Source organism: Vipera ursinii (assembly GCF_947247035.1).
Source record: "Vipera ursinii genome assembly, chromosome: 9".
In the NCBI taxonomy this organism is placed as follows: domain Eukaryota; kingdom Metazoa; phylum Chordata; class Lepidosauria; order Squamata; family Viperidae; genus Vipera; species Vipera ursinii.
The window spans coordinates 24,078,328-24,146,347 of record NC_139523.1 but is presented as its reverse complement, the minus strand read 5'-3'; the positions used below and the strand labels follow the sequence as shown (position 1 = coordinate 24,146,347).

The 68,020-nt window shown below is 50.8% G+C and overlaps 3 protein-coding genes across 3 annotated transcripts; all 3 read right to left on the bottom strand.

Moving 5' to 3' along the window:
* Positions 1-2,464: 2,464 nt before the first annotated feature.
* Positions 2,465-5,769, bottom strand: LOC310644840 (uncharacterized protein; the record flags this gene model as incomplete). The annotated part of the gene is made up of 3 exons (XM_083370152.1): positions 5,473-5,769; positions 4,306-4,447; positions 2,465-2,853 (listed from the first exon to the last, which is right to left on the bottom strand). Exons 1-3 carry the CDS (start codon positions 5,647-5,649, stop codon positions 2,465-2,467), a joined length of 708 nt encoding a protein of 235 aa, XP_083226278.1. The 5' UTR covers positions 5,650-5,769.
* A 21,836-nt stretch (positions 5,770-27,605) lies between these two features.
* Positions 27,606-40,836, bottom strand: PPP5C (protein phosphatase 5 catalytic subunit). Its single transcript, XM_083368968.1, has 13 exons — positions 40,678-40,836; positions 36,940-37,181; positions 36,125-36,272; positions 35,346-35,467; positions 34,791-34,856; positions 33,374-33,472; positions 32,296-32,401; positions 31,258-31,400; positions 31,009-31,096; positions 30,323-30,363; positions 28,642-28,820; positions 28,121-28,202; positions 27,606-27,822 (listed from the first exon to the last, which is right to left on the bottom strand). The coding sequence occupies exons 1-13, from the start codon at positions 40,808-40,810 to the stop codon at positions 27,760-27,762; spliced, it is 1,512 nt and encodes a 503-aa protein (XP_083225094.1). The 5' UTR covers positions 40,811-40,836; the 3' UTR covers positions 27,606-27,759.
* A 3,443-nt stretch (positions 40,837-44,279) lies between these two features.
* HIF3A (hypoxia inducible factor 3 subunit alpha) lies at positions 44,280-64,410 on the bottom strand. Its single transcript, XM_083369898.1, has 15 exons — positions 64,304-64,410; positions 61,769-61,959; positions 61,273-61,418; positions 59,897-59,981; positions 59,208-59,317; positions 57,976-58,187; positions 57,409-57,515; positions 56,636-56,783; positions 55,381-55,541; positions 55,061-55,293; positions 54,350-54,445; positions 53,881-54,263; positions 52,433-52,544; positions 52,222-52,327; positions 44,280-51,390 (listed from the first exon to the last, which is right to left on the bottom strand). The coding sequence occupies exons 1-15, from the start codon at positions 64,345-64,347 to the stop codon at positions 51,239-51,241; spliced, it is 2,286 nt and encodes a 761-aa protein (XP_083226024.1). The 5' UTR covers positions 64,348-64,410; the 3' UTR covers positions 44,280-51,238.
* Between the last annotated feature and the right edge of the window lie 3,610 nt (positions 64,411-68,020).

The window sequence follows — 68,020 nt, the reverse complement described above, 5'->3', positions numbered from 1 at the left end:
TCCAGTAGCCATGCTGGCTAAGGATTATGGGGCTTGGAGTCCAGTCCTGGACTGTATCTCTGGGCAAGCCAGGTGGGGATGATGGGCAAGATGGTTCTACAGTCCTTCTTGGAGACGCTAAGAGACTGCACCGGTCTGAGCTGGAGAAACAGCTGGACTCCCACCCAAGTGCAAATGCCGGCTGACCTGGTATTAATCTTGACCCTGTTAGGAAGGGCCAGACAGGCCACCTGGCATACGGGCAGTCCTCAATTTAAGACCACAAATGACCCCAGAATCTTCACTCATTGAGCTAAACAGTCATTAAGTGGGTTGTCGTGATTGCTCGGCTGAACGACAGCAGTCTTGGCTCTCCCCATTGCAGTCGTTAAGCAATAACCTATAGGTATAGGTTCTCCTGCTCAACCAGGGGGCTGGACTAGAAGACCTCCAAGGGCACTTCCAGCTCTATTCTATGATAACCGGGGGGGGGGGAATGTCCAGAGAAGCCCAGCACAGGTCACGGGGACCGCTGGCGCATGGAAACCCACCGCAGGCCGAGAGTCCTGGGCATTCAACCAGCCCCACCACACCTGGCAAGTTAAGCATGGACTTCAACTCTCAGGATCCCCCAGCCAGCAATTCTGGGAGTCAAAGGCGACACACCTTAACAGTTGCCCAGGTTGTCAAATGTGGCTTTAACCAGCCGCTCTCAGCTTGGTGCTCCAGCCTCAAAAGATGACAACTGACCTGGGAAAAGTGACTTACAACAATCATCCCACACACACACACCCACACACACACGCCCTTCTTCTTCCCCAGCCGCCGAGCCATCACAGGGCGAGGGAGGTGGCTGGCTGGGCAGCTTACCTGCCCGTACAGGTTGCGAGCTGTTCAGCGGCCCCTGCCCCAAACCTCTTGCCCGAGTTCTCAGAAGCTCCGAGCCCGGGGCAAGGAGAGGCAGGCTGCAGCCTGTCTTCTCCCTCTCCATCCCGGTCGGCTGGCACCAGCCACACTGGCAAAGGAAGTGGGCGAGAGGGAGCCAAACAGGTGAGGGGAGGAACAGGTGAGCCGAAGAGCCTCCGGAGGTTTCACCTGCTGGGAAGAAGAATCATCCTGCCAGCCTCAACCTCTCCAAAGCTGCGGGCCCCGAGATGCCAGGGTGCCTTCCAGGAGCCCATAAAATGCAGCTGCCAAGCCGGCGGGCAGAGCCAGAGACGGACTGCACTGATGTTCGAGCTGCCAGCCACATCGGGCCTCGCCTTGCCGGCCCCCTCTTGGCAAAGATCCCCACAAAGGTAGTCCACGAATTACGACCACAGCTGAGCCCAAATATGCCAAGCGAGACATTTGTTAAGTGAAGTTTGCCTCGTTTTACGACCTTCCTTGCCACAGTTGTTAAGGGAGTCCCTGCAGTTGTTCAGTTAGTAACACGGTCATTAAATGAATCCGGCTTCCCCATTGCTAGTTCAAAGGTCACAAAAGGGGATCGCGTGACGCCTGGGACATTGCAACTGTCACAAATACGAGTCAGTTGCCCAGCAGCTGATCACGTGACGTGGGCATGCGGCAACAGTCGTAAGTGAAAAGGGATCCTAAGTTACTTTTTTCAGGGCCAATTGTAACTTCGAACGAGCCTTTGAGGAGCCCGAGAGACATCGGTCTCCGTGCATTATGGGAATTTCAAAAGTGCATTAACCCACTACCCAGTTCAAAATTGTGGTGCCCACCCAGTTCTTTGCCGACGCCTCATGCGACACCCAAAACTTGCAGTGGGGCCCAAAACGGCAGCCGTCCAATGTTCCCTCGTGATCCTTTCGCCTCACCCCAAACACGGGATGTTTGACTCAAAACACCAAGGGCAAAAAACACACAGAATATTACAGTATATTACAGTGCAAATCACATTCCATCTACCCAAGAGGTTTCTTTCTGCAAAAAAGGGGGGGTTGGCTCCCCCACGCCCCTTCCAGGCACCTCTCGCTGAATTGGACTACAATGCCCCCTCCTCCCCAGCCGCTTCAAATCGCAGCCCCTGAGGTTGCCGCCTGGGATGGGGGTGGGAAGCCACGGATTTTAAGTGAGGGGTGGTCAAGGGGCATGCGAGGTGCCCCCCCGCCTTGTTATCCCATTTGGGGAGAGGTGTATAATCGCTTGCCAGATGTTGTAGCCCATCGATGACCAGATGTGCCGGTTCAAATTATTTCCAGAAATGAGGTGATTATCTGCTCTTGAAAAACGCAGCTTTGGGGGAATGTCCTGTCATCTGAGCAGCCATAAGGGACCCCAGAGACCCTCCCTCACCCTTCAGGTCTTTCCCTCCTGCAAAGAGCCCGGCAGCTAGACCAGTGGAACATCTGCCTGGGGACACCGGAAGTCTTGCAGGAGGGTCCTCCCCATTCTGGAGACGGCCGCTTTCGGAGAGGAACATAAGGAGGACGAGGATCGGGACACCCCTGTCCGTAGGAGAAGTGCCTCCATTGTTTCACACTCCTCCGCCATCCCCTTCTTGTCTGAGTGGGGGCCTTGATAAAACTGGGCCGATGTTCAGCCGGTTGAGTTTGGCCCTCTCCTGGTTGGAGATGTCCACCTTGGGGGAGCTGGTAGAAGGAGGCGCACCGGCAGGCAGCCCTTCCACCTTGGCCATGCCACTGGTCTCACCCAGCCCTCGCTCGGCCTCCCCCTGGGTGAGGTTGCGGATGAGATGGATGGCGTCCGGCCGCAGGCTGTTGTTGGCGGGGGGCTCCGTTCCACCGGGGACTCTCGGCATAGACCGGCGTTGAATGCAAAGCAGCAGCACCAAGATGGGGACCACCCCGGCAAGGAGGAGAACCGGTAGAAGGACAGCAGAGAAGAGGGCGGCGTTGGTCTCTCCTAAAGGGAACCAGGTTTGAAAACAGAATAACAGAGTCGGGAGGGGCCTTGAAGGTCTTCTAGTCCAGAGGCCCCCCAACCTTTTGGCCACCAGGGACCACCGGTTCCGTGGAGAGAGGTTTTTCCGCAGACCGGAGGGTGCCTGGTTTTGTGTGCTGCCTGCATCCCGCGAATGGGGCTTTGCTTGTTTGTGCGGACCGGTTGCAGGCATGCTGCGGCCCAGTACCAGTCCACGGACCCTGGCTTGGGGACCCCTGTTCTACTTCAACCCCCTGCTCAAGCTGGAGACCCTGTACCATTTCAGACAAATGGCTGTGAAATCTCTTCTTAAAAGCCTCCAGTGATGGAGCATTCAGAACTTCTGGAAGTAAACTTAATTAATAGATTAATTGTTCTGATTGTCAGGAAGTTCCTCCTTAGTTCCAGGTTGCTTCTCTCCTTGATGAGTTTCCATCCGTTGCTTCTTGTCCTGCCTTCTGGCCCTTTGGAGAATGGGTGGACCCCCTTCTTCCTTGGCGCAGCCCCTCAAATATTGGAAGACTGCTATCATGTCACCCCTGGTCCTTTTTTTCCATCAAACCGCAACCGTTCTTTATGTTTTATTTTCCAGTCCCTTAATCATCTTTCTCTTTTCTGCACTACGTCCTTTTTATATCATGGCGACCCAAGCTGGATGCAATATTCCAAGTGTGGCCTTACCGTGGCATTGTAAAGTGGTACTAACACTTCACGTGATCTTGATTCTATCCCTCTCTTAACGGCCCACTCCTACTATTTCACATTTCCCCAATGGATTTCCGCTTGGTCTCCCATCCCTGGAGTGCAAAACCAGAATCCTTTCCCTGGTTCCCCCTCGGTGATGCACAGGTTTTTCTGCAATTCTCAATCATGGTTTTCCATACTTGTTTGCAGCCCTCAGGAGAGGAAGGAGGAAGAGTCAAAAAAGTCAAGATGGCTACCAGACGATCGAAGCCACACCTCTTTTTAATGCAAAAGGGCGTGGCTTTGGCTAAGCCATTGTCATATTCATGTTCTGGAACGCACATACTCACAGATACTCAACCATACACACCTGGTGGACTTCCCCACAAGCAAACGTCTAATCTAAGATTAGGGGGAAGGGGCAAGATTTTAAGGCTTTGCCGAAATAAACCTGGGTGTGTCGGGGGGAGGTCATACAAATTGGTGCTAGGGATGCCTTCTATTGGAGACTGTAAATCAAAATGTCTGAACCTTGTTCCCTGGAAGATAATGTGGATTTCAACCCCCAGAATTCCCCTTTGCTGCGTAGGGAATTCTGGGAATTGAAGTCCACCCATTTTCCAGCGGCCAAGGTGGAGAAACACTGTCTTAAAAGATCGGCATTGATGCCCAGACCTGCCAAAGCTGCAACCTTCAAACATTTGGGAAGCCCTTTCCGCTGGGGAGACCCTCTCTCCCCTCACGACCCACCTTTGCACCCCTCGCCCAAGCAGGGCTCTTGCAGGATCTGACACGTGGCATCTTCAGGGCACAAGCATGTGTAGCTTCCTCCTCCATCTTGGCAGATGGCACCTTTGGGGCAAGGATTCGGAGAGCAGAGATTGGCAGAGACCTGCGGGAGAAAGCCAGGGGTGGGGAAAGGAGCGGGAGGGAGAAAGAGTGGGGGGGGATATTCAGAGCTGCCGGAGATTGTGAAAAATTGGTGTGTGTGTGTGTGTGTGTGTGTGTGTGTGTGACTGTTTTCCTCTTCCCACCCTCTCCACTCCTGTGCATTATGAGACACACATGGATTCTGGGGACTGGGAAAGGCCCACCAGTCTCCATGGGGAGAAGCCACTCAACATGGCCACCAAGGAGTCTCGCAGACCAGTTTGGTCTAGTGGTGAAGGCACCAGGCTAGAAACCAGGAGACGGTGAGTTCTAGTCCTGCCCTAGGCACAGAAGCTGGCTGAGTGACTTTGGGCTAATCACCAGGAGACGGTGAGTTCTAGTCCTGCCTTAGCTACGAAAACCAACTGGGTGACTTTGAGCCCATCACCAGGAGATGGAGAGTTCTAGGCTAATCACCAGGAGACAGTGAGTTCTAGTCCTGCCTTAGTCATGAGAGCCAGCTGGGTGACTTTGGGCCAGTCTCCCTCTCTCAGCCCAACCCACCTCATAGGGCTGTTGTTGTGGGGAAAACAGAAGGAGAAAGCATCAAGTGTGTTCTCCACTTAGGGTTAATTGTAAAAATAAGAAATAAAAATAAAATAATAAAATAAAATAAAATAAAATAAAATAAAATAAAATAAAATAAAATAAAATAAAATAAAATAAAATAAAATAATAAAATAAAATAAAATAAATAAAATAAAATAAAATAAATAAAATAAAATAAAATAATAAAAATAAAATAATAAAATAAAATAAAATAAATAAAATTAAATAATAAAATTAAATAAAAAATAAAATAAAATAAAGTAAAATAAAATAAAATAATAAAATAAAATAAAATAAAGTAAAATAAAATAAAGTAAAATAAAATAAAATAAAATATAAAAATAAAAATAAAAATAAAATAAAGGAAGGACCCATCCCCGACACAGCCGTACCATTCCCGGGACTTGGCTGAGTTTCCACCCCAGAGGGCCCAATTACCTGGCACCGCCTCCCACCAAAGCCCGGCGGGCATCTGCAAAAGAAGGTCTGGTTTTCCGCCTGCTGGCACTGCCCGCCGTGCAGGCAGGGGGCCTCTTGGCAGGAGCCCTGTTCGGTCTCACATTCGGCACCAGTGTAGCCTGGCTGGCACCAGCAGGTCTGCCTGCCGCCCTCCATCTGTGGGGAGAAGGGACGAAAAGATGGGGGGCGTCCGGGGAGTGAGCCGAGTGGGATGCAGGCAGTCCTCAACGTACGGGCACAATTGAGGCCAAAACGTAGGTTGCTAAGTGAGACATTTATTAAGTTGTCTTAATAAATTGACAACTTTTGACAACATTTGACAACTTTTCATGCCAACAGTTGTTAAGGGAGTCAGGGCAGTTCTTCAATTAGTCACACGGTTGTTAAGTGAATCTGGTTTCCCCGTGGACCTTCCTTGTCAGAAGGTCGCAAAAGGGGATCACTGGGAACCTGCAACCATCGTAAGTACATGCCAGTTGCCGAGCATCTGAATTCTGATCACATGACCGTGGGGAGGCTGCAACGGTCGTAAGTGTGAAAAAAATGGCCCCAAGTCCCTTTTTTTAGTGCCGTTGTAACTTGGAACGGACACTGAATGGACCGTTGTGAGTCAAGGACAATGGATAATGGTTAGAGGTTGGCAGGACTGGCTCTCCCGTTGGTCAGGGTGGCACCCTGTCCTCGGATGGCCGCAGGAACTGGAAGGGGGCAGGGCTGGGGGAACAGCACCACAGGTAGTCCTTGACTTACAACCATTCGCTTAGTGACCACTGCAAGTTAGAAAAAAGCTGGAAAAATTGACTTAGGACTGGTCCTCGCCCTTATGACCGTTGCAGCATCCCCACGGTCACGTGATCAAGATTTGGGCGCCTGGCAAATGGCATGTATTTAGATCACGTGATCACCATTTGTGAGCTTCCTAGCGGTGTTTTAATGAGCCAAGTCAATGGAGGAAGCAGAATTCGCTTAACGACCGCATGTTTCACTTAACAACCGCAGTGATTTCTTTAACCGTGGCAAAGGAGGTCGTAAAGTCAAGCGTGTCTGCTTTATTGGCATGACTCGCTTTCAAACCACAATAAAAAATATTTTTAATAAATCAAATAAACTGTCATAAAATCGAGTCTGGCAGCCTCGACTTATGACCGCAATGCCTTCCGACTGAAATTCCAGGCTCCATTGGGGCTGTAAGCCGAGGACTACCTGTGTGGCAGGTAGGATACCAAACTGCAACCATCCTTATTATCCTGGGATAGGCAGATTCTTCCACACACCCACCTGACACGTGCCTCCGTTTTGGCATCTCCCTGGGCACAAATTCATTCCTGTGCAGAAAGAGGGTTTAAAAAAAAAGGCAGGGTATTGATCAGAAAATGTGAAAACTGCAATCGAAGAACCGAATTCTTAGACTGTTAGACCCTGCACTCGCCTTGAGGACTTCCAGGTTTCTTTCGGGACTTGAGGCAGTGGACATAGCAGCCCCCCACACACACACTCAGACATCCGTCCTCCCATCTTTACCTGCTACAACAACCCTGGGAGGTAGGTTGGCTTAAGGGCAGAATTGAACCCAGATATCCCCAATTCTCATTCACTTTATTTAAGAACCGTTTCCCAAACTTGGCAACTTTAAAATGGGTGGACTTCCACTCCCAGAATTCCCCAGCCAGCAAGGCTGGCTAGTGCATTGTAGGAGTTGAATTCCACCCATCTTCATGGAGGCTGGGGAATTCTGGGAGTGGAAGTCCACCCATCTTCAGGTTGCCAAAGTTGAAGAAACCGCTTAAGAAGATCATGAAGGACAGGAAATCTATAACGAACTACAACTCCCAGCTGCACCGGACACCAGAGCTGGTCATGAAGGGTGCTGGGAAATGTAGTTTTGGTAGAATGGCCTCGGAGGACTAGACACAAAGAACTCGGTTGGTCCGTGCAGATTTATTCCTTTCGTTTTTCCCTTCCTGCCATCCCGGAATTAATCTGATCGACCCTCTTACTTACTGATGCTGCAGTTGGCACCCATCCAGCCCCGCAAGCAGTTGCAGAAATAGCTCCCAACCAAGTTTTTACACGCCCGAGCGTGAAGGCACGGCTTTTTCTGGCATTCGTTCACATCTGGAATGAAGAACAGAAGTAGGGAGAGCGCTCTTGCCAGCCGTTAGCTCCGCCCAACTTCTTGCTGCCTCTCCTCCATTGGTTGTTAGCATTCACAGGTACATTGCTCCTGAACATGGAAGCTCGCAGCTGGCAAAGCCCTGAAACCCAATGCCCACCGTTTTTCTAAAAAAAAACACCTCTGCCCAGTTGCCGTAATCGAATGTTTTTAAGAAAAACGCGTTCTCTAAATGCATTCAGATCTCAGGCAAGTCTTAGGCCTTGGAGACTGCTTCACTTAATGACCGAGTTGCTGGTCCCAATTGTGGTTGCTAAGTGAGGATTATCTGCATAGAAAAAATTGTTGTAGGCACATTCACTTTATCCAATTTGTTAAGTTTTTAAGATGGGGTCTCCAAACACGGCAACTTTAAGACTTGTGGACTTCAACTCCCAGAATTGCTGGCTGGCTGAGGAATTCTGGGAGTTGAAGTCCACCAGTCTTAACGTTGCCGAGTTTGAAGAGCCCTGACTTAGAGGCTGATTATTTTGATGTATTTTATTCCTTTTTCATCCTTTTCTTAGCCGCCCCTGTTGGGGCTCACCTGCCGCTCTGTATTGTCATGCTTTTTCCTCCGAATTAAATGGTAGGAGGGGAAGAGCTGGCACGTCCCTCTGCACGAAAAGCAGAATTTCAGAAACAGCCCCGTCATTTCCCCCTGCCATTAATAGCCGCCCTTGCGGGTGGCGGGTTCCCCTTTAAAAAACAAAAACAAAGCGATAACAAAAACAAAGCAGAGCTGGCTGGTGAATTCTGGGCGTTGAAGTCCACCAGTCTGAAAGTGGCTAAGTTGGGAGAGCCCTGTTTCAAGGCGCCAGGGACTCAATGTTGCTTTTAAGGCAGCCCAGATGTGAAAATGTCATCTTTGTAAAATTGGAACCTATGGCAGAAACCAAACAAGCAAAGTTGCACATATTTCATTCTCCCTCCATCTCTCCGATTCGCCTCCGGAAAGATACCCTACCGCCGGCCGGGCGCCACATACCGTCCTGGCACGTCTTCCCACGCCACCCGGGCGGACAGAGACACTGCGGTCCGGAGGGGGTCAGCCGGCAGCTTCCACCGTTGGCACAAAGCTCCGGAGGGCAGGGCGGTCTGGAAGTGGGCAGCGGAAGGAGGGCTGGGAAGAGAGAAGAGCCAGAGAAGGCAGGAGAAGCCTGTTGGTTAAGAAGATTGTGCAAATGCGTCCATCACAAGCGGCAGAGGTCCAGAGAACGTGGGAAAGCACCTCTGAGTTAGCCCCAGTCTGGCATCTAAGAGCAAAGGGTCCTCTTTAAGAAGTCATTGCTAGTTCTACCCGGAGGGGCACTAGCATTAAAGAGGGGGCTGGAATTCTCTGCCCCCCACTCCCGAATTTATTCTTGAAGTGGGGTACTGGGTGCTCTCTGTGCTTGGCGGCTTTCTGGAAGACGTTTCATGACCCAACTAGGGAACGTCATCAGTGCTGGAAGGGAGGGGGGTATGTAAAGAAGAAGAGGAGGAGGAGGAGGAGGAGGAGGAGGAGGAGGAGGAGGAGGAGGAGGAGGAGGAGGAGGAGGAGGAGGAGGACGACAACTGTGGGGTCATTGGTGATCTCTGAGCTTGGTGGTTTTCTTTCAGACAGTTCATGACCCAGCTAGGGAACATCATCAGTGCTAGAAGGGAGGGGGGTATGTAAAGAGGAGGAGGAGGAGGAGGAGGAGGAGGAGGAGGAGGAGGAGGAGGAGGAGGAGGAGGAGGAGGAGAAGGAGGAGGAGGAGGAGGAGGACGACTGTGGGGTCATTGGTGCTCTCTGAGCTTGGTGGTTTTCTTGCAGACATTTCATGACCCAGCTAGGGAACATCATCAGTGCTAGAAGGGAGGGGGTTGTGGAAAGGAGAAGGAGAAAGAGGAGAAGATCTGTGGGGTCCCTGGTGCTCCCTGAGCTGGGCTGCTTTGTTGCAGACATTTCATGACCCAGCTAGGGAACATCATCATTGCTCTGTAGCTCCACCCAACCAGCTCATGCAAGTTTTTCATCAAGCAAGGATTGGAAGTTAGTTTCCCAGTGCTGCCCGTAGGACAATCTTCCCTATTACGTATGCAGACGACCTCAGAAACAACCTAACCAGAATGCCCATCGCTGGTCCCTTCCAACTGTCCCTGCAGAACGCCAAAGGGTCTGAAAAGTCCTCCCCCCCAGATCCTGCATCTTTTGCCATCCTCGGCTGGCCATCTCTGCTCACCGTACTCGCAGTTGCGCCCGCCAAATCCTTCCGGGCAGAGGCATTCGTACTCATCCGGCTCCTTGTTGGCGCAGGTGCCCCCGTTCTGGCATGGACGGTGTGACCCACAATAATTCAGATCTGAGCAAGAAGGAGAAAGAGGGAAGGTGTTCAGGATCCGGTCCAAGGCTGCCCCCTTCTCTCTGGATCAAGCATCCAGGACGGGCACCTCTCTGGGTTACCAATCTCCCTGCCAGGAGTTTTGGCACAACCTTCTCCGAAGTTGGCCAAAAAATATTGACCGCTGTCACAGCTTCCCTTATTTCTTCTTTTTGAAAATAAATAAATTTAAAAAAAATCTCCAGGTGATTAATTGGGAAGCAATTACAGGTAATCCTCAACTTACGACCGCAATCGAGCCCAAAGGCTTCACTGCTAAGTGAAACATTTGCTCAGTGTGTCTTGCCCCATTTTACGAGCTTCCTTGCCGTGTTTGTTAAGTGAATCCCTGCAGTTGATAAGTGAGTGACACGGTGGCTAAGGGAATCTGGCTTCCCCCGTTGACTTGGCTTGTCAGAAGGTCGCCGAAGGGGATCATGTGATCCTGGGATGCTGCAACCGTCATAAATATGAGTCGGTTGCCAAGCCTCTGAATTCTGATCCCATGACCAGGGGGATGCTGAAACGGTCGTAAGTGTGAAAAACAGTCCTAAGTCGCTTTTTTCAGTGCCATTGTCACTTTGAACAGTCACTAAATGAACAGTCGTAAGTCGAGGACTGCCTTATTGGCTTCCATGGACAGTGGTGGGTGTCTTGAGGTGGTCCCCGGCTTACAACTATTCATTTAGCGGCCACTTAGTGTTACAGGCTGAAAAAAATCGACTTACAAGTCATTCTTCACACTGAAGCATCCCCAGGGTCACCTGATCAGAATTTGGGCCCTTGGCAACTGGCATGTACTTACGACGGTTGCAGCATCTTGGGGTCATGTGACCCCTATTTGAGAGACCTTCCCAGCTGACTTCCGACAAGCAAAGTCAACGGGGGAAGCCGGATTTGTTTAATGACCACACAATGCCCTTAACAACTGTCCTGATTTGTTTAACAACTGTCGCAAAAAAGGTGGTGCAATTCCCTTAATAACTGCCTTGCTTAGCAACGGGAATTCTCGTCCCAACTGCGCTCGTAAGTCAAGGACTGTCTGCATTTATTGATTGAATTAATAAATAAATAAAATAAATTCTTTGGTTCATTATTTCAGCCATCGGAACAATCATTCATGGGGAAACAAACAGGCATGCCAAGCTGGCGCCCTCTAGTTGTCAGGATGTGAACTTTCATCCTCCTTGATCAAGCGGGCCAGCTTGGGGGGGGGGGGTGTCACCTCTTGAGGGGAAGAGGAACGAAAATGAGTTGGGGGTCTTTTGCTCCTTCCAATGGTCATAAGTGTGAACAACCATCATAGGTGACTTTTTCAGTGCTGTTGTAACTTTGAACAGTCACTACACAAACTTTTGTAAGTTAAGGACCACCTGTAGAAAGAACGGGCAAGAATTTTTTGCTCTGAGCTGCCTCTCGGGAGAGGGTCTCTGCTGCCCCCTTTCTTCCGGTCTCAAAACAAGGACCCCCTGAGCAGGACCGAGGCGGGGCTCACCCTTGTCGCACAAAAGGCCACCCCAGTTGGTCTCGCAGTCGCACTTCCAGGGCAGGGTGCAGCTCCCGTGGACGCAGCCGGGAAAGAGAAGGCATCGGTCGCAGTGGGGGCCCGTCCAGCCGTAATGGCACCTGAGAGGGGAAGGGGGGTTATTGCAGGCCTTGAAATTGAGGAGGGGGAGCGGCTATCTCAGGCCTGCCCCAATCTGATCCCTTAGCACAGGGGTCCCCAACCCTCGGGCCGTGGACCGACACCAGTCCACGCCATACCAGAAACTGGTCCACGCAAACAAGCGAAGCCCCATCTGTGGGATGGAGGCAGCATGCGAAACCACTCCCCGCCCCCCTGGTCCACGAAAAGCCTCTCTCCACAGAACCGGTCCCTGGTGCCCAAAAGGTTTGGGGGGGTCTTTGTTTTAGGACCCTCACCCTCGACTCCATTGGGTTGAAGAGAAACGTTCTTTTAGTAAAGATGTTGGTTGCAGTAAAGTCAGGCTTGATCTGGATTTCTCGCACGCAAAAGGTACAGAAAGGTTTCCCCTTCATCCCCCCCCCTCCCCGGCTTCCCGGTGACCAGCCCGTCTTCAACCAATGCCGGGATGTTTGGGGTAATCGACATTCTTTCTCAGGGTTATTCTAACCCCCCCTCCCCTTCCTAGCCTTGGACGGCAGGCTGCCTGCGAGGCGCCAAGCTGGACCTGGCAGACCTGACAAGCTGCTTAGGCAGCAGTCGGATAAGAGGGGCTTGAGTCCAGGTGAAGAAAGTAGCATGAGAGAGTATCTCTAATGAGCTGCTTCCTAGTTCTCCCAGCCTCTAAGGTTTCCTGGTGGCTGGATTGCTGGGAGGCCAACGGGTCGGAACCATCCCCCACCTGCTTCCTTCTCACCTGCACTCGCCAGGTTCCTCGCAAAACCCGTGCGTTTTGTGGCACCCCTGGCGACAAACCGCTGCAAAAACACCGCAAGAAGAGGATTGCAATGTGAGGCGAGGCTCCGGACCGGGTCTTAAGCGGCTGCAAGGACACGACTGTCCCCTTCTTTGAGGGGGGGATACCAGAATGATCATTTAGGGCATAGTGGTTAGTAACCTGGCCTACCCCAAAGGGCTGGCAAAGAGGGAATAAAGGGGAGGAGATTTGGCCTACGGATTTGCACCCATGGGGAACGTCCTTGTTTTGGGTGTTTGAAAGAAAGACTGAAAAGACACAGGGAGGAGGTCACTCCACCCCACAGGACAATTCATTTTGCATCATTAGGTCTATGTGGAGAAGGTAGAGGGGCTGGTCTACCTGGCTACAGGTAAGATCGGGGTAAAGGAAGGAGGGCCGGGCCTCAGGTGCTCGCTTCTGTTTTTGAGGTGGAACATCAGGTTCCAGCATCTCAGGAATAGCAAGACTTGGGGACATCCCCCAGACGGGTTTCAAAAAAAAGTCAAGATGGCAGCTGGAAATATGTGATGAAAGACCCACCCCTTTTTAATGCACAGGTGACACAGAAATACAGGTGGAGTTTGGGGATGCCATTACACCCATCAATCCGATCTGTTTGTCTGCTTCCCACCCCGGAAAAATCTCTCTAAACTTTTGGCTTGACTTTTTTGAAACCCACCCACCCACCCAAGGCACCTCCTAGTGGGGGGAAACTGGGGCAGGACAAGCCCGCTGTGGGAGGAGCAGCAGGGCAATGGGGCAGCCTGCCCTTTTCTAGACCCTTCTTCCTCGCCCTGCCCCGCGCCAGCCCGCCAGCCCCGGACATACCCCGCTGGCACTTGTTTCCCGTCCAGCCGTCGAGACAGACCTTGTTCCCGGCCGCGTCACAGCTGTGGTGGCCGAAGAAGTCGTCACGGGGCCTGCAAAGCAGGTTGCACGAGGGCCCGTAGTAGTGCTCGTGGCAATGCACTCGCAGCCGGTACTCCAGCAGGGCACTGCGCCCAGGATGCCGCAAATCCTGCCAGCCTTCACCTGGGTTCACCATGCCCGAACGGGTCACCTGCTCGATCAGCTGCCCTGAGCCTGGCGAGGAAGGGGAGGAAGGGAAAGGTGGGTGCTCCCGTCCTCCCACATCTGGTGGGAGGCACAAAATGCAAAGACCCAGCAGCCCCAGGAGAGAAAAGCAGGAGACGGCTACGACATACAGTATAAGGACTGCAACAGCCACTCTGTGGGACCAAGAGGCAGATGACTGGCAGAACGCGTCCACCAACAGCAACTGGCAGTTGGGAGATGGGATGAAAAAAACCTTAATTGAACAACACATGGACAGACTTAACCATGGTTTCAAGTGGGAAACTGTGAGCATCCTAGATTTAAAAACTCTAGAGAATTCCTGGAAGGTTTGCATTCAGATAAATCAGCCATCAACAGGCACCTAGGGATAAGCAACATTTGATCAAAAAAGAAACAAAAAGGCAAAAAGAGTGTAACACCTCCTCGCCAACAATCACCACCCAGTCAAGCAGAGGTTAGCACCGAGATTAACCGTAATCCAACAATCGATAAGTAAACAATACCCCAATCAAGGAATGATCAACTCGGACAAACAAGCTATCAGTCAACAACAGCCTAATCAAGCAACCGCCAAGAAAATTCTCACCAACACTGACAAGGCAAGCCATTTCTATATAAACAGAGAGGAAAGCCTTCTGGAACTGATGACGTTACATAGTTGGGTCATGAAACGTCTGCAAAACTGCCATACGCAGAGAGCACAAGGACCCCAAAGAACAACTTCTCCTCTCCGCAAAGCCCACTCCCCACTTCCTGTTACCTATTTGGGTTATGAATCGTCTGTAAAAGCACCATGCTCAGAAAGCACCAAGGACCACCCAGGTACAAAACTGACATATTTAATCCAATTCAAAAAGTTCATCAACGGTCCGATATTTGGAACTTGGCTATCATCTATGTGGACAGCAGCAAGAGTTTTTTATATGTGCAAAAATGGGAAGAGCCGTCCACTCCCACGGTGGAGGAATAGATGGAAAAAGTGATGGTGGGGAGGGCAAAGTTAATTGTTTAATTAAAGAGAAGGACTTGTCTAGTTTTGTTTCCATTTGGAAATCGCTTCTGGACTTTACGCTTGAAACAGAAAACAAAGTTAAAGTTTGATTTTAGGTTTTGGAGGACTAGATTAACTTGGTTGTTATAGAAATGGCTCGTATCTACTAGAAACGCACAGCAAAAAGCTGGGGTTGGATCTGTATTTTGTATTTTACTGCGCTGAACAGAGTCAAAAATTGCTGCATTTTTTCTCTGCTTCTTCTTATCTTGCACCCCTTTTCATCTGCATTATAAACTCTACTTTAAAACAAACCCAACCATTATCAACAGTCCCAAGCATTTTCTTCATCCTTGAGTGCCTTGGACAGAGCTGGAAAGGAGCATAAGTTACTAGCCCACAGCGAGGCTGGCCCACTGCCTGCCACTGCAACAGGGGTGAAAAATTAAACTCATTTACCCTCCCACCCAATTCCCCTGCAGGTGCCACTGCCGCCCCCCCCCCCGGAAATCCACAAACGAGCCCTCTCTTCCTGCTTATTCCGGCCAAGTGCTACTTAGAGGTAGACTGCCTTTTCTCCATGGAAGTTCCAGTTTTTACAGGCCAGAGGCTAGTGACTAGTTCAAGGCTCGGTGATCAGGAATGTAGCCGAAAGGAGAATCAAAAGCCCAGAGATAGGGCATTATTTTATTTCAATCTTTCCTACATAGTTAACAACTGGCTTAGCCACTTCTCAATATATATATATATATAAAAAGCACGCTGAACGGCTATCCAAATGGCTCCAGGTGCAAATTTTGCCACCTGCTCTGCTCTTTCGCCTCGATCCCGGCACCCAGGGGAGGCACGTACAGGTTCAAGAAACGCAACACAAAATCCAGGTGTGTCTGAACGTCCCATCCCTTTCTACCTTGCACCCACCACCTGTATGCAGCAAGGGAGAAAAAGGACGCCTTACCTGGGCTGGTGACATCACTGGCATTGGCAGCGTCCCAGGCCTCCAGAACCAGCGAGTACGAGCGCTAGAAGGGACAAGGCAGAAGCTCACCAAAGCGTTCCCAGCCTGAACCTCTGGAAACATATTTTTAGCCACACACACTTCACTCTCCGAGCTGTGCTCAGTTTTATGCAAACCTACTGAATGAGAATGAAATCCTTTTTTACCATATCGAAGCCGTACCTCCGCTGAGCTGCATTGAGATGCAGAAAAACTAATTTAGTAATAATTATGCATAAAAGTAGAGTGATTGTGGCAAAAGATAAGCAAAGATAAGCAAAGAGAGTGATAGATGTTAATAATAATAATAATAATAATAATAATAATAATAATAATAATAATAATAATATAAAGTTGGAAGGGACCTTGGAGGTCATCTAGTCCAACCCCCTGCTCAGGCAGGAAACATGCCTTGGTGTAATCCCAAAATATCTGGAAGCACCACCTAAGGGCACAGTCAGCTGGGTCTGTTAAGGTTCTTCAAAGCCCTCCCCCCCCAAAAAAAAAGCCATAGGCCACTGTTTCCCAACCTTGGCAACTTTAAGTTAGATGGACTTCAATTCCCAGAATTCCCCAGCCAGCCAGGGAATTCTGGGAGTTGAAGTCCCCACATCTTAAAAGTTGCCAAGGTTGAAAAACACTACCAGAGACCCTCATCCACAGCCAAAGGGAGGGAAGATGGGTAAGTGGTATAAGTTCAGCCTACATGGCATCTTTCAGATGCCTACAACTACAAAACCCATCCCTGCTAAAGGCTAAACTGGATAAGGATGGGAGGATGCTGAGCATCAAAATTGGAAACCACGGAAAGTAAGAGGATGGCCAATGAATTCATTTCACGCAACCTGCAGCTCTGGAGGCATCTTTTCAACCCTCCAAACCCCGATTCTCTGCTTGTTTGCTCCATTCATCCAGTTATCCAGGCTTTGTGCAACTCTCCGAACCACAAGCTAAGCACGTCGGTTGTGTGGGCCCAACCCCACCGAGCCAACCAAACTTTTCTTAGCACGTGTCCGGTGTTGCTCTGTTTTCCTATTGGTTGAGACGATGCTCCAAAAAAAGCAAGGTCTCGCTGCGGTAAGAATTTCCCACAATGCCCCAGCGCATTGTGGGACATCAAATGGATGGGCAGCCGTCTTGGGCTGCTCAGAACCTACCAAGGTCCAGTTCGGCAGTTTGAGATGTCAAATGACACTTGGCTTATCTCCAGATATCTTTTATTTATTCATTAAATTTATTTATTAAATTTATACACCAGCTATCTCATTCTCCCATGGATCTGAGCAGCATCAACGGGAGGGTGCGGATTGCAGAGGAAGGTACATTCACCCAAAACAGGGGTCTTGAGTGTCTCTCGAACAGCCGCTGCCCTTGGCTGATATTCCCTTGGGGAGAGGGGAAAGCATTTCAGAACAGAGGTCATCCAGGTCAGAGGTCATCCAGGCTCAATGACCTTTCCCAGGACCTGCGGCCAGAAACCAAGTAGCTGTTGTTCAGTTTGCAAAGCAGCCTCCCAGAACTGAAGCAGCTCTGCTTTGTAAGAAAACTCACGTCTCCAAACCCTGAGTGGTCCTTCAGATGTGAATTAGTGGGTTTAACACAGGTAAGTTGTTTAAAAAATATTTTTTAAAATGCTTTGTCTTCTCCTACTGACATCTTCAAGTGGGCAGAAACGCAATCAGAATAGAGCTGGGAGGGAACTTAGAGATCTTGTAGTCCAACCCCCTGTTCAAGCAGGAGATACTATACCATTTCTGACAAATGTCTGTCCAGCCTCTTCTTAAAAACCTCCAGTGATGGAGCGCCCACAACTTCTGGAGGCAGGCTGTTCCACTGGTTAATTGTCCTCACTGTCAGGAAGTTTCTCCTTAATTCCAGGTTGCTTCTCTCCTTGATTAGTTTCCATCTGTTGCTTCTTGTCCTGCCTTTCAGGGGCTTTGGAGAATAACGTGACCCCTCTCTTCTTGGTGGCAGCCCCTCAAATACTGGAATACTGCTATCACGTCACCCAAGTCCTTCTCTTCTCTCTCCCCTCTGTTGTTTATCTCCCCCCGCCCCATATCTAGCACTGCACAAAACGGATTTAAGCACATTACTCCAATTTGGTGGGCGGTTCAGATCTGCAATCCGGCATTTTCAGAATCTGAACGGGAAACTCTGTGCAAATCGGCAAGAAATCCGGAGTTAACCTCTGTGCAAAAAAGCAGGCTGCCAAGTGCAGAGCCTGCTTTGGATCTAGGATGAAGAGATGGAAGGAGGATGGAAATGAGGTTTAAATGGGGTCTTCCTGCAGAGTGAGACCCAGATGCTCTGGCAGAGAAGAGGGGGGGGCGGCGTTGTGAGGTGTGTGTGCGGGAACTGGGGTGTATTGTGTCATCTTTTTCCCCCTGGGCAAACCAGAACAGATTTTGAATATTGCTCTAGTGATAAATTGGATGAAGCTGTCTCTGCACAAAGCGGCTGCAATATTAATTTCTTCTCCATTGCTTTTCCCAATCTGCGCATCTTTTTCTAGGTCAGGGTCAGGCAACCTCGGCTCTTTTATGACTCGTGGACTTCAACTCCACGAGTCATAAAAAGAGTTGAAATCCACGAGTCATAAAAGAGCCGAGGTTGCCTTCCCCTGTAATCTAGGTTCTAATCCAGGATTTCTCAATCTCAGCAATGTTGGGGGTTTGGGGGATGCAGCTTTACAGGTAATTCCCAACTAACGAAATGAAATGAACCTTTATTGTCAAAGTACGACTATGTGTACGTTGAGATTAGCTGAGCCTCCCTTTGTGCTCCCACCCCCCCCCAACGACCACAGTTAGAACCAGAACTGCCACTGCTAACCCAGACGGTTGTTAAATGAGTCACACCTTCTTCTGGGTTTTGCAGAGATGCCTTCCTCGACTTGCAAATGTTCGTCTAGCGAGCAATGTCACGACGTCACTGAAAAATGTGATTTATGAACAGACCCTCGCCCAGATTCGCCTAATGGCCGTGTTACCAACTAAACACCCACAGCAAGGAAAGTCTTAAAAGTGGAGCAAAACTCACTTCACAACTGTCTTGCTTAGCAACGGAAAGCCTGGGCTCTGCTGTGGTCGTAAACCAAGGACTACCTGTAATCTTGGCAGGTTTATAGTCCTGGGAGCTGCAAGACCCAGAGTTGTGAGAATCTTATAGTTAACTCTCCTGCAGCCCCCGCCCCCCCAAAAAAGGAGGACAAAAAGAAGAAAAGAAAAGCATTTTACCGGCCAGGCAAAGTCGAAAGGGATCACCATCGTCCCAGCCCGGTCCGAGGGCTTCTGGAGAAGGGCTGAGAAGAGGTTGCCCCCCAAAACAGGGGTGGTGGCAGCCCCCAGCACGCACGGTCCCCCTGGGTGTGCCCGCAGCTGGTACTCCTTGAGGCAGACCCGGAAGAAGGTGTGGCAAGGCTCGGCCACGGGGCACGGCGGCTCCTGCCCACCCCGGCAGCATCGTCCGTCCGCCAGGACCCCCTTCTCGTTCCGGGCCAAGCGGACCTGCAGTTCAAAGACGCCCATGGCCTCCGAGACCTGAAAGGGGCAGAGACAGATATGAGCTGTGGAGCGATGTGAGTCTGCGAGAGAAGAAAGAAGAAAGAAGAAGAGGAGCAATAGATAGAAGGGAATCTCCATCTCTAACCTGGCGCCCCTTGTCCCCCCCCCAAACTCAGCCCCGGCATGCTCATAATGGTGGGGTGCCCCCTTCTTTTTAGGAAAGAGGCACGGCTCACTTCCGCCTCACCACCACGGTGGGGAATGCGTTCTAGTTATGAAATGGATTTATTTATTAATGAAATGTATTTACGTATTGAGCTGATGGATTAAATTTATTTAATAAATTTATAGGCGCCCATCTCACGATCAAGTGCCTTACAACGTCATCAGTAGGAGGGTAAAACAATTGGAAGGTTAAAAGCAATAAAACAGTTAGGCAGGAAACCATTAGAATATTGAAGTCAGCTGAAGCCTTCCAGTGGCTTCTTGCCCAGAGTTTATTGATTAAATGATTGACTGCTGAAGTTCTTATGCTGCTCCCTTCCAAGCTGACTCAGAACAACATGTAAGAAAAAAAATACTTAAAAACAAACACAGTAAAAAGCCCATTTCTCCTTAAGAGTCCCTCTGAATGGCTAGCCTCCACTGTCAGAGTAACAGTAGAAACAGTGCCCCTGAACATGGGCAGAGTGCTTTGTCCCACCCTTAGCCACCAGTGTATAATGAGTGTTGTGAGTTTTCTGAGCACAGAGGTCCTTAGAGCAGGGGTCTTCAAACTTGGCCCTTTTATGACTTGTGGACTTCAACTCCCAGAATTCCTCAGCCAGCGTGCCTGGCTGAGGAATTCTGGGAGTTGAAGTCCACAAGTCATAAAAGGGCCAAGTTTGAAGACCCCTGCCTTAGAGAGCCTTCTAGCCAAGTTTGTCCTCATACAAAGCTTTTCCTCTCATTTTAATACTCTTTGACATTTCCAGGTGCAAATTCCACGGCAGCTTCAATTTACTGGCCTCATCCCTGGCAAGCAAACATAATCTCTTTGTACATGCTCAGAGGAATCAAGAGAGATGAAAGAAAGGGAAGACTGAGGCTCAGATCCTCATGGAATGTTTACTCTCAAAGCCTTTCACACTAGGATTCATGGTTTGTACTTGGTTGCTGGCAGGAAATGCACTCTCGGTATGTTCAGAGGGATCCTTGATGCTGTGTGTCACTCTGTGGGAGGGAGGGAGGGAGGGAGGGAGGGAGGGAGGGGAGGCAGGAAGGAAAGAAAAGAGACAGACAGACAGAAAGAAAGAAAGAAAGAAAAAAGGAGGGTGGGAGGAAGGGAGGAGAAGAGAGGGAGGGAGGGAGGAGAAGGGAACAAGGAGAAGAAGGAACAAGGAAAATGGAAAACAGAAGGAGAAAGTGAATGATAGAGAAGAAGAGAGAAGGGAATTAAAGAGAAAAGAAAAGAAAAAAACACGCAAGGAACTGCTGGCTGGGGAATTCTGGGCGTTGAAGTCCACAGGTCTTAGAGTGGTCTAGCTTGGACACCCCTACTTTAAACCCCACTTTTCAAGGGCCCGGTGGCACCTTGTCTCCCGAGTGGGGTGGCTCCTCACCCCCCCCACATCTGGAAAGACAGCTGTTCCTGGGTGGGGCATATCAGCTGCCAAAGGGCCCCCCCCCTGCCGCTCGCTGGCTTGCCTGCCTGCACTGAGAAACTAAGCCACACCTTGCTTGTCCCCCCAGGGAGAAAGACGGGGAGGTCTCTGGAGTTTCACTAGAGCTGCTTTGGTGGAGGTGGGGAGGAAACGGGGGGGGGGGGCGCTGGGAAAAAGACCCCCACTCTCTGCAGCCTGCAAGGCAGGAGGGGCCGCATCCCAGCCGCATGTCCGCACCAGGTTCCCAAGAGGGTCCTCTAAAAGTTTAGGGTTGATGGGGGGGCGTAGCGGAAGAGTTTGGGGGGCCAGCAATGGCTTTGTACTGAAAGAGCGGCAAGATCTGAATAAAATGAAATAAAAAACGGAAGCTTTCCGGCGCCAGAGCAAAGAAAACCCGGGCAGCTCCCAGGCTGCCCGCCAGGGCGACCCCGAGCTAAGCGGCCGCATTCACACATAACGCGGGTCCCGGATTTAATCCCAAATCCCCACGTCCAAGGGGATTTCCTATCGCTTTATGGGAAAGTCCGAACTCACCGAACTCCGGACCGGCTTCCCGCAAACTGTTAGCCCTCTTTTAGCCTAGCCTCCCCCACCCCCAAACAAACCGGGTCTCCAGAGGGTCTTCCTCTGCCCCGGGACTTCTGAGAAGCTACGTGGGGAGGGGTCGGCGAGAGGAGAAAGGAAATCTTCCGCCTCACAACTCCGACTTTTTCTTTTGCGGAGGGGGAGTAAACGAGTAGCAGTTCAACTCGCGCGTAAACGGAGCCAGAAACCGCACCGAGCGAAGCTTCTGCCGGGAAGCTCTCCGGGTCTGCAAAGCGTCGCCCCCGGGCGCCCCAGCCGCGCCGCGCATCTCCCGGCTGCAGAGACGCAGCACATTCGGGGTGCGCTGCCTGGGCCCGGCGGGCCGTGGACCATGGGGCCGGGAGTCCTCCCCAAGCCAGCCCGGACGGCACCGACGGACGCAGGATCGCTCACCTGGAGCCGCACCTGGAGCAGCAGAAGCAGCAGTCCGGCCGAGCGCAGCCTCATGGTGGCGGCGGGGCGAGCCCTCCTGCCCGGGGCCGGCGAGGCAGCCCTCCTGGGCCGCCCGATCGCGGGGCATAAAGCGGCAGCGGCGGCGGCGGCTCGACGGGACGGGCGCTGCGGCTCTGCCAGGCTGCCAGCCGCGGGAGGCGGGGCCGGTGCCCCCCCAGCCTCGCCCGGCCCGCCCCGCCCCGCCCCGCCCGGGGCACGTGCGGGGGCCGCCGGCCTCTCCCTGCTTGGCAGGCTTCTGGGGACGGGGGTGGCGGGGGTGGGACGACAACGCCCATCGTCCCCCGCCGGCGGACCGGGGCTGGGGGGGGGCGGGCGGTGCTCGGAGGGGGGCTGCGTCCATCCCGGGAGGGCAGGGGTCGGGCTCGGCTCTGCTGGGTGCCCGAGGAAGCCCGGCAGAGCCCCCCACCCCCCTACTTTTGGGGGACCCGCTCCCTTCCGCTCCAGGCAGTCAAAGAAACACCTGGCGGCTTCAACGAGGGGTAGTCCTCAACCTACGACCGCAATGGAGCCCAATGTCTCTCTTGCTGGGGGAGAAATTTGTTAAGGGAGCTTTGCCCCATTGTACGACCTTCCTCCCCACATTCGTGAAGTGAATCACTGAAGTGCTCAGTTAGCAAGCCAGTTGTTAAGTGAATCTGGCTTCCCCCTTGACTTTGCTTGTCAGAAGGCTGCAAAAGGGGGACCACAGGACTGTCATAAATATGAATCAGTGGCCAAGGGTCTGAATTTTGATCACGTGACCACAGAGATGCTGCAACGGTTGTAAGTGTGAAAAATGGCAATAACTTCCTTTTGTTGTAAAGGAGAACCATTTGTTGACTGTAACGATCAATAAACAAAAGGCTGCAGAGGACTACATGTGGCCCACCGTGACTCTTTATCAGGGTGGACTACATGTCCTTGGAGGTCCCCTCTCGCCCTAACTTCAAAACCTGACCAAATCCTTCAAACAGCCCCCGCTTTTGAATAGCTTCTCAGTTCCACAGCCTTTAGCATCTCTCTGAGGTTATTGCTTGACTTACCACAACTGGGAGTGGAATTTTGGTCGCTAAGCAATGCGGTTGTTAAGTGAATCATCTGGTGACCAGACCTGATTTCTGCAGGCACTTTGACCACAGCTGTTAAGTGAGTCACACAGTCCTTAAGCGAATCCAGCTTCTGCACTTGACTTTGCTTGTTGGAAATCTGGCTGGGAAGGATGCATATCACAATTGCGCAACCGCAAGGAGCTGCAGCGATCGTGAATGCAAGCTGGTTGGCAAGTGCCTGAATTGCAATCCCATGACTGGAGGAGCGGTGCGACGGTCATGACTTCGAGGACAGGTCACAAGTCACTTTTTTCAAGGCTTCACAACTTCAAACCATCATTAAATGTTTGACAGACGAGGACTGCCTGACTTTTTTTTAAAGAAGCCCCTTTAATGTGTCCAAGTCCAGGAGTCCCCAACCCCCAGTTTGTGGACCGGTACCGGGCCCACAGCATGCCAGCAACCGGTCCGCACCAAAACCAAGCCCCCTCCGGTCTTTGGAAAAACCTCTCTCCACAGAACCGGTCCCTGGTGCCCAAAAGGGGGGGGGGCTCCTGTCCTAAACTATTCTCAAAGCCCCGTCCATCAACTGAAAACTTTTTTGTGGCAAAAAAAGGGCAAAGTGTGATGGTTCAATTATCTTTGGAAATTTGGAGCACATTCTCCCGAAAAGAGCTCTTGGAGAAAATTATCACCAGCATCCTCCATTTCCTTTCCTTTCCTCCAAACTTGGAAATCAGAAAATAAAATAAAATAAAGGAAATTCTAGATACACGTTGTAGTTGGGAGATGCCTGGTCCCTTGGCAGTGGAGGGAAAAAGTGAGTCCATTATCATCTTACAAAGAGAGAGAAGTTCAACCCAAGGAGGCCAAGGGCTCCCCTCCCTAAAGACACCCCCCACCCCTGATCAGCCCTTCTCTGTTGGTTTAAGGCCCACCAGAAAGCCTGGCCTGCAGCAGCCCTCATAAAGTCCCTTTGTTAGGGTGGATAAAGGAGGCGGGTGGGCTTCAATGAGGCTTTGGCTAGGAAGAGAGTCCCCCCTCCTGCCAAAACAAAGAGGAGGGTTTTTTTAAGCCCCCCACCCCACCCTCTTGAGATGGAATTAACTCTTAGCTGGCTGGGAATCCCAATCAGCCAGAAAACGGCAGGCAGGCATGCAGGAAAAACTCAACTTTCTCCTCCTCAAAACTCCCTGCTCCGAACGGAGGAAGGGAGAAGTGCCCCGTAGCGTGGGAGGGTTTTCCAAGTGAAAATTGTTGTGGGGAGGGGAGGGGGGGAAAGGGTTGGCATGTCCCTGAGAAAAAAATCTGGGCTGGGAAACCAGTTCCACCAGAGATGCGTCTCCAGGCAGATGATGCTCGAGTGAGATTTCTGGAATAGGAGGAGGAGGAGGAGAGGACCACGAAAGAATTCCCATCCACACCTGCCCAAAAGGAAAAGGGGAACCAAAAGGAGCAGAAATCGACCCCATTGGGGGCTTGGTGGGAGCCCCCTTCCCTGCCAAGGGGGCTCAAGATTGCTGCCCTGCTCTTTTGGCAAACCCCCCAGCCCCCCCCCCGCATCCCATTCCAGCGGCTCAGGAATAAACAAGGCTCCAGCCTGCAGCCAAATGATGCTGCGGATCCGAGCAAAAACATTGTGGGAATCTTGTCTGGGCAAGTCAATCTGTTTCCTCCCCCCCCCCCAAAAAAAGTTTAATCTAGTTTTCACTCCGATATAAGCCTGTTTTTTCATGTCCCCTTTTGTTGTGGTGCAAACACTTCCTTCCTCTAGGGAGGCATCCTTCTGGGTTGCCCCCTCCCCTGAAAAGAGTAGGGGGGAGCACCAAATATTTGCCTGTAGAGGTAGTCCTCGTCTTATGACAACTGAGCCCAAACTTTTTGTTGTTGTTAGGTGAGTTTTCCCCCATTTTACGACCTCCCTTGCCACAGTTGTTAAGTGAATCACTGCAGTTGCTAAGTTAGTAACTTGGTTGTTAAGTGAATTTGGCTTGTCAGAAGGTCACAAAAGGGGATCGCGTGACCTTGGCACACAGCAACGGTCTTAAGTATGGACCATCTCATGATCAGAATGCTGCAAAGGTTGTAACTTGAGAAAAACGGTCATAAGTCACTTTTTTCAGTGCTGTTGTAACTTTCAACCAGTCCCTAAGTGGACTGCTGCTAAGTTGAGGACTAACTGTATCTTCCAGTTTTCTCTTTCTTGAAATGTTCCCCCCCCCTTTTGATTCAAATTAGTACTCTTTAGATACCCTCAAAGTCTTGGGTAAACTACACTGAATTTCATTGCAGGTTTTGTCCCCCCCCCTTTTATACAGCCACTCCTGGTTTAGTGATGGCCTCATTTAGTGACCACTGACAGCTGCAACAGTGGTGAAAAAATAACTTTGTGACCAATCCGTGCATTTAGACCCTTTCAGGGTCTGTAGAGTGAAGGAAAGCTGAAGTTGGATCGTAAGCTCAGTCACGTTGCCCCTCCCTATTGCTTTGCTTAACGACGGAGTTCCTGGTCCCCATTATGGTCAGTAAATGAGGACTGAGGTGGCAGTGCATCAAAGGGGCTATTTTTGGGTTGGGTAAGGTAGCAAGTTTTTTTTTCGCCAGAAGGCGGCAGTGTTTCCATCAGCTTTTTCCACTCCCATTGGCAGCTCTGGTGCTCCGCCCAGAACTCTCCACCAATCAACATTTTGGCAGACTCCACTAAGAATTCTGGGAATTGCAGTTCAACCTGTATGCCAGGTACATAGAAATCCGATTATAGGACCTAGCTTAGAAATAAGCAATGACCTAAGACTGGAGTCACACAGAACCCCAAGCCACAGCATTCTGGGAGTTGAAGTCCACCCATCTTCAAGCAGCCGAGCGGATTGAATCTTTTGGAAGAGAAAGAGAGTTTGATACCAAGCTGGTCAATCTTTCAATAGTTATTTTATTTTAACATCTCTGGTTTAATTACAGACAGTAAAATAGCTCAGTAGGTAGGAGGGCGAGTGGCAAAGAAATCCTGCATGTTTATAAAAACCCTCCAGAGTCAGCATGGGGGGGAAAAAATACAACACCAAAGTGCTTGTCATCTATTTGCTTCTCTTCTCAGCCACAAAAAAAATAAAATAAGCCGAAAGGACTACAACTCCCAAGGCAAGAGTGAGCAGGGGTAGGGTGGGGGTGGGGGTCTGTCCCCATTCCCAGTTCTGTGATTTCCCCCAAGGCCCCCTCTTTTGTCACAGGCTTCGGAGGAAGAGAACTTGGAGGGAGGGAGGAAGGAACGAAGGAAGGAAGGAACTGTAAACCAGGAGGAAGGACTCCATAAACAGGAAGGAAGGAAGGAAGGAAGGAAGGAAGGAAGGAAGGAAGGAAGGACTCTAAATGGGAGGGAGGGAGGAAGGAAGGAAGGGACACCATCTACCCCAGGGGTCTTCAAACTTGGCCCTTCTATGACTTGTGGACTTCAACTCCCAGAATTCCTCAGCCAGGCACGCTGGCTGAGGAATTCTGGGATTTGAAGTCCATAAGTCATAAAAGGGCCAAGTTTGAAGACCCCTGATGTACCCGGTGAGCAGATGGCTTTGTCTCCACTACCGCCCCAGGGCAAAGAAAGGGATGTGTGTCTCTGTGTGTCCCTGTTGTTTGTTTTGAATGTGTGTATTTTCTTTCTCTCTCCAAAGAAACAAAAGTCGTCAAGATTTCCAAGCTGCAAAAACCGGGAATCGCAGAAGCTCCACCATCCCGAGACACCAAATGTCCCAGACTCCCATCGCTCCAGACCATCCCTGAGAGGGGGCCAAAGAGAGTCCTCTAGCATTTGGGGACCCCGGCCAGGCTACGTGGGGTGACCCTGGATCCATCAGGATAGCTAAGAAGGAGGGGTCTCTCTTCAGGAGAGAGGAGGGGTCTCCGGAAATCAGGGGGCCAGACCTGCATTGGGGGAAGATCTCATTCCATGAAGACCTGGAGAAGAATCAAAGCCGGCTCGATTTATTTTCCAAAGAGAGGGATGGGATGGAAGGAGAGGCAGATGGTCCTCGGCTTCTGCCAGGCTGTCCTCCATCACCCAAGCCCAGCATTAACCTGCAAGGGGGGGGGGTGCAAGCAAGGCCAAGGATGCATCAGCCCCCCCCCCGGCCCCCACCAAGGATGCAGGGAAAGCTCTTGGTCAGTATGGTGGATGTAACCGAGGCCTGGTCCCTTCCTTCCTTCCTTTCTGCCAGGATGGCTGAGTGTTTCTCAACCTCAACAACCTTAAGATGGCTGGGGAAACCTGGGAGTTGAAGTCCTACCATCTTAAGGTTGCCGAGGTTGAGAAACACTGACCCATGGATGAAGAAAACTTAATGTGGGTGGGTGGGTGTGGGAGAGATGGCCCTTTCACCCCCGTGTTCCTCTCTGGAACGCCCCCCCCCCTGGGTCTTTGGCTGCCCCAGCTCGGATCCTATCAGCTGAATTTCGGCTCCAACGGACGCTCAGCAGAGGAAGGAAGGCGAGGAGGGTAGAGGAAAACTCCCAATCTGGAGACTTTTGGTGACAAGGGAGACGCCACGCTGGCTCATAAGAAAGCCCCCCCCCGCTTCCCCCCCAGCTTTCCTTTCTCGGCTGTGCAGCAGCAAGGAAAAGAAGGAGGGGAGGGCTATGGAAAGAAAAACGACGACAACCACTGAGAGAATAGGGAATAAATACAGTCTTCCAAAATATATAATTTTTTTTTTAAAAAACCCTTTGTTTCCGACGCTCCAACCGCTGTTTCCTTGCACTCCAGGTTAGCAAGTGCAAGGAAAGAAACTCCCCCGGGGGGGGGGGGGTTTCCCACCTGCTTTTTGAGGAAAGGGACTCTCCTCCCTCAACCCTGCCACGTAATTTTTCGGCTTGCCCCTCCCCCCCATCCCTCGGCCGCCCTGCCCTGCCCCGTCCCCCTCCCACCCCGTCTGCAGCACACAATCCTGCTCCGTAGTGAAGGCTGATGTCAGGAGAAACGGTAAAAAGAAATAAAAACGAAATCACGGTCGCTGCCCGGCGAGTTGACCTCCAGGTGGTCTGGCGGGGGGGGGCGGTCAGCAGAGGCGGAAGGCAGCTTATAACATCCCGAGCTGCAGCAGCGAGTTGGCGTAAACCATTGGCTTAATGTTCGGATGAGGCTGAGGGAGGGAGGAAGGAGAGAGAGAGAAGGGAGGAGTAGAGAGAAAAGGAAAGAAGGAAGGAAAAAGAGGGAAGGAGAAATAAAAAGAAGGAAAGGGAAAGGAGAGAGGGAGGGAGGAAGGAAAATGAGAGATGGACGAGGCAGGGAGGGAGGGAGGGAGGGAGGAAGGAAAAAAGAAAGGAAACTCAGTGAATCCACCCACTTTCTGCCCCCCCCTCGGGCTGCCTCCGCCAGATGCCCGAGCCCCCCAGCGCAGGGACCCCGGAGCGCCAGCCCCCCCCTCGCCCCAGACTCACCACTGCTGTGAACTGGTGGAACTCCGGCCGCAGGTCTGAGCCTTGCAAATGGATGTAGGCCCCCTTATTGCCCATCTGGTCACTGGCATGAGAGCAATGGGGGGGAAAGAGGTTGCCCAGCTGTTCTCAAAACAGCTGGAAGAGCAGGAAGACCCCGGGAAGCCGCTTTCTCCCCCCTCCCACCAATGACACCCTGTGGAAAAGAACCGCGAGCCACCGTTTCCAGCGCCGTTGTAACTTCAGACGGCCAGTAAATGAAGAGCTGTGAGTTAAGGCCTACCTGCACGTGGTGGGGGGGTGGGCTTTTTCCTCCCCCCCTCCAGGGAAGGGCGTTCAGCTAAGCAGCGAAGGTGCCAATGACTTTTTTTTTTGGCAAGAGATCCCCCCCCCCCGTAAAGATCCCCCACCCATGTGCAAAGACAGAAATTGTTCCGTTTGGGGAAGGGGCTTCCCACGGCCCAGCTCTCCTCCTCTGGAACCCACCTGAGGGGGGTCCCACCGCTTCCCTGCCCCAGGCTCACCAGTAGTTGGGGGCCGAGAAGACCGTGACGCACTTCCCCTCGTGGGCCACCTCGTAGCCCTCGGCCTTCACCTCGTGGCTCCGGATGATGTAGTCGAGCTGGTTGCTTTCCAGGAAACTCTTCGTGACGTCCGGGCCAAACTGGCAGCTGACGCCCCGCTTACTGACCGACCGGCCATTCTGTGTGTGTGTGTGTGTGAGAGAGAGAGAGAAAGAGAGAGAGGAGAGAGAGAGAGAGAGAGAGAGAGAGAGAGAGAGAGAGAGAGAGAGAGAGAGAGAGAGAGGAGAGAGAGAGAGAGAGAGAGAGAGAGAGAGGAGAGAGAGAGAGAAGAGAGAGAGAGAGAAGAGAGAGAGAGGAGAGAGAGAGAGAGAGAGAGAGAGAGAGAGAGAGAGAGAGAGAGAGAGAGAGAGAGAGAGGAGAGAGAGAGAGAGAGAGAGAGAGAGAGAGAGAGAGAGAGAGAGAGAGAGAGAGAGAGAGAGGAGAGAGAGAGAGAGAGAGAGAGAGAGAGAGAGAGAGAGGAGAGAGAGAGAGAGAGAGAGAGAGAGAGAGAGAGAGAGAGAGAGAGAGAGAGAGAGAGAAAGTCCGGTCAACCAGAGCAAGCCACAAACAGCCAAACTCTGGCAAATCTGATCCGGCCGGTCCTTTTCCATCTCATCCTCGTCTTGCCACCGTTCGTTTAGTGACCAAAGTTACAACGGGGACTGGCGACCGGCGCTCACAACAGTACCCCAATGGTACTTGGGCACTTGCCAACTTGGTTTTATGACGGGTGCGGGACGCCGGGGGTGAGGCAAGGGCCATCCTCGACTTTCCCGGCTGGGCTTCGCTTAACGACCATTTGACTCATTTAACAGCCAGAATGACCCGTTAACATCAATAGCAAAAAAAAAAAAGTTTGTGAAGTCAGTCGGTCACATGGGGTGACTCGAGTTTGTAACCGCCGTGAGTTACGGCCATAATGGACAGGCTCCGTTATAGTCATAACTCAAGGACTACCTGTACCGTCTCCTTCGAGAGTATCTTACCCTCTCAAATGGTGGCAAAAGTTCTGGAGGTGGAGAAAAGTAGAGAAGTGGTTTATCTTAGTCCTCCTCTTAAAATTTGTCCGTGTGTGTGTATGTGTGTGTGTGTGTGTGCATGTGTGTGTAGGATCTCTAACAGCATGTTCATTTTTTCCACTCCCTACAGTAGCCCGCAGCATCATGAACCATCCACACCAACCAGAACTACCTCCTTTAATTAATGCCAGCTGAAAAATTAATTTTTAATTAATTAATGCCAGCTGAAGAAAGAACCACACCTAAACTTGGAGAATCAGAAGCTTTTTTTGGGGGGTGCGGGGGAGAGAGACCAGACCGTAGGAGGAATGGTAGAACTTGGGGAAGAGGGCGGAGTTAAAAGAGGCATCAGCCTAGAATCAGACTAAGTCCTATCTCCACGGATTGCTGTTGAGCCTTATCTAACTCGAAGCTGGCGCTAACCATTAGGTGAGAAGATTGCAGCACACAGGCTCTGAGCAATAAAGCAGTTTAATTGGACTTCCATGTGTGGACCTGGTCTTTCACGCTTCACATTTGTGTGCAACGCCATGCCCGGTTCCCAGGGACGAGGGAGGGCTCAGGCAATGCCAAAAGCTGAAGCCTAAGTTGAGGGACACCCGGGATGCCAAAGCCGGACTCACCTGGGGTTGGGGATCTGACCACAACAGGTCACACATGGGACCTGCCCAAGAGAAGACAAGAGGTCAAGTGAAGAGAACAAGGAAGGCAGACAACACGAAACAGAACATTAGCAGACCATCCTTGGCAAGAACAGGTTGCTGAATCTCACTTGGGTTGTGCTCCTCTACCAAGAATCCAGGATTCCATGGGCTTCCCCAGCAGCCTCAACGTGAAGCTATCTTGAGATACTTTGACCTTGCTCAGCTTCTGCTAATAGGGTGAGGAGGCAAAGCCCTAAGCACAGGGGGCTGGAGATATGGACCCACAAACACCACCTAGGATACAGTTTCAAGGCTTCCTCCACCTCCAGAGATCTTGGACACGACCAGGGGTAGGCAACCTTGGCTCTTTGATGACTCGTGGACTTCAACTGTCAGAATTCCTGAGCATAGCATAGCTGGCTCAGGAATTCTGGGAGTTGAAGTCCACGAGTCATCAAAGAGCCAAGGTTGCCTACCCCTGGACAAGACCATCCCTCGTGAGGATCAGGCAACTTGGGAAGGGAGGTCCAAAGGGGCTGGAAGGTGGTGGGCTGGGGAAAGTTGACCAAAGGTTTCTTTCTTTAGGCAAAGGGGAGACCCAGCTGAGCAGGACACACCTTATCCAGCTAGACAACCTGAGGACATTCCCCTTCAAATCTGCTCACCTGAGTCTGGAGGTTGACGATTCCTCTCAATCTTCCGGATATCGTCTAACATGACACCGTCTTCGCTGAAGAGTCCACCGTGCATTATCTGTTGGGGGGGGGAGAAAGAGGAGCCCTAAAGTCAGAGACGGTGGCCACCACCCGTGTCACCCAGGCTTCAACCATGCGCTCACGACCCCCATGGCTTTCTTTCTTTTCCAGGGCAGCCCTTGTCCGTCAGACCCGGGCCCGGCCTCCCGGCCTCCTTACCAACACCTTCCCGTTGATGCAGTGCACCAGGGGCAGCCATTCGAAGACTTCGCTGAAGAGCTCAAACATCTGAGCCGTGTACTTGGCTTTGACTTCGCCTTCGAAGCCGTAGATCTGGTTCATGTTGTCCGTTTCGTGGTTCCCTGAAGGAGAGGAGGAATCAGGAGGCAGAGGACCCAGAATACCAGGAGTCCTCCACTTACGGCTACTATGGAGCCCAACACTTTCTGTTGTAAAGTGAGACGTTGGTCAAGCGAGCTTTGCCCCATTTGACGACCTTTCTCGCCATACTTCAGGGGTCTTCGAACTTGACCCTTTTACCACTTGTGGACTTCAAATCCCAGAATGCCTCAGCCAGCGTGCCTTAGGAATTCTGGGAGTTGAAGTCCACAAGTCGTAAAAGGGCCAAGATCAAAGACCCCTGCCATACATAGTTCTTAAAAATGAATCCCTGCAGTTGATCAGTTAGTAACCCATCCAGCTCCGGCCAGATGGGGGCTGGACAGGTAGCCCTTGACTTACTGACCGGGCAAAGGAGCCCAAAATGACCACTGATAGGCAAGGCAGTTGTTAAGCGAGCTCTGCCCCATTTTACGACCTTTTCTGCCGCAGTTGTTCAAGTGAATCATGCGGTCGTTAAACGAATCTGGCCTCCCTCTTTGACTTTGCTTGCGGGAAGCCTGCTGGGAAGGTCACAAATGACGATCACGTGACTCCGGGACAGTGCAACCGTCGTAAGTACATGCCAGTTGCCAAGGGTCCGGGTTTTAATCCCTTGACCGTGCGGGATGCGGCAACGGTCATTAAGTGGGAAAACTGGTCGTAGGTCACTTTTTTGTCAGTGCTGTTGTAACTTTGAGTGGCCACTAAAGAAATGGTTGTAAGTTGAGGATTGCCTGTGGACACTGAATGACTGAAATGTGCCAATGAACAGCACAAGCTGTAGAAAATGGGCACGGGGCTGTTATGGGGGGGGGAGGTAGCCCCCCCCTCCTAGCCCTCCTTTCCCTGAAAACCTTTGGAGACTCGGAGGCTTACCTCGGAGCAAGTGGAAATGATCTGGATAGAGCAGCTTGAAACCAAACAGGGTTAGTATCACCTCCACCGAGAAGGAACCGCGGTCGACAAAATCCCCGTTGAATAGCTGAGGTGGGGCAGCTTGTTCAAGAAAATAACACGGGAAATGCAAATCTTCCTTTCCTTTCCATCTTCCCTTCCTCTCTTCCCTCCCTCCCTCCCTCATTTCCTCTTTCTTCCCTCCCTCCCCCTTCCTTCCCACTCCTCTCTGGACCCACTCGCATGGCTCAGGAGGCTCCTTCTTATCCCCCCCGCCCCCAAAACAAACCCCACATACTACCAAGCTGAGAAGATGGCCAGCTGCTGAGGTCATGCCAGCCACTTCGCATGGGGAAAACTGAAAGAGCCGGTCGCATTTTTGGAGATTCCAGCCATCCCGCCGACCAGGAAGCCTTGTGGAATCTTCTTAACTCGGTGTTTTCAAACTTGGCCGTTTTAACAAGGGTGGACTTCAACGCCCAGAATTCCCCAGCCAGCAGGGGTTAAAAGTCCACCCATCTTAAAGTGGCCAAGTTTGAAAAAAGATCTTTCTAGCCGCTATGAAATATTTGGTACCCAACATGGCTTCAAAAAGCTCTGTAAGAACGTCTGAATGCAAAACCCCGAGCACCGTCTGGACCAGGGGTAGGCAACCGTGGCTCTCCGAAGACTCGTGGACGTCAACTCCCAGAATTCCTGAGCCAGCCTGGCTCAGCTTGGAGACCTCTCCCTTTCCCCTCAGCAGGGCTGGCTCAGGAATTCTGGGAGTTGAAGTCCACGAGTCATCAAAGAGCCAAGGTTGCCCACCCCTGGTTTGGAGAATCCTAGAGACTGCCCAGCACACCCAGAAATTCAGAGAAGGGCTCCCAGTAATTGGGGGGGAGGGGAAGGATCCTGTAGCTTCAGCTGGCCCCATCTATCCCAAGTCTTGGCTATACACCAAATCCTATTCAGGCTGGCGGACCCAGGAGCTCCACAACTGCTCTTCTCTCCCAGAAGACACCGCTCCACAGAGCCCCCAGCCACCCCACCGAGTTTCCCCCGCACAAAAAAAAGATACGTATGGATTGTATTCCGAGGGCAGCCCGTTCAGCTCGAATATATTCAGGAGGTCATAGTATTGCCCGTGGGTGTCTCCACAGACGGTAATCTTCTCCGTCTAGATGAAAGGAGAGAGAAGAAGACTCAGCAGAGGTCATGAAGATGAGTCAGAGAGGAATGCTTGTATCACCGGGATAATTTTTTTTTCGCCTCTTGTGCTCTGACTAAATGAAGCCAAGGGAGACTTGGTGCCGCGAGCGAATTCATAAGGGGACCCGGGAAAAGCCTCTTTGGCGCTTCCAATTAGACATCAAAGGTGCCGCTCTGCTTCGTCAGACGAAAATGACCCCAATTTCAGGGAGATAAGAGAGCTGTGGAATTGGACAAGCTCAGGAGACGCTCACCTGTATCAGCTGAGCCAGGTTTAGCAGGCGCACCTGTGCGTGGCGGTGACACCGATCCAGCTCACTTAATTACAGGGTCCCCATCACCAGCCCTAAGAGGTTAATTAGTTCCTCGGAAAGTGGGGGGGGACTGATTATTTCTGTTAGCACTGAGAAGACCCTTGGTAGGATGTGCTTGTTGAACAGGTAAGCAAGTTCAAAGAAAATAGGTGGAAATGGGATGTGCTAGTGGAGCTAACGTGTGTGTGTGTGTGCGTATAGATAACCTTTATTGTCATTTTTTCCTGTGGGCACAATGGCACACATTAAAAATGAAATTTAGTTGCTTGCTCTCAAAGTGTACACACCCATAACACACATTTAAAACATACTATATACAACATACCTATAGACCTACACCCTTACATATGAGTAACATATAAATATTAATATGTAATTTGTAGGTGCCGCTTTTTTACCAAAAAAAGAGCAGGTTTGTGGTAGGTAAAAAAAGTCACCAGAGAGTGATTAGAGAGGACAAGGCTTGTGGACTTCAACTCCCAGAATTCCTCAGCCAGCCAGGAGTTGAAGTCCACAAGTATGAGTTGCCAAGTTTGAAGACCCCTGGATTAGAGCATGTTGGCAACTAGAAAATGAGTGGACTTCAACTCCCAGAATTCCCTAGCCAGGGTGAAGTCGGAAGTCCCACCCATTTTCAATTTCATTAGCATGCAGGCTCGGCAATTTTGGGAATTGAAGTCCATCCACCTTCAGGCTGGCAACACTGAGAAACGCTGGACTAAGGAGTCTTCATATTCCGAGTAGTAGGAATAAAGGAAGAATCATGGGGTAGCGTGTATTTTTTTTCAATGTTCATTGTATTTTTCCCCCCTTCCATTTTTTTGGGGTGTGTGTGTGCAATGTTTTGTTTTGTTGCTTTAGCCCTGCGAGTGCCACCTCGAGTTGCAAGTTTAAAATTGGCAGGCTGTGTTGGTGGATGCAACAGTAATAAACATACAAAGCAGCAATCCCAGGTAAGAAAGACGCCCTTACCTCTTTTAACGTGGTTTCTACAAGGGTGGGGAGTTTTGATAGCACCTCTTTCACCTGCACTAAAATCTGCGGGGGAGAAAAGGAGGATTTGCCAATAAGCAGGCAGACAGGTTAGCAAAGAGGAACGGAACAATCCGGGCTGGAGAGTGCGGCCTTTCCCAATGCAGGCAGTGCTCAGCAACTTTGGGGAAAGTGATTTACCATCTATACTCACCCTTACGACTGTCTCTCTCTCTCTCATTCTCTCCCTCTCTCTCTCTCTCTCACACACACACAGAGTCACATAATTGCAATTTATACAACTGCAATTTTAATTTGCATTTACAACTCTAGTGACGTGATTATTCGCAGCCTTCCCAGCTGGACTCGCTCCAGGATTTCCTCAACCCTCGTAGCAATTTGCTTAACGACCATGGTGAAAACGGTTGCAAAATTGAGTCACGGGGTCAACTTGTTTCACGACTGCCCGGACTGACCGATGATGGAAATTGGGGTCCCAAATGAGGTCGTTAAGTGGAGGGCTACCTGCAGAAGGGGAGGGGGAGGGTCAGTTACCTGATATGCACATTTCCGGTGCAGCTTCTTCTGATCCTTGTACCACTCCATCAGTTCCTTCATGAATTCCAAGGTGACCTTCCCGTTCTCCAGCTTCGGGCCGCTGTACTCGTCCTCAATGGCTGAAGAAAAGGGGAGAGAAGGACGCAGGTGAGCAGAGCAGCCGGCCAGGAAAAGCCGGGACAAGCAGGAGGCTCCCAGGCCTCTCCTTCCGTGACCACGTGGGGACCAGGGTTGACTTTCTGGCAAAATCTGCTGCTGTTCTCTTAAGTTTCCACTTGAGCACTAAGATCTAAGACAAGGACCTCCCAACCTGGGCAACTTTACGACCTGGAGACTTCAGTCCCCAGAATTCCTCAGCCAGCCAGCCAGCCAACTTTAATATGGGGGAGGGGGACGTCAACTCCCAGAATTCCTCAGCCAGCCAGGTAACTTTAAGACTCCCAGGAGATTCTCAGCCATCAAGCAAACTTTAAGACTTGTGGATTTCAATTCCCAGCATAGCTGGCTGGGGAATTCTGGGAAGTCCACAAGCCTTAAAGTTGCCAAGGTCGGAGACCCCTGCATTTACGCCCCAAATTCCATGAGGCTGGGCCACTGGGCTTCCATCTCTTCTTTGCCACTTTGCTGATGGCGACTCAGCCCCTCTCTCGTTTCCACTCTCGGGGTTGGTGGGCACAACCTCGTGGCTGGCAGCCCAAGAGGTCTTCGAAAAGAGGCGTGAGGGGGACCCTGCTACATTTTCCGAGAACAGCCCCTTCCCCACCGCCCTGACTCACTCATATTCTCGATGTCCAGGGAGTCGACCACGGAGCGCTTGTGCTCGTCGCTGGCAATGGCCCGCTCAAAGGCTTTCTGCTTCACGATCTTGTGGCATTCCTGATACTTCATCTTGGCGTCCTTATCGTTCGGCTTCACCTTGACCACCTGGGGCAGGCAGGGGAGAAAAGACAGAGGAAGGAGAGGCCTGGATCACTTTCCTGCCTCTGACCCCTCGGGCTGCGGTCAGCAAAGAGGAACGGCCTTGGGCCACGTATAAAATATGTGGCATATGTACATAAGTAGCAGCTGGTCCTCAACTTTGTCATTGAGTGACTGTTCCAAGTTACCCCGGTACTGAAAAAAGGGACTTAGGAGCGGGTTTCCCCCCCCCAGACTTATGACCGTTGTGGCAGCCCCATGATAATGTGATCAAAATTCGGACACTTGGCAACTGGCTTGTATTTGTGACGGTTGCAGAGTGCCGGGGTCACATGATCCCCTTTTGCGGCCACCTGACAAGCAACGGGGAAGCCAGAATCACTTAACAGTGTGACTATCTTAACACCTGTGACTAACTTAATAACTGCAGCGATTCATTTAACAACTGTGGCCAGAAAGGGGTAAAAATTCAATTAGCTGGCTCGATTAGCAACAGAAATTTCCGGCGCCACTGCGGTTACAAGTTGAGGGCTCTGTGTCATGTTAAAAGGTTCCAATCTTGTGGGGCTGCAATTGCCGGCTCTCCGGGGCCACAGGCACCCTGTGGGCCACGGGTGGGATACACACCTGCTCCGACCCCTTCTGGGACCCTCCCTGTATTTCTCTCCCTTACCGTCTCGTAATCCCGCAGAGCCGCCTTGAACTTCCCCAGGGCCATGTTGCTGGTCGCTCGGCGGTAGTAGCCCTTGATGTATTTTTTGTCCAAGTCGATGGACTTGGTGGCGTCGGCCAGGGCGTAGCCATAGCACTCCGTCCGCAGGTAGGCCAAGCTGCGGTTGGCATAATAGATGGCGTTGGTGGGGTTGAGTTCAATGGCCTGGGAGTAATACTTGACTGCGTTCTCGTAGTCCTTCGCTGGGGGGGGGGGAGAAAGGAAGAAGGCATGAAAAGAACAGATCTACTGCGCTCTCTCTCTCTGGTTTGCTCTCATTTTATATACTGGTGGCTGTCAGGGTTGGAGGGAGTCGTCAGAGTTATTCCATAATTGGTTGTTTACTCTTAAGCTTCTTAAAACGAGAGAAAACTCCACTCCACTCCACTGACGATGTTACCTAGTTGGGTAACGAAACGTCTGCAAGGAAACCACCCAGCTGAGGGAGCACCAAGAGCCCCACAAATTTTGCCCTACTTATAATCCCCACCCTTGAAGCAAAACTTCAGCTAATGGAACACTATATCTACCCAGTGCTGACTGCCTTTTTAGAACGTTTTCGGTGCCATGGATTTTGTCATGAACTCTCCTCTCCAAATCCCACAGCACCACGGGGGTCGGGGGGGGGGAAGCAAAAAGAAGCACATTGTTGTAGAGACAAAGTTCCTGTGTTACACAACAAGGATCCACGAGAGCCAGAATGAGATAATAACTAAGAGGACAGAAAAAGCCGCCCCTGGCAAGGGTTAACAGACAGCCACATTCTGGCAGCCCGAACTGTTTAATAACCAACTTCATCAAAAGACAACCCGGGGGGCAAAAATTAAGCACTCGATCAGCAAGAAAGCAGAGAAATCCACCATTAGCAATTAATTTTCAAGGACAACAATTAGAAATCTAAGAACAAGGGTTCCTGTGAGCCTACTCAGAGGAGATTGCTTCCTGTTGAGTCCCCAAAAGGCAAAGAAGTAGAATTCAATGGCTACTTTCTGATTCTGCAGGCAACTTTTTCCAGCTTTTAGAAGAGAAGAGAAGACACCTTTCTCTCTACAGGAAAGTGACACTGTTTCAGCCAGCCTACCAACCAAGCAACCTGCTCTAAAAAATAACAGTGGGTCCGGCCCCCTGTTCATTCAGAAAGCTCTGCAAATTGCTGATTACAACAGATTTAAGGGCTAATTTTCCAGATGGATCACTGCACTCCAAAAAGATAATTCTAGTGGGTGCCCAGACAACTAGCCATACTGTGAGTGCTTTAGGCTCCCTTGCTTGCCTGCAATCAACAGAGATAATTATTATATTATCGTCTGACTTTTATCCTAAGTAACTCAAGGCAGAGAAACGTACCGTACTTAATACTCCTTTGTCCTCCTATTTTTCCCCTAGCAACAACCCTGTGAGGTGGCTTGAGCTAAGTGCGTGTGACTGGCCTAAAGTCGCCCAGCCAGCTTTCATGGATTTAGGTGGAGCTAGAACTCACCATCTCCTGGTGATCGGCCCAGAGTCACCCCAATTGGCTTTCTTGCCTGAGACAGGACTAGAACTCACCATTGCCTCATGGTTGGCCCGAGGTCACCCAGTCAGTTTTCATGCCTAAGGCGGAACTAGGACTCACTGTCTCCTGCTTTCTAGGCCAGCACTTTAACCACTAAGTCAAGCTGGCTCTTAACTCGTAATCCAATTTGTCCAGTTCGATTTCAACTTGCTGGTCTAGATCAAGTTGTTGAAGGAGTGCAAGAATTCTGAGCAGCATCCCCAAGAGATAAGAGTTTTACGTTTTTTTTATTGTAAGCTGTTGCTCTGTCACTCTGATTTTGAGTGGCCTCCCTATCTAATGAGTAAACAAGTTGTAAGAGAGAAAAGGTCAATGAAATCCAGGGAAAGGGGGAGACGTGAGAATAACTCCACCTTAATTAAGAGTGGGCAGACTCTGCCAGTCCTTGATAGTTCTGTGATTAAACCCTACAACCCTACAATAGAATCCTAGGTGTTATTGTGGTGTCTGCTTCCTGACTTGGCCTACCCCGAAGGGCCTACACTCCTGCAAGGACTTGCTAAGATGTGTGGACCTCAACCCCTGGAATACCCAAGCCAGGAACGCTCTCTCCTCTTCTACTGAGCCTGTTGGCAGCTGCAGGCCAGGATGGAGCAAACCAGTTTGTCTCCTCTCCTCCTGACCCACAAAACTACCAAAACAGGAACAGGTTATTCTCCAAATAAGATCAAGGCTGCTTGGAGGTAGGCCTAAGCCTCAGACTGCATGCCCACTCCTATTTCAGGCAAAGAGGGGCTAACAAACCAGGGTACCAGCCAGCATCCCCTTCTCTTAAATGATAACTGACAACTTCTGGGGGCCAGTCATTCCACTGGCTAATTGTTCTGACAGAAACTTTCTCCTTAATTCCAGCTTGGCTCTCCCTCTGACTTCAACACCCAGAATTCCCCAGCCAGCATGCTTTAAGATAGGTGGGCTTAGAATCATAGAGTTGGAAGGGACCTTGGAGGTCTTCTAGTCCAGCCCCCTGCTCAAGCAGGAGAACCTGTCCTATACCATCTTAGACAAGTGACTGTCCAGTCTCTTCTTAAAAACCTCCAGCAATGGAGCGGCCACGATTTCTGGAGGCAACTTCTGTTCCACTGGTTGATTGTCCTCACTGTCAGGAAGTCTCTCCTTAATTCCAGGTTGCTTCTTCTCTCCTTGGTCGGTTTCCAACCACTGTTTCTCGTCCTGCCCTCTGGTGCTTTGGAGAAGAGCTTGATCCCTTCCTCTTCTTTGGGGCAGCCCCTCAAATCCTGGAACCTGGCTATCGGGTCACCCCTCTTCTTCTCTGTCCATTGTGCCTGCCCAAGACTGGAGTTGAACGAAGCGGCTCCTTTCACAGGGAAGACCCTTCCCCACTGGCTTCTTCCCATCGTTCACAGCCAAGTCAAAGCCCCATCATGTGTGCACAGCCAGGCCCCAAAAGAGGTTCGCGCTTTCCCTGCTGGCCTCCGAAGTCCAGGACCCCCCTGCCTGGGCGTGGGAAGCCCTTTCCTCCAGGTCAGCCGGCCCTGGCCCCTCCGACACCCAGCCTTGTTTGCCTCCTGCTCCAGTCGGATGGGAGTTGCAGTCCCCGCCTGCCCCAGGGATGGAGAACACCACCTGGGCTGCAAGGCCCATCAGCCACGAGGGCTACACCAAAAAAAAAAAAAAAAAGAAAGGATGAGGAGGGGCAACAGTCTCAAGTCTCCAAGGGCGAGCAGGAGGTATGACCCCAGACTACAAAACCCATCGCACACCATGCCGGCAGGGGACGATGGGGCACGGAGTCCATCCCAGACCGCGAGGAAGCTTGCATGCAACCGAATTTCCTTTTAATGTATGCTGATCAGTGTACCTTCAAAGTGGCAATACAGCTATTATCTTATGCTATTCTATTCCAGCGTTTCCCAACCTTAGGAACTTGAAGATGCGTGGACTTCAACTCCCAGAATTCCCCAGCCAGCTATGCTGGCTGGGGAATTCTGGGAGTTGAAGTCCACGCATCTTCAAGTTCCTAAGGTTGGGAAACGCTGTTCTATTCTATTGGCCTTTGGCCCCGCCCAGCAGGAGGCTCCTCCCCTCCCCACCTTTGGCCCCGCCCCGCAGGCTCCACCCTTTCCCCAGCCCCGCCCCCTGCCTCCTTCTCTCCCCCCGCCTCCTCCCTCCCTCCCGGCTACCTTTGAAGTAATCGTTCGCCTGCGTCTTGAGGGCTTCGGCTCGCTCCAGCGCCCCCGGCTCCCCTTCCTGCGGCGGCCGCTCGGCGCTGCCTCCGCCCCCGTTGCCGTTCTCCGCCCGCTCGCCCTCCGCCATCGCCGCCGGGCCGTAAAGCGAGGCGCCCTGACAACCAGCCACGGGGGGGCAAGGGGGGGAAAACCCAGCAGCCGTCAAGCCCGCCCGTCGCAAAGCTCCGCTTAGCGGGAAAAGCGCGGGGGGGCGGAGCCTGCCGCGGAAGCGTCAGCGGCGGGCGGGGCTGTGGCGCGTGCCGCCCATGCGCAGAAGCCCCGCTTCGCTCTTCAGGGCGGGGGGGGGTTTACCAAAGAAAAAAAGCGTTTCGTCCCTCGCGGGCTAGAGCGCCGCTTAAAAGGCAGAGCAAGCCTGGGGATAGGGCAGCCGTTTAGGACGGGGGCGGGGCTGTTCCGGGAGTCCGGATTGGCTGCCGTGGTATGACGGAGGAGTAAGAGCCGATGCGATTGGCGCATCAGAAATCCTCCGCACCTGCCGAAGTAGGGGGCGGGGCCTCCTCGGGTAGTTGGGCGTGGCTTGCAATGTTGGGCTATAGGAAAGGTGTCAAATGAGAAAGGAGCGGTAAGTATTAACGATAAGGACGAGGATTAGCCAGGATCACCTGCAGGCGATATTTCCCGGTCAGGTTGTTCTTTCTAGTAGAGTTAAGCGAGCTAAGCCATGATTGGTTCACTAAACCATGATTGGCTGGTTAATGTTATGCTAAGCCATGAAAGCATGGTTGACAAAAGGAAAGGAATGACATTTGTGCAATTTCCTAAAGTAGCAGGTTTTTTTCAAACTTGGCCACTGGAAGATGAGTGGACTTCAACTCCCAGAATTCCCCAGCCAGCTATGAGTCCACTCATCTTCCAGTGGCCAAGTTTGAAAAAAACGTTGCTTTAGACAGCCATATTATTTCTCCGTTCTTGCTGCTTTCTCTTCATTCTTAATTTTTATTAGCATTTCCAATTTTTCTAGCTTGGGCGGCAATTTCTTGGATCGCAAGAAAGGGTGGCAATTTCTTGGATCGCACCCAAATCTATATTTAAATATTCTGTGGCATGTAAAAGACAACATTGGATCTGCTTTTTCACCCCTGAATTCTTCTAGATCTTTCAAGTAGACTGCTTTAGAAACTGGCAATCCTCCCTATTTGCTTTTAGCTTTTCAAGTCACCACTGTTAAAAGGGAGCTCAGTAAATTGGGGTGAAAATGTGGGTTATCCATGTCTTTTCTTTTCAGGAAGTTTTAATTGGCTCACTTTCTCTTAGAACAAGCTGCTCAAGTGGGTGACGTGTCTTTTGAGCATTTTATGCTGGGCTTCCTCAGTTCCCAACCCTTGTAAATTGAATGGATCTCATATTTAAGACCATATACATACAGGGCCTCATGGACAGTGAACCGATGTATAGGAACTAACTTCCATGCAACCTGACTATATTTCAATGTGGTTTTTTTTAATCTTCCCTATCACTTTGTCACATCTGGTGACTGTTAGTCAGAAGTGATGTTGAGTAGCTTTCAGGTGACTTAAAGTCCGAAGTATTTGTCAGTTGGAGAATTTGTTTTCTCTATTTCAACGTTGTAGGACAGGGGTCTTCAAACTTGGCCCTTTTATGACTTGTGGACTTCAACTCCCAGAATTCCTCAGCCAGGCACGCTGGCTGAGGAATTCTGGGAGTTGAAGTCCACAAGTCATAAAAGGGCAAGTTCGAAGACCCCTGTTGTAGGACTTAGGGGCGGGGGGGGGGGAGGCAGAGAAAGGTAGTTATTATTGTGTATTCCATCTTCTGTGCAGGAAAAAAAGGGAAATACTGATGTTTATTTCTGTAGTGAACTCACTTCACTCCCACTACAGGTGGTCCTTGACAGTCTGTTTAGTGACCATTCAAAGTTACAAACGGCACTGAGAAATGTGATTTATGACTGTTTTTCTCAGACTTATGACCGCTGCAACATCCCCAGGGTCACGTGATCAAAATTGAGATGCTGGGCGACTGACTCACATTTAAGACGGTTGCTGTGTCCCAAGATCCCACGATCCCCTTTTGTGACCTTCAGACGAGCAAAGCCAGGTTCGTTTAGCAACCAGTTTGCCAACTTATCAACTGCAGGGATTCACTTAGCCACCATGGTGAGAAAAGTGGTAAAATGGGGCAAAACTCACTTAGCAAATGTCTCGCTTAACAACTGAAATTTTGGACTCAGTTTTGATTGTTAAATTCGACTATAGGAATTCAGTTTCTCTGAAGGGGTGACTTAAATTGCCTGCGGTTTTGCTTTGCTACCACTGGGTGGGGATAAAACACACACACAAAAAGCAGATTTGGCTGTTTGATTCCCTGGACATTGAAGCTTGCGATCCTCTCTGCATATTGAGGTGGTTAGAAAGGATCACCGCCACCATCATATCATGCATTGACGCGCAGCAATTCCTGGTGACGCTACTTCTGCCTTGTTGCTGGGAAGACAAGACGGTGCAGGAAGGGAGCAGGATCCGGCCTCCAGATTGCCCTCTTCTTTGCGTGGGACACTTTTCAACTCTTACCGATCCATCACCCCCACTCGGACCTTCTGCTGGGTGAAGTCGAAGCAGATATTCGGCTGGGGTTCTGTTCTCATCAGCTCCACGGAAGCGCCAACGTTTGCAGCTTTCTCTGATGCTCAGAAGTTCAACCACGGACGGAGAGAGCTGTCCGTGAGCAAACAGGCTTGGCCGAATTTTGTGACGTACCTGGGGCCTTGCCTGCCGTCAAGTCCGGGCCTTCAGGAAGGTGGACTTCAGAATTAGCTTTACGGGATTACAAGGCAGGTTATTTCCAGAGAGCCTTCTGATTAACACAGTAACGCTTCCCATTTTTAAAAGCAACCTTGCAGCCATTCCACCTACAAGTACTTTCTCTTCCCAGTTTGTTTAGTGATCAAAGTTACAACGGCACTGAAAAAGTGACTTAGGACCGTTTTTCACACTTACAACCGTGGCAGCATCCCAGGTGCTCAAAGTTTGGACGCTTGGCAACCGGCTCTTATTTATGACAGTCGCAGTGTCCCGGGGCCACATGAGACCTTCTGACCAACCAAGTCAATGGGGAAGCCAAAGTTCACTTAACAACCGTGTTCCTAACTTAACAACTGCAGTGATTCACTTAACAACTGTGGCCGGAAAGGGGGCCAAATGGGGCAAAAGTCATTGAACAATTGTCTTACATAGCCGCAGAAATTTTTGGCTTCCATTGCGGTCGTAAAGCGGAGGACTGCCACTTAGCGATGGTTCAAAGGTACAGCAGCACTGCAAGAAGTGACTGAAGGTGGGTCCTTGCTCTTACGTCATCCAATCAGGTGCAACTCACTTTAACAAGCACCTGGCTTAGCCACAGAATGATGGCTCCAATATGGGGGTACGTTGAGGACGCCCGCTTTTGTAAACCGCTTCAACAAAGGTGACTTCTGCTTTTTCCTCTCCTCCCACCTGTCCCCCAAAGAGGTCTCTGTTGCTGGCGCTCGTTATTCTCGACTCCTCCGAGGTCAAAAACACAACACACAGAGACAAAAGTCCTTTGCATGTTACCAGACATATTTTATGTTTCACAACAGTGATACATACAGACATAACAGGGGCCAAACCTGATCCCGGCACAGAGAGGGGTGGGGGGAAATTAACCATACACAAAGATAGAGGAAATAATAATAATTATATATATAAAAATTATATATGAACAGATCCCAAAGCCTTAAAAGACGCTGGAGCCTCCTGTCCAGTTTCTCCTTTGAAAAAGCCTTCCCCAAGTCCTTGCCGTGCCAGCCAGATTTTCAAAGGCAGGTCTGGTGTTCAGCCATAGGTTTAATTTGGCAGTATTACTCAACCTTGGCCACTTTAAGAGGGGTGAACTTCCCAGAATACTGTGAGTTGAGGTCCACACGTCTTAAAAGTGGCCAAGGTTGAGAAACATTTGAGTTACGAAGTTCTCTGCCAGCTTGAGGTTGAAGATTTTCTGGGGAAATTACTGTCAGATCTCAGGGTGAACAATTTCAAAAATACTCACCTGCATCGATTGCTCAAGTGCAATAAGAATTTAAGAGAGGAATGGATGGGGGGGAAAATTGCACCACCTCCCCAGTTGGGCGTATCTAAGAGAGCTAACCTCTACTTCAACCCAATTGTCCAAGGTCAAAAGGGAAGACCCCTTATCTACACCAACCTGATCTTAAAATCAAGGTCACTCTGGATTAAGGTGAACTCCAGGTGATAAATTCAATTCTGTTGACACTTTACCTCTCTTTATGTCCCCATTTGACCACCAGGGCAATCTTCTCTTCTTCCTCCCGACTTCTAAAATTGGAACACGAACGTGTTCCAAAGTTAATGTTCCTGAGATGGCATAGCGTGGATTCTCAGTTTATATCAATTAAACCTGAAATCTGGTTTCAGAAAATGTAATTTTTAGGTTTGTATAACTGGACGTGACCAAGCAAATGAGCCATGATCTGCTTTACATGACAGGTGAGATAATGTTTGGGGGTCCCACCATGCTAAACCACCAATAACTCTTAGCATTGTTTTGCCTGGCTTAGAAACAAATTACTGACACCCACCGTCCCCAGTTGGGAATTGACGAGGCACTTGAGGGAAGAGAAGGGCCCAACTATGGGTGCACACTCCCAAAGGCTTTAGGACAAGGAGAGAACCTTATCAAGTTTTCGCTTTGGAGGACTCGAGTATGCTGGGCCCAACTCCGGGGTGTACATCCAGATTGCACAGGGCACCTGGCCAGGTAGCTGGGATTCACTAGCATTAAGATAAAACAAGGCTCTTCCAGGCAGATCTCAAAGTTTGGGACTAGAGAACATTGAGCAGGCTGAGCTTCAAGGAGACCTGTCCAATGGAGAAAGCTTCCCAAGAAGACGACTTCAAGCCTTAATTTATCAGTGCTGGCTGGCACAACAATATGGGCGAGAGGCAATATGTGTGCGTAAAAGTGGCGGCCAGAAGAACAGGAGGTTGTGTCTCTGGGTGGTAACGGTGTACAACGGGTGGTCTTCCAGAGACCCGTGAAGCTTCCCTCTTCTCAGTCTAGGAAACGGTGGGAGGTGCAGCCTGTAGACTGCAGGTGGGTCACCCTGCTGTACCCCAATCTCATCTGCTTGGTACCCCTCAGACTTCGGAATATTTGCTGGCCATGTTCCTAGCCAGCATGGCTAGAGTTGGCCCAGATGATGGCAGCAGAAGACCAACCCATCTGGAGAGCCCTGAGTTGGGGAAAGCAGATCACTGGCGCAACCTGGTGTCTGAAGTGCTTGAGGTTAGCCCAAAGGTGCTTTTCGTTTTTTTCTCCCCAAAAGGCAACTGGATTTCCTTGGCTTTTTTTTTTAAAACATTTTGCTTTTCATCTAAGAAGCTTCTTTAGTTCTGGAAAAGCTCCTTGGGTGAGAAGCAAAATATTTTCTAAGACAAAAAAAAAAGTAAGCCCAGTTGCCTTTTTTTAAAAGCACCTTTGGGATAACCATGACCTGGAAGATTGAGAATCTCCATAGATGGTCTGCTTTGGGTCCGATGGCAACCAGCACCAAAGGGAAGCGACCACTCGCTTCCCATGACCCATCGTCCACCACCGGCCGCAGAGCAGAGGGAGGGAACCACATGGCCAGCAACTGAGCGATTACAACCAACGACGGGTGTTTTTTGGGGGGCACGCTGAGCTGCCCCCATCTCTTCCTCTTCTGAAGGTCTCTGGAAGACCATCCGTTGTTTGTCCCGGCCAGGGCAAACTCGAACAGCCGAGGGGGTCAGGGGACTTAGCACCACTGAGTCATCTGGTGGCGGAGGAGGATGTGAGAGAGCAGAGCACCACGGCACTGGGGCGGCATCTGCCAGCCTGAGGTCAGATCTCCATCGGGATCGGGCGGGGGATCGGTCACCCTGCTCTTGTTGGCTGGCAGCCGTCCCAGGTGACTCGGAAAGGGGATGAGAGCACCATGGCCACAACGTGGTCTAGATTCAAGGAGGAACGGAGCACCGTTGCTCAGGGGGAGAGCTTAGCACCAAAGGTCGCAGACATTGCACGACCCGTCCCCAGAAGTACAAACGTTCCCCTTGCAGGCCAGGAGGGGAGGGTTGTGGACACGGGCGCTGGCCCAGGCAGGGGAGACCCAGAGACACCAACTCTTGCTCCTCCTTTCCCAAGAGGAGCTGGTCTGCTGGACATTCAGAGGAGAACCGGGCAGGCGGTGGCGGCGTCCAGCTTTGGGCCAGACGATCGGTTAAAAAGCTACAATTCCTATGATAACAGCAAAACGACAACGGCAACAATAATCAGAGAGAACCATCATTTTCCCACTAGGATCTCCGAGAAAAAAAGAAGAAAATGGATCCGGAAGGTTACACGATACAAAGAAAGCAAAATGGAACAGCGGACGGTCAGTGGAGGCAAAGACACCCCTTTGCTCTGTGGCCGGGGGGTGGGTTTAAAATTAGAATCCTAACAAACTCAACAAAAACGAGAAGAGAGAGAGAAAGAGAGACATCTTATCTTGCGTTCTTCACCTGGCTTTGAAATTCTATTGTTCTGTGCGTGTTTGTCAAGTGCGGCTTTTGGAAAAAAAACAAAACAGCTGCCTGAGCCAGTTGTGGCCCGTCGATTTGTGAGATTGCGCGTGCTTGGTGTACTGCATTGGTGTGTGCGTTTGTATCTTGGTGTACACGTAGGTGTGCGTGAGAGCTTGGCTTGCGACGAAAGGGAACAGTCCGAGCTGGTAGGTCCAATCGGAGCAGGTTCTCCTCACAACCCCCTTCGGCCATCTTCTCGCCTTCCGACGAACTGCAAAACTTGCCAATCAACGACAACGTCGGGAAAGGGGTTTGCGCGCTCCGTGGCACCAAGGTGGAATCTACCTTGTGCAGACGGTCTGGGAATTAGCCACGTTCTCCCGTTCCACTGACCACAGTCAATGTTCCCTTCTCAACCGGGAAACGATTGGAAGGGGCCGGATTCGTGTCGGCTTGAGTTTCACAGTGGCAGCTGGTGAAGTTGTCGACGTGAAGGCACGGGTGAACAATGACCGAGGCAAAGGTGGTGTCTAGGGCAGGGCCAGCCCCTCTTAAGACTGCGGTTTTCTTCGCGGCTGATCGGGAAAGAGAACGGGGGGGGGGGGGAACCCTGCAAAAGAGAGCTCACCCGTCCCGTTGCCACCTCGCAAGGGGGCAGACCCCAAAAATCTTTGCAAAACGGTCATTCCCCAGCTGGATGGGAGCAGGCCCCCACTCTGGAAAACACAGGCAATCGTGCGTAGACCGTGGGCCAGGACTTGCCCGTCCTGTGTGAGCCCATTAACACCTGTGGATGGGTTCTCCCCCCTACTGAGTGTCCCCCACGTGTGTGGCGGGGGGGCAGAGGAGAAGAAAGCACCAAGAGGGATGGGAGAACTTGGCTAAGAGTTCTAAAAATACGGAGCTGTTATCTAGCTGGGGAACCAGGCCACTTCTGCTGTGGGAAAGAGGGGGGGGGTCCCTCGGTTCCTGGTCAGCTAAACGACAACCTTACTCAGACACACGCACCAACGGGATACACACACACACACCTAAGGGAGGCATGAGAAACACTGGTTTTAGCTTACACTGTCTCCTATCACTCAGTTTTCCTTATTTTTTTTAAATCCAAAGGATTTGCACAGGGGTGGGTGGGAAGGAGTGAATTGTGCAGATTAAGCCTGGTTTGGGACCGGGTGCAAAATCCAACCTTTAACATGCAAAAGCTGGTCAAAGTTTGTTGTTAAAGTAGCAAGGCCGAGGGCTAAGCAACTGAGGGATTTATATATATATATATATATATATATACACATATGTGTGTGTGTGTGTATCTATCTAAAATGATAAACAAAAACAAGAAACTTATTTTTTTTTCTAAACTGGGAATATTGGGTACCTCCCTCCCAGCCCGCTGCTAAAGGCATTTATTGATATAACATCCCAAGGGTTGCGGGGATTTTAAGTGCCACACAGAAAGGAGAAACTTGGTCACCATCTGATGCAATTCGGTCAAGTGTTTTAAGCTTGATTTAGGCTTCTGTGTCACTGCACGTCAGGGAGCGTGCCCGCCAGTCGTTTGGAGATTACGGCGTAGCTGGAGCACTTATAATTCTGTGCATGTTGACATCCTGGCTACGTGGCGCTCAAAGAACAAAGCGCCTAAAACACAGAAAATGTCCAAACCATCGGCATGAAGCATGTGCAGCTCCGTACAACACAGAGTTGGGATTTGGGAGCTGTGGGCCTATCGGCAACCATCTGCAATCCATGCTTACCTGTCCACCCCGTCTGCAGCACAGATATGTGCCGATGCCCACGGGCAGTTGCAAGCAAGTCTAAATCAAGCTTTATTCACTGGGATAATGTTACAACGGGACTTGCACACTGGCCAACATTCTCCTTTCGAGATTATGTAATGTTAAGTGCAACCTCTTTAATAAGTATTAAAGCTTTTAGGGGGTGGGGGGCTTCTTGGGACAAGAGGGAAGGCGAATCAATGTTTCGATAATGTCTGCTTGTCCAGAAGAAGTGGACTTGCAGAATGGAAAAGCAGCTCGTTTTTAAGCCCGAAGGGGATTTATGCAACTGCAAAGAGTTGGGTTGATTTCTAAGAGTGGAACTTGGTGATTTCATTTGAAAACCATTTTCCACACGGGCGAAAAGAGAGTTGCCTTTCCATGCTGCCGATCAGACTGCAATCGAATGAGTTGAAAGTAAAGTAGACCCACTGAGCACCATGGCAAGAGCTTCTAAGTAAAACATTCATAAAATTGGGCTCTAAAAAAGTTGGGTGTAATTCCTATACGCCAGTCTTTCAAACTTTTAAGATGGGTGGACTTCAACTCCCAGAATTCTGGGAGTTGCAAGTCCACCCATCTTAAAGCAACCAAGTTTGAAAAACCCTGCTGTACATCATTACTTCGAACTGAGTTGCACTGGTGTTAGCGCAACTTACTTCCAAGTAAGCATGACGGGTGAGGGTTAGGGAAATTTTGATTCCCCTTTCGTTAAAAGTAGGAAAAAAAAGTGATCGAAATATCGACAAAAATGTCATTTCTAACAACGGATAACATTTCGTAGCACCGGTTCAAACTCACTTAAACGAAAAGTGTTTTTCGTTATCAAAGATCTTCGCGGCAGGCCGTCCCTCATGAAGTTTAAAAACAGGACGGCCGTTCTCCTCTTCACCGCAAAAAGCTCATCTTGGAAATGGTCTTTTTAAAAGAAGTTTCAGGCCATACTTTAAGGCTCCTGAAAATTTATCTTCAGATTTAGGACTTTGCAATCCCTTTCTAGGATTTAGGATTTTGCAATCGTTTCCCTTTTTTTCTGGAAAGTTTTGATTACTGGCAGGTTCAAAATATTGCATAGGGGGATGTTGGGGATTTTTTTTTTGTTTCTTTCCTATTCAAGTTCCCCTCCCCCAGGCTTCAAAATTTTCAAGTCTTTCCCAATCTGGCTGTTTCCAGATGTGCTTTGGCTGCCTGGACATCTGGCTGAGTCAGGGATCTGCTTATTTATTGCATGCAAAACTCACCTGGTGATTGCTTGATAAGGGAAGCTGGCATGCTTTTTTAATTTTTTTTTAAATCTGAGTTTTCTTTCCAGCTTGCTTTGTTTTTACACGGCACCCAATTCCTCTGCGCCGAACGTGGGCAGGATGGAGAGGGTTTTGTAAACATAAGAGAGATCTTTAACTGGGCCCTGAGAAGGCCGAAGCACCACTGTTTTGTTCTGGGGACTGATTATTCGGATGTTGGCCATCTCAAGGGGAACGATCAGTCTGGCCAAAATGTCCTCTCAGGAGCAGAAGCTCCAAGGAGCTCTGGTTTTCCTTTCCACCATGGCAGACCTGGGTTTGAGGCCAACGGGAGGCACCGTAAGTATTTTGGGGAAGTCGTGGCGAGGCGTCCCCCGAGAGGCTAATGGCGGATGGTCATCATCCTGTTCTCAATGCAGGTCCCCCCACTTTTTTAACCTGCCCTTTGCCCCAGGAAGGGCTGATCTCACAGCCTGGGCGCACGCTGAAGGGTCTGTCCTAGCGAGCTGAGCACAGAGGCGAGGATACAGCCCCCCAGGGCTTCTGAGTCTCGGGGGGGGGTAGCTGCACCGCTCTCTCTCCTCCGGGGGATCCCTCTGTGGTGCTTTCTCTTCCTTTGGGGGATGAAGAGAGCAGACCCCCTCCATGAATCGATCCCACTCCTCGCCCCCTTTCCTGTTGTTCAAGAACATTCAGGTGGATAAGCACCAAATGGGGTGGCAGAGCCTTCCTCCCCACCGTCTACAGAGGGGAGGGGATGCCCGGGGGAAGGGACGGGACTGAGGTAGGAAGAGTCCTAAGAACGCCAGTGGAGGGTGGACGGGCGGGGAAGGGGGCCAGGAGGAACCCCTCCCCGAGGGCATTGGGTTGGATTTGGTTCCGGGTGTCCCATCTGCAGAGCAGGAGTGTGGGATGAAGGTGTGGAAGGGGGGTGGTCAAGGGTGCCACTTCAGGTGGCCTGGTCCAGCTCCACCAGGAGTTCCTCCCCCAGCTGGAAGTGCTCTCCACCACGCCCGGAGACCTCCTCCTCGCCATCGTACAGGGCCAGCTGGGAGAGCGCTGGTCCATCCACCACGAAGGGCAGCATGTCTCCTAAGAGGCCTGGAGGCAGAGAGCCAGGAGGGCAAGAGAGAGGTCATCAGGAGCTGGGACCTTCCTTTGACGCTTCCCCCTCAAATCTGGCCATGGTAAGATGTCTTGAGACTGTCGGGAAAGTCCCAGCCAGCAGAGGAGGAGGCGTCAAGCGGGGAACTAGCCTTGAGTCCTTGCACAGCTGCAAGAGGCATAAGGCTGACTCCACCTAAATTCCATGGGCACTTGTCTAGTTGATCCCAAGGGAAGGCAAGCAATCTGGGCAGATTCTTGTAATATAGGTAGAACACAATAAAGCTGCTGACTTGGACCTTCTGTGAATGGATCCAGTTTCTTGTGCCTGACAAGACTACATCTCCCAGGGTTCACAAGCATGCCCTTGCCGACCATCAACTGGGCCTCTTCCTGGTATCCCATGATCAATGCTAGAAGGGAGTATGGTTTGTTCTCTGTTTAACGACCAAGAAAAGATCACTGCACCCACAATGTCAGAGCCAGCCACTAGCATATAAAAAAAAGAGGGCAAACCCCACTCCTTTCCAGCACTGGTGACGTTACCTAGTTGGGTCATGAAATGTCTGCAAGGAAACCTCCAAGCTCAGAGAGCGCTAAGGACCCCACTTGACTCTTAGGAGCCAAACGGGACATGGGAGAGATCCACCCAAAGAGGTAAGGATCAGCTTTATGCTTTTTATCCCACAAGCAGCTGCCATCGGGCCCAACACATGAGAAAAGTTCCTTCAGGACCGCCAGGTCAAAGCGACAGGCCAGGGGTTCTGTGCTGACCCCACCAAGCCTTGTTCACACAACCTTTCAACCCCACAGCCCCGTGGCACTCACCCATGGGTTCCTCCAGGGCCAGCAGCTTCTTGCCCAGGGCTACGGTGCCCCCGCAGCCCCGCTCGGACCGGGCATCCAGACACTCTTCCACACTGAGCAGAAAGCCCTGGCAGAACAGAAGGTTGTCTATCACAAAGGAGCTTTGTATGGGCATCAGCGGATGTGCCAGCTATATCCTGGCCATCTCCTCTCCCATGGATGGGGCACCTACCAGGCTAAGCGAGGGCATCAGGAATCCCTCAGCCTCATGGTTATGGGCACGCTTGGGGGGACTGGTTTCCAGGAAGAGATCCCCCTCTTCATCCAGGCTAATCTCCCGAGTCCTGTTGGGGGAAGAGCAGAAAACTTTAGCCAGACACGGGTTCAATCTGGGGTGTCTGCAGGGAGGGATGGTAAACGAGGGGGGCTCTGCCACACAATCCGAAGGTGAGCTTCTCTGAAAACAAAAGGGTTAATGAAGGGCATCTATTTTAGATCACAGTTTCTTAACTTCGGGGATTTTTAAGGTGAGTGGACTTCAACTCCCATGCTGGCTGGGGAATCCTGGGAGTTGAAGTCCACTCATCTTAAAGCCTCTGAGGTTGAGAAGAACGGCGCTTGATGATGAGCATATGAAAAAATTACTGACAAAACATTGCCTCCCTTCCTCAAAACAATTATAATTTTAATTTCATCCAGAACACCAGCCTTTAGAGGGATAAAACGGCTTGCTGAAAATGATTTTTTGAAAAAAATATATATAAAAATTTTAAAAAATGAAAAAAGTTCACCATTTTCCTTGTTGTGGAAGCATTTGTGTAGTCACGCTTATAAACTTCACTTGGCAAAGTTTTATATTGGCAGTCCTTGACTTACGACGAATCTCTTAAGAACCGTTCAAAGTTACAACTGACCCGAAAAAGGGGATTCGCTACTCAGATTCAAAGTTCCCACGATCGGGCACCCTCGGTGGTCACATGACTGGACTTCTGGTGGCTGTTTTGCAGAGCCTCAGGATCACATGACCACGTTTTACAAGGATTTTGCCGTCTGGTTGGGGGGCACAACTGCGCCTGTAGCAAACCATCGGTTGGCTTAAGGACTCTTGCAAAATTGTAAATTCATGTTTTATGACCGTTACGGCATAAGACTGTAATGGGCGGGCTCTGTTGCCATCGTTAAGGACTACTACTAATGGAATTTCACAGCTGAGATTACAGGCGGTCCTCAACTTACGACAGTTCATTTAGTGACCGAAGTTACAACGTCAGTGAAAAAGGGACCATTTCACACAGCCGTCGCCGCGTCCCCAGGGTCAGGTGATCAAAATTCAGAGGCTTGGCAACTGACTCGTATTTATGACGGTCACAGCACCCTGGGGGTCACGTGATCCCCTTTGGCGACAGGTCTGACAAGCCAAGCCAAGTTGAATTCACTTAACAACCGGGTTAGTAGTTTAACAACTGCAGGGATTTGCTTAACAACGGAGGCAAGAAAGGTTGTAAAATGGGACATAACTCGCTTAAGACGTTTTTCGCTTAGCAAGTGAAATTTTGAGCTCAGTCGTGGGTCATAACTGGAGGACTACCTGTATCTGCCCGGGAACAGAGCTCATCCTGGTTTGCGTTATCGCGGCCAACCACCCTACAAATTCTGACCGAATGAAAGTCACTGCCTGACCTCTTTTTCCCGCCCAAGGGGGACCTGTGGCCGTTCAGACCGGCCCCGTCCTGCACAGACTGGATCTTGACCGACGCCACCATCTCCACCATCTGGCCTTCTCCGCAGGGCGAGTTGGCCGGGGGTGTCTCAGCGGGACGGCCTTGGCTCAAGCTGCTGTCGCTGCCCCAGCGGGGAAGGCTGGGCGCTTCTGGTGGGCGCGGAGAGACACCGTGGAAACTTCGAGACCGAGGCCTGGGAGGGGGCGAAGCGGGCCGGGCTCCTGCTCCCGGATCTCCTCGTTTCTCAGCCAGCCAGGGTGGGTGGTCGGTGCTGCTGAGCTGGAAATCGTCGTCCATCGAGATGTATGGGGCCAGCATCTCCAGGTCGAGGCCTTCGTAATCCTGCAAGGGGGAGCAGAGCGTTCCCAGTGGAAGTGGGAGCCAGACCTCCCAACTGACCCCCTTCTCTGCCCCACCCACGGTCCTACCTGCAGGACTGTCTCCATGCTCTGCTCCTCCTTGTTGGACGCAAAGAGCTTCTGCACGTTCTCCATGTCAAACACCAACTCTTCTGGCACGTCCGTCTTCAGGCAGAGGAGGAGAGAGAGGAGGAGAAGCTGAAGGCTGGTGCAAGCCGCCCCCTTGGTGCCAGTTCCTTCCCCAAACAGGGCCTTTGCCTTCCTCGCCCCCCGGGATGTCAAGGGAAGGCCCATGTAGACAGGGAAAAGTTACCACAAGGTGATCAACAGAGATAGGGCAGAAGTGTGTACGGCTCTGGCCCCTTCCCTCCCAGCAACTTTTAACCAGGGACCGATAGATGGATAGAGGGATAGATAAATAGATGGATGGATGGATGGATGGATGGATGGATGGATAGTAGGTAGACAAACAGATCAAACCATATCTATTACGTGGATGTAATTGTTTCTGTATATGTGAGATAGATAGATAGATAGATAGATAGATAGATAGATAGATAGATAGATAGATAGATAGATAGATAGATGATAGATAGATAGATGATAGAGATAGATAGATAGATAGATAGATAGAGAGAGAGAGAGATAGATAGATAGATAGATAGATAGATAGATAGATGGATGGAAAAATGAAGATAGATGAGATGATGGATGGATGGCCAGATAAATAAATAAACTCAAGCCATCCCCAACCCAGAACGGCCCTCCAGGCTGGCTTACTGGTCCGTGATTTCCAGACGCCTTCTTAACCACTGGAGCCAGCTTGGGAATCGGGGCAGGGGGTTTTGCCCGCAGGGTCCCCCCTGCTGAGTTCTGGGCCCCAGGCGGGTCAAAGATGGGCCCCAGCAATTTCTGGAGATCCGGGCTGCAGAAGCGTTTGGGATCCAGCTGCAATTCCTCCTCGCTGATGTTGGCTGGGCGCAGGAAGGCCAGGATTTTGGGACCACGAAGCTCTGGAGTGTGCAAGCAGTGAGGGTTACCTTAGGGGAAGGGGAGCTGGGATCTCCTCCCCACCCTTTCCTACCACCCTCTTTCCTCACCAAAGCTGAGGTTGATGATGGTGTCTCCTCCATTGGGGTCCATCTCCTCCAAGGCGCTATCGGAGTCCAGCCCTTCCAGGCAGGGCGGGGGCAGCCGGCGATGCTCCCCTTGGCGGTCCGTTTGCTCCAGGGACAGGACCAGGCCATTCTCTTCCACCTGACTAGAGAAAGAGATGGGGGCAACCTGGAACCCTTCAAGGTAGGCCAGGATGGAAAAGAGACGCGCCAAGTTGGATGGAGATAGTTTCTCCAAAGCCATCTCTGTGGCTCTCAACAGCATGTTGTTCAAACTTGGCAACTTTCAGACATGTGGGGCTTCTGGGAGTTGAAGTCCGCATGTCTGAAAGTTCCAAGTTTAGAAAACTCTATGGCATCTGAGCGCTGGGCGACCAACACAATGTCGCCCCCTGCTGAGAGTGGCTGGAAGGGCCACATGGCACTGCTGTCCCCCCAGCCTAGAGGTAGGCAACCTTGGCTCTTTTATGACTCCTGGACTTCAACTCCTGAGCCAGTCACACTGAGGGAAAAGGGAGAGGTTTCCATGCTGAGCCATGCTGGCTCAGGAATTCTGGGAGTTGAAGTCCAGGAGTCATAAAAGAGCCAAGGTTGCCTACCCCTGCCCCAGCCCCATTTGAGCACAGAGAAACATCTCACAATTATAATATTTAGCATGTTTTATGTTTCATTTAATACAGGCAGTCCTTGAATTTCGACCGTTCATTTAGTGACTGTTCACAGTTATAACGGCAATGGAAAAAAGCGACATAATCATTGCTGCTTCCCGCAATTAAAATTCGGACGCTTGAGCAACTGGCTCACATTTATGACGGTCGCTGCATCCCAGGTTCACATGATCCCCTTTCGTGACCTTCTGAGAAGCAAAATCAACGGGGAAGCCAGAGTCACTTAACAATCGTGGCGATTCACTTAACAACGGTGGAAAGAGAGGTCGTAAAGCGGGGTAAAATCAAAATGGAGAAATCCAATGACATAATTCGCTTAACAATTGCAGGGCAACAATTGCAAGGCTGCAAAACGAGGTGCAACTTAACAACTGCCTTGCTTAGCAACGGAAATTGTGGTCGTTAAGCAGAGGACTACCTGTATTTCAAAAGACTCGGCGGTTATTTACACCTCAGTTCTTCAAAGGCAGCCAAGCAGGCTTGGGGATTGGAAGACATGGAATTAAGGGGTTGGGGGTTTGGTGTTTGGGGACGGCCCCCATCCTGAAGTTTTTGACCTCCTCCGGACTGACCTCAAGACAAAGTGAATGCAAACGATGCTCTCGGGCTGGGAGTTCTTGCTGCTGGAGATGACGGTGGCCTCGGTCTGGATCCAGATGTAGCCACCATTCCTGGCTAGGAAGCGGTACTGCCCGGTCACAGCTTGGCCCTTGCTTAGCACTACCAATAGGGAGTGAAAGACAGACAGTCTAAAACAGACAGACAAATGGATAAGCGGGGAGAGACGGTAAGGCGGAACAGGATTCGCTTCGTGTTTGCTCCTGCGGGGAGGAGAGAACGACGTCCAGGCGGAAATCAAGCCCCTTCCTCACACCCGAGTCCCCTTCCACACGACCCCTCCCAAGCCGCCATTGTCTGGATGCGGAGTGGACGGTCGCTCCCCCCTCTTCCTATACGACCGGGTGATGCGTCACCCAAAAGACTCTCTCAATTGGGGGCATCAAACTCCTCGTCCCTCCATTGCAATATTCGGTTCTTTAGGTTTGCATCTACAGGTAGTCCTCGACGTACGGCCACAATTGAGCCCAAAATTTCTGCTGCTAAGTGAGACCGTTGTCTCACTTGGGATTGTGACACACGCGTGCACCAGCCAGCCACTCAGGCGGCCTGGTTGCGAATAGGCCACGGACCGGTAGTGGGCCAGAGCCCACAGGCTGGGGACCCCTCCCTGGGTGCTCTGTCAAGTCTGCCTTTTCCTGCTCTTCCCCCTTTTATTTCTGCGGCAGGGAGGGGCTCTTTCCAAGCAGGCCCAAAACTCAGGAAGAACCGGCCATGCCGAACTTACGGGTGTTGATGCTCTTGCTGACGGAATCCGAATCCAAGGCGTGGATGTACTCGTAGAGGGAGCAGCCAAGCAAGCTGTCGGAGGTGTAACCAGCCATCTCGACAATCCTGGCCCAGGAGAAATGGGATAATGATCAGGAAATATTCTGGCTGAATGATTAATTAGAAAAGAAGGTTTACATCGATGTGGTTGTTACCTGTAGAAATACTGGAAAAATGTCTATACTCAACTGTTATCTACTAAAGTTGGTAGGAAATGTACTAATTTAAGGTTGATAAAAGAGAATATGATTGGAAGAAGAGAAAATCAAGGAAAGCCCTTATGTGCAGTATGGAATTATAGAAATTAATTGTTGCTGACTGTTGGTAAATATAACCCCAGGCAACACGCTGTTTACCAAACCTGAATGATGATTACGTTAAAAAAAATCAATAAAATATATTTTTTTTAAAAAAAATATTCTGGCTGAGTTAAGCTGGAGCAGGGGTGTCCAACCTTGGCAACTTTAAAACCTGTGGACTTCAACTCCCAGAATTCCCCAGCCAACAGCCAGTTTTCCCTGCTCACCTGTCGTCGCAGTAGGTGAACTTCATGTCCATGGTGTGACGGCTGAGGAAGGTGCCGCTGTCCAGCGGGGTCTCAATGGCGGGGTGCGGGATAGCCTCGCAGAGGAGCACCAGGCAGCGCAACGGAGGCTCCGCAAAGCCGCCTTCCCCTTCCTTCCCCGCGGCCGGCTTGGAAGGCGCATAACAGCGCATGTGCCCGGAGCAGTGCAACACCTGAAAGGGGAGAGGGAGGAAGCTGAGGGCAACCGACAGATGCAAGCCCCCCACCCCCCTTTTATTCTGGCCGGCCCCTTGTGGGGATGCTGAGATGGGCTCACCCTAACCCCAAAAGGTCGCCCGGTCGTTTTGTTATGCAACGGGTGGCAATAAATAAACGGAGTAAATCCATAATGAATAATATCTATTTATATTTTTTATTTATATACATTTAATAAGATTAAATATAAATTGGGCAATCGGATACATGCGGACCTCGGCCTCTGACCTCAGCTGAGCCCAACATTTCCGCTGCTAGGCAAAACAGTTCTTAAAAGTCAATTTTGCCCCCTTTTGTGACCTTCCCTGCGGCGGTTGTTAAGTGGATCGACGCAGTTGTTATGCGTGCAGCGCGGTCGTTAAGTGAATCTGGCCTCCCTCATTGACGTGGCTTGTAGGAAGGCCGCAAAAGGGACCGCAGGACACGGCAACCCTCATAAATAGGAGTCAGTTGCCAAGGGTCTGAATTCTGATCACGTGACCCTGGGGATGCGGCAACGGCCGTAAGTGTGAAAAATGGTCATAAGTCACTTTTTGCAGTGCCGTTGTCACTTTGAACAGTCACTAAACGAACGGTGGTAGGCCGGGCACGGCCTGCACCCTGCCCTGCTTTTGCAGGTGCTTTTCTGGGAACAGGATGAGCTGGTTTTCCATCACTGGATTCACGGAGCGCCACCCAAACTGAGGCTCCCCGGACAGTTTCTCCACTTCCCATCTTTTGCAAAAGCCGAAAGGAAGCACGCTAAGCGACTCCTGGGGGGAGAGGGGGTTGGCCTGTGCCCGCTCCTCACAGTTATCCCACCGGAGGTCAAAAGTGATTGGGAATGGCAGGCACCTCAGATTTCATATTTATTTCATAATTCTATAAAGCACAGCCCCCGCCCTCAAAAAGTCCTCTTTGCCTCTAGAATGCTGTTTCGGGGGAAGGGGGCTCAAATCTGCTTCCGTTTCCTCCCCCCCCAAAAAAATGTCGCTCACTTTCCAGGTGGCCGACTTGAGGTTGACGGTGCGCCCCCTGGTGGTGAGAGTGCTCTTCATGCGCACCGAGAAATTGCGCTCGGTCTTCACTTCCGCCTTCTTGGAGAAACCTGGGGACAGCCGGGATCAGATGCTGATCAAGATTTTGGGGGTGCGTGGATGGACCCAACGGGCAGAGCGGAAAGGGAGCGGGATGGGACGCACCCAAAATGTTTGGTCCCGGCTCCCGGCTTTGGGGAATCAGATACGCGTGTGAGCAAAATGGGTATCTGGAGATTATCGAAGACTTAACTTGATGTTTTATTTTGCTTTTTTTACATTTCTGTTTCAAAAGAGGGCAAAATGCACGGGGGTGGGGGTGGGAATCACCAATCTAATTCAAGGAGGCTACAAAGGGGGGGGGAAAGGAAGATGAGGAGGAAAAAAAGAAAAGAAGGAGAAAAGGAGAAAAAAGAGGAGAAGGAAGGAAGGAAAGGAGAAGGAAGGAAGGAAAAAAGGGACGAGGAGGAGGAAGAGAAGGAGGGGGAGGAGGAGAAGGAGCTGATGCTAGGGGATCTTAAGCAACCTACCTACCATCTGAACTCTGCAGCCGTGCAGAGTTGCATAGTGCAGCCCAGGCTGCCCAGAGAAGGAAAGGGCTGAAGGAGAGGGGACCTCGCTGCGATCCCCCATCCCTCCTTTGAACTCACCCTGCCTGGGGCTGAGCACGTCCTGCAGCTCCTCCTGATCGCAGGGGTGGATGAAATCAAACACGCTGTGGCCAATCAGCTCCAACTAGCGGAAGGAAGCGGGATAAAATGCGATCATCAGCCAGGGAATGCAGGAGAAAGGCTGGGCGCCCATCACATCTGCCGGGCGCCAACTGATGGGCGGGACTCCCCAGAGCCAGCCAATCAGAACGCCTTCCTCCCCATTCCCCTGTACAACATTCAGAAGTTTTCAATCCCATTCCAGCTTGGGAAGAAATGTTTCCAAAGACATTTGGGCCCACCCCGAGTGAGAATTTTTTTTCTTTTTTCCCCCCCTTTAGCTCAAATTTCGCAACAGATGACGAGGAGGCGGAGACTAAAAGCTTGCAAAGGTTTTCAAGGAGAGGGGGAGGTACAGGATGAAAGACAGCATTATGGGCGAAGTTTTGGCAAAAAGCCCTTGTTCATTCAGCAAAAACAGGAACGTGATTTCGTTTAGGAGGAAAGAAAAGTTAGAGGGAGGAAACAAACAAACAAAAAAACCACCAGGGAATTTTGGAAAAAATACCAAGGCATTTGAAGCAAGAACAGCTCGTTTGAAATAGATTTCAGCAAAACGGGGGATTCGATTCATTTCCAGCTTTGCTGGAATGTATAACATCGCCTTCTCAAACTTATTTCCCAACCCGATTCCGTCTCTCCGGAATCATCTAAAAAATAAAATCGAAGCTAAACCCGAAGAACAAAAAGATCCATTCAAAAATCAGCCTGCAAGGGTGGGAGAGGAATTTTGAAGTTGACCCCTCTGAAATTTGAACAGAAACTGTCAGCAAAGACTGACAGAGATGCATTGTCGTAATTTTTTTTCCCTCCCAAAATGCTTCCAGGATCCAACATTCACGAGAATGGCTCATTTTTATTTGCATTTATTTCTTTGTATCCCTCCTTTATTTATATTTACAAATAACTCAAGAAGGTGAACATATCCAACACACCTTCCTCCCCCTATTTTCCCCACAACAACCCTGTGAGGTGGGTTGGGCTGAGAGAGAATGACTGGCCCAAAGTCACCCAGCTGGTTTTCATGCCTAAGTGGAACTAGAACTCACTGTCTCCTGGTGATTGGCCCAAAGTCACTCAGGTGGAACTAGAACTCACAGCTCCTGGTGATTGGCCCAAAGTCTCCCAACTGGCTTTCATGGCTGGGGCGGGACTAGAACTCACCGTCTCCTGGTGATTGGCCCAAAGTCTCCTAGCTGGCTTTCATGCCTAACATGGGACTAGTACTCATGAGCCTGGTGCCTTAACCATTGATCAGACTGACTCGTCTTGGGTTGAAGGGCCCCTTCCCACCTGTGCGAGTTCCTCCTGCTCACCTGGCTGAGGCCCAGGTGCTTGTTGACGTTCTCAGAGAGGTAGATCATGTCCCCTTCCTCAGTCAGGACCATCAGGAAGCCATCCAAGGCCTTCAGATAGTAGGAATCCACCTGCTCCTCCGCTTTGACTTGATCTCGCCATTCTCCTGCATCAACAGAGTTTGTAAAAATTCCTTTCAGGCAGGGCTGGGGGAACCGCAGCCCTTTTGTGTCTAGTGGACTTCAACTCCCAGAATCCCTGGGAGTTTTGACACGCGGCAATGAGGCCGCATTTACGACCGTTTGCCGCGTCCTGCAATTACAGGACCATGTTTTTACGACAGTTTTGCTGAAAAATGGCAGCAAAAAAAAAATGGCAGCAGGGGGTTGGGCTAGAAGACCTCCAAGGTCCCTTCCAACTCTGTCATTCTGAGAAGGGCTGTTTGGGGTCTTCCGTAGTTTTCCTGTTCTCCCCCCTTCGATGTAGGCCTCCTCCAGGAAACGGGGCCACCCTTACCAGAATTCAGCAGCTTATGCATCCTTAAGTAGCTGATGGTCAGCCGCATGATGGAGGCCTTGTCCAGGTGGGCGCTCACCCCGCGAGCGAAGGGCAGGGTGTGGGCCAGCTGGTAGAACACCTCTGTCTCCTTGCTGCGTCGGCATCGCGCTGCGTCTCGGGATTTCTCCTTCCGGATTTCGGTGGTGGACCTGAGAGGTGGAAGTGAGACGGTGACCGGTGAGTGGGAACTTGCTGGATAGGCACATTAATGGGGAAAACACACCAATTAGAACTCAGAGAGATCCGAGTTCAAATCTTCACTTAGGCAGGAAGTTCATTAGGTCACCAGGGTTTTGGTGAGAGGCAGTGTGGCCTAGTGGTTAGAGTGCTGGCCTAGAAACCAAAAGGCTCTGAGATCGAGTCCCGCCTTAGGCATGAAAGCCAGCTGGGTAACTCTGGGCCAAGCACCAGGAGATGATGAGTTCTAGTCCTATCTTAGCCATGAAAGCCAGTTAGGTCCCTCTCGCTCTCAGCCCAGCCCACCTCACAGGGTTGTTGTGGTGGGAAAAACAGAAAGAGGAAGAAAGATGATGTCTGCTCGCTGACTTATAAAGTAAATCAATAAAAAAATAAACAAATGGGCATTTCAAATTCTGGTTTTCTCTCTCCTCTACTCCAACATCTGCTTTCACAAGAAATACCAGAAAGCAAAGCGGGTTGCAAATATAAATCGACGTACCAAATTACCAGTCCTTTTCTGAAGTTCTCTTTGCTTCTAGCTCTAGAACTGTATATTAAATGGGCAACTAACAGGCCACTAACCCACATTCTTTTGTATACAATACACCTTTTTTAAAAAAAACCAAAAACCAAAAAACAGTGTTTTTCAAGCTTGGCCACTTTCAGATGGGTGGACTTCAACTCCCAGAATTCCCCAGCCAGGAAAGCTGGAGTTTGAAGTCCACAAGCCTTCAAGTTGCCAAGTATGGACAGCCCTGGCTTAGAAGGGGAAAAAAAATTCAAATGCAGCGCTGCTGGGTCAGGCTGGGGAAACCTGTTGAACCCCACTGGCTGACCTTTGGACAGGGGTAGGCAACCTCGGCTCTTTTATGATTCGTCCACAAGTCATAAAGGAGTCCAGGTTCCCACCCCTGTGACCTAGAGAAATACAGGGAGTCCTTGACTCACGACCACAATGGAGCTCAACATTTTTTTTTTTTAAAGTGAGACCCTTGTAAAGTGAGTTTGGCCCCTTCTTACGACCTTTCCCGCCACGGTTGCGAAGCGAATCCCCCGCAGTGGATAAGTGAGTAACCCGGTTGTTAAGTGAAATCTGGCTTCCCCACTGACTCTGCTGGTGGAAAGGTCGCAAAGAGGGGATCACGTGGCCTTGGGGATGCCGCGACGGTCGTAAGTATGAACCAGGTGCCGAGCGTCTGAATTCTGATCCCGTGATCCTGGGGCTGCGGCAAAGGTCGTAAGCGTGAAAGACGGTCACAGGTCACTTTTTCCCAGGGCCGTTGTAACTTTGAACGGTCCCTAAATGAACTGTTGTTAAGATGAGGACTACGTGTAAATAAATACACCTGGCCACCTGAGCCAAGCAACGTCACACAAACCCGGCTTGTCGTAAAACACGCAGGAACCGAGACAGGTGGGGTGCGATAGGGTCAACCCTTCCCAAGCAGGACTTTTCCCCAGCAGATCGAGCAACCGAGGCGAGCAAAAATAGGGGAGGGGGAACGCCCGCCCGTTGAAAAACAGGAACTTTCCTCGACTTAACTGCTTCCTCGACAACACGTCCCTGCACGCTCTCCGTTTCCTGAATTAAGGTTAAATTAGCCTTCCCCTCCCATCCAGATCGACCTCCTCCCCCTCCTCCTTTGTCCTACTAAGTTCTGGAACCCATATTTCTTTCTTTTCTCAGCCCCATCGGGTTCTAGGTAGCCCGTATCTCAGCTTTCTTGGGTTCCTCTTTCCCCTCGGATGTATCTTCTTGACGTTCCAACTTTTGGAAAGGTCTCCAAGCGTCCTGGATCCGCTCTCCTAAGCCAGGCCAGGTCTACTCGGACACACACACACACACACACCCCAAAATGTCAGCCAACAACCCTCTCAACCTTCACAAATTCCAGAAATGAGCCGCTCGCCATGAAAAGACTAAGGGCTCACCACCACCGCTGGCTCCAGAGAGATCCGATCCAAGGAGACCTGGACCTCAAAGAACCTCAAAACTCAAGGAACCTCAGAACTTCACCAAGGTTTTTTTTTAAGCTTCCCAGCATGCTTCCACTCGAGGGGGTTAGGCATACTGGAGTCCCTTGTCTTGGAAATGCCTTGAGTAAGTTCTAGGATCTTCTGGAAGTCCACCAGAGCGCAGTCTTTTTCTAAGACACTCAACTCAGCTGGGAAGCCCCGAAGACTTCTGCTGATGGGCCCAGAGGGATCCGTCAAAAGATGGTTCCTCCATACCACAAACCCAACACAAGGTGGGGAACACGGAGGCTTGCCGTGTCCCAGAAGGCCCTGCCCCAAACACCAGAGGCCCCTTACCTGCACCACCTCCTGCCCCTCGACCACTTCCAGCGCCACCACATAGCCGATCTCTGGCTTCCCGGGCAGAGCAAGATGGACTTTCTACTTCCTGATCCTCCCACAGTTCTTTCTTTTCACCATCCCTCCCTCCCCGGTTCTCTTCTGGGCACAGCCTGTTCCGTTTCTGGGCCCTGGCACTCTGCCCACCAACCTGCAGCTCTGTTTTGCAGAGAACAAGCAACCCTGGGCCATGTGGCACAGTGGTTATCTTGTCCCTGCCTCCCAAACAATGAGGGTCAGCAAAGGGGCATGGCTGGTAGCCAGCCCAACCGTGGGCGTCACCAGACTGGCGGCAAACAGGGCTGGCCTCATGCCAGCCCCACGTGCCAACTGGCGAATAGGTGTGTTGTAGATGGGAGCCGTAAACGGGCACAAGGTGGCTACAGGCAGTCCTCGACCTACGGCCACAAGGGAGCCCCAAATTTCCATGGCGAAGCGAGACAGTTAAGTGAGTTTGCCCCATTTTACGACCTGTTTTGCCACAGCTCTGAAGTGAATCCTCGCAGTTGTTCAGTTGGTGACACGGTCGTTAAGTGGGTCTGGCTCCCCCATGGACTTGGCTTGTCAGAAGGTCACAAAAGGGGGACCACATGATCCCGGGAGACTGCGACCGTCATAAATAGGGCTCAGTTGGCAAGAGTCCAAATTTTGATCATGTGATCGCGGGGGACGTCGCGACGGTTGTAAGCGGGGAAAATGGGTCCTGGGTCTCTTTTTTCCGGTGCTGCTGTAACTTTGAACGGTTACTAAATGAACAGTCATAAGTCGAGGACTTCCTGTGCTGGCTGGGCAAACCAAGGCGGCCAGTTTGAATGCTTACGCAGCCTGGGCCCCCCACAAAGCAGCAGAAAAGGAAGTTTGGGGGAGGGGCACCCTCTTATCTTCCCCCCCATCCCTGCAGAATCTGTAAGGAAAGGCGCTGATGCGACTTAAGGTTTATTTTGGAGAAAGAAGTTCCTGGAAGTGAAAAGTTTTGCTCGGGATGCACAAGTTCCAAGCCGGCACATATATACACAGGTGGTCCTCGACTTATAACATTTCGGTTAGTGGCTGTTCAAAGTTACGACAGCACTGAACAATGTGAGTCAGGACTGTTTTTCAAAGTTACGCCTTTTGCAGCATCCCTGATACAGGTGAGCAAAATTTGGGTGCTTGGCAATTGACCCAGGTTTATGACCGTCGCAGTGTCCCGTGTGTGTGTGTGTGTGTGTGTGTGACATGATCCCCCTTTGCATCTTTCTTGACGAGCAATGTCAAGGGGGAAGCTGGATCCACTTAACAACCGTGCAACCCATTAAGCAATTGCGTGATTCGTTTAAAAAATGTGGCTGTTTGAAGAAATCAGGAACAACCGTTGACTTCTGACTTAGGGAACAGTCAATTGGGGACAATACAGGTAGTCCTCAACTTATAACAGTTCATTTAGTGACCATTTGAAGTTACAACGGCCCTGAAGAAAAGGGACTTGGGACCGCTTTTCACAATTATAACCGTTGCAGCATCCCCCCAGGGTCAAAATTCGGACACGTAGTCGCTGACTCGTATTTACGACGGTCGCAGTCTCACCTGATCCACCTTCTGACCAGCAAAGTCAATGGGGAAGCCAGACTCACTTCACAACTGTGTGACTAAGTTACCAACTGCAGTTGATTCACTTAACAACGGCGGCAAGGAAATTGGAGCAAAACCCACTTAACAAATGGCTCCCTTAGCCACAGAAATTTTGGGCTCCATGGTGGCCGAGGACTACCTGTCTATCAATGCTTGCTTGGGAATGCAGCATTCCTGGAACCTCGACTTTCATTTGCACCCATGCTCATTTCAAGTTTCTAGTCCTTAAGGTTCTTTTTTTAAAAAAAATCTAGGTTGGAGAGACTGCGGGCAAGAGCCCACATTACAGCACCTGCCTGGAAAGCTGTTTACAAGTGTTTTCTCTCCCCCCCCCCTTTGTTCTAATTTTAGTTCTCCAAAGACAAAATCTCCTGAAGGGGAACAAAGCTGCAGTGGCAGAGAGCCACGGGGGACCGAGTGGCTGAGCGCACGATTGGAGCAGGGGAGACGTCCATCCCCTTTGCAGCTGCCACTCACCCCTTCTCCCCAGTGTTCGGGTGCTCTATGGTGGCGGATGAGGACTGCGCCGAGGACCCTAACTTTTCCGGGGACATGTTCTGCACGCAACGAGGCATCCTTCGTCAGCAACTGGCGACGCAAAAGCTCACACGCATTTTCAAAGCCTTCAGCTGAGATCAGGCACCTCTGACGTCAATGTGCTTCCTCCACTGAGGATATCTGAGTTTCGCACATGCTGCGTGTTACCAACGGGTGCCGGGGCACGCTGTTGCCCCCCCCCCATTAGCACAAAACCGAAAAAGGGGGCAGGAGAGAGAGGGAGAGAGAGAAGGGGTGGGTGGGCAGAGAAAGCTCTGCTGACATGCCAACAGCCTCCCCCCGCTTGCCACTGCAGACAGCCCCCTCCTCAATTGTTCCATCCAGATGACTTCCTTCTTTCAACTAGGACAGTCGGTGAATGTTAAGATGCGGTTTGATCTCCTGGGAGGCAAGGATAAATGGAGATTTCAAATGAAAATAGTTCTTTACGCCGCCTGCCAAAGCCGGAGGTCTTCCCGGTCCCCCACCCCACATTTCCCTCTGGGGCAGGGGGCCTCCGTCCTGGAAAACAGCTGGAGGAAGAGGAACAGTTTTCTCGGCTTCCCCGAGAGGGTCCACACAACGCCCTTAACCTGGGTCAAGAAGGCACAACAGTTGTCTTCCTGCAGCAAACTATGCTCAGATAAATGGGCTTCTGCTTTAACGGTCAGTTTACACTCTTCTGGTGCGGGCTGGGGTCTTCCCACAACCCACTGCCCCACAAACACAGTGGGGGAAACCCGGCCAATGTTTTGTTCCGACGATACTGGGTTCCTTATGGCAGAAGGGTGAGCAAGTCCTGTATATTTGGTAAATTGACCATTGAATTAATAACCTCACTGAGACACGGGGCTGGGTGGACAAGCTCAGACTGGCCATCCACCTGGATGGTTAGGAATATATCCAGATTCCCCATCAGATTGATCTTTAGGATTGGAGCGTCCCACAGGGCTGCTGTGTCCTTGCTATTTATTTATTTCACTTGTATTTTAAATTTTCCCAATTCGAGAAGCCCCATGGGGGCTGGGGTATGCTACCATCTTTGCTATTTATATATTGTAATTTTATTTTTTAAGGATCGGAGCGTCCCGGAGGGCTGGTGCATCCTGATATCTGCCGTATTTATTTAATTCACTTTTATTTTAAATCTTCAGGATTCGAGCGTCCCAGAGGGCTGCCGAGACCTGCCACCCCTCCTATTGATTGATTTTCATTTTCGATCTTTAAGGACTGGAGCATCCAGACGGCCTGCAGGGTGCAAAGGGGTGCCACAGGCTCTGGATCAGCCGCCCCCCAGCCCTCACGCCATGCCAGGAACACCCCCTGCCCAGCTTTACAATCCCCCAGTCCGCTTCGTGAGTGGGGAAGAAAAACTTTGTGCATGCTTAGGGGCACTCTCCCCACTGACAGAGGCTTTCTGCCAACAAATTGGGGGAAACACACCTCCCCTCCCCATAGAACCCAAATCGAGCTCAGTCCAGGAAGGAGGGGGGGAGGGTCCCCCACACTCCCCCTTTCTAAAATAGA

Bases quoted from the DNA above. Each gene is read 5' to 3' on its own strand.
- PPP5C (XM_083368968.1), bottom strand. From the start codon at position 40,810: ATGGCGGAGGGCGAGCGGGCGGAGAACGGCAACGGGGGCGGAGGCAGC. The intron at 31,097-31,257 runs GTAAGGAGGCCG...CCCCCCCAACAG, and splicing joins GCATCAACGGGAAGGTGTTG to ATAATGCACGGTGGACTCTT. The intron at 30,364-31,008 runs GTGAGCAGATTT...TCTCTTGGGCAG, and splicing joins TCGTCAACCTCCAGACTCAG to GTCCCATGTGTGACCTGTTG.
- HIF3A (XM_083369898.1), bottom strand. From the start codon at position 64,347: ATGTGGTGGCGCTGGAAGTGGTCGAGGGGCAGGAGGTGGTGCAG. The intron at 61,960-64,303 runs GTAAGGGGCCTC...TCCACCTCTCAG, and splicing joins AGGGGCAGGAGGTGGTGCAG to GTCCACCACCGAAATCCGGA. The intron at 58,188-59,207 runs GTGAGCGACATT...CTCCCCTTTCAG, and splicing joins TCAAGTCGGCCACCTGGAAA to GTGTTGCACTGCTCCGGGCA.